At 36.3% G+C, this 72,089-nt stretch overlaps 3 protein-coding genes across 3 annotated transcripts; 2 read left to right on the top strand and 1 right to left on the bottom strand.

Moving 5' to 3' along the window:
- Positions 1-35,577: 35,577 nt before the first annotated feature.
- LOC139898297 (xyloglucan endotransglucosylase/hydrolase protein 24-like) lies at positions 35,578-39,236 on the top strand. Its single transcript, XM_071881027.1, has 3 exons — positions 35,578-35,895; positions 36,677-36,870; positions 38,766-39,236. The coding sequence occupies exons 1-3, from the start codon at positions 35,599-35,601 to the stop codon at positions 39,106-39,108; spliced, it is 834 nt and encodes a 277-aa protein (XP_071737128.1). The 5' UTR covers positions 35,578-35,598; the 3' UTR covers positions 39,109-39,236.
- A 1,119-nt stretch (positions 39,237-40,355) lies between these two features.
- On the bottom strand, positions 40,356-40,793 carry LOC139901868 (uncharacterized). Its single transcript, XM_071884539.1, has one exon. It carries the CDS (start codon positions 40,791-40,793, stop codon positions 40,356-40,358), a length of 438 nt encoding a protein of 145 aa, XP_071740640.1.
- Positions 40,794-42,335: 1,542 nt separating this feature from the next.
- On the top strand, positions 42,336-45,895 carry LOC139898295 (protein YIP4b-like). The gene is made up of 3 exons (XM_071881026.1): positions 42,336-42,957; positions 43,969-44,043; positions 45,469-45,895. The coding sequence occupies exons 1-3, from the start codon at positions 42,472-42,474 to the stop codon at positions 45,727-45,729; spliced, it is 822 nt and encodes a 273-aa protein (XP_071737127.1). The 5' UTR covers positions 42,336-42,471; the 3' UTR covers positions 45,730-45,895.
- The last annotated feature ends 26,194 nt before the right edge of the window (positions 45,896-72,089 follow it).

Below are 72,089 nucleotides of genomic sequence, written 5' to 3'. Positions count from 1 at the left end.
TTCCAACCATAACTTAATCAACTTGTATTGTATATTATGTAATCTTGAGATACCATAGACACGTATACAATGTTTCGACCTATCATGTCGACACATCTATATATATTTCGGAACAACCATAGACACTCTATATGTGAATGTTGGAGTTAGCTATACAGGGTTGAGGTTGATTCCAAAATATATATAGTTTGAGTTGTGATCAATATTGAGATACGTATACACTGGGTCGTGGATTGATTTAAGATAATATTTATCCATTTATTTCTGTACATCTAACTGTGGACAACTAGTTGTAGGTTACTAACGAGGACAGCTGACTTAATAAACTTAAAACATCAAAATATATTAAAAGTGTTGTAAATATATTTTGAACATACTTTGATATATATGTATATATTGTTATAGGTTCGTGAATCAACCAGTGGCCAAGTCTTACTTCCCGACGAAGTAAAAATCTGTGAAAGTGAGTTATAGTCCCACTTTTAAAATCTAATATTTTTGGGATGAGAATACATGCAGGTTTTATAAATGATTTACAAAATAGACACAAGTACGTGAAACTATATTCTATGGTTGAATTATCGAAATCGAATATGCCCCTTTTTATTAAGTATGGTAATCTAAGAATTAGGGAACAGACACCCTAATTGACGCGAATCCTAAAGATAGATCTATTGGGCCTAACAAACCCCATCCAAAGTACCGGATGCTTTAGTACTTCGAAATTTATATCATATCCGAAGGGTGTCCCGGAATGATGGGGATATTCTTATATATGCATCTTGTTAATGTCGGTTACCAGGTGTTCACCATATGAATGATTTTTATCTCTATGTATGGGATGTGTATTGAAATATGAAATCTTGTGGTCTATTGTTACGATTTGATATATATATATATATATATATATATATATATATATATATATATATATATATATATATATATATATATATATATATATATATATATATATATATATATATATATATATATATATATATATATATATAGGTTAAACCTATAACTCACCAACATTTTTGTTGACGTTTAAAGCATGTTTATTCTCAGGTGAATACTAAGAGCTTCCGCTGTTGCATACTAAAATAAGGACAAGATTTGGAGTCCATGTTTGTATGATATTGTGTAAAAACTGCATTCAAGAAACTGATTTCGATGTAACATATTTGCATTGTAAACCATTATGTAATGGTCGTGTGTAAACAGGATATTTTAGATTATCATTATTTGATAATCTACGTAAAGCTTTTTAAACCTTTATTGATGAAATAAAGGTTATGGTTTGTTTTAAAATGAATGCAGTCTTTGAAAAACGTCTCATATAGAGGTCAAAACCTCGCAACGAAATCAATTAATATGGAACGTTTTTAATCAATAAGAACGGGACATTTCAGTTGGTATCCGAGCGTTGGTCTTAGAGAACCAGAATTTTGCATTAGTGTGTATTATCGAGTTTGTTAGGATGCATTAGTGAGTCTGGACTTCGACCGTGTTTAGTTGAAAAATGATTGCTTAACAAATTTTGTTGGAAACTATATATTTTTAACATGTGAATATTATGTGATATATTAATCTCTTAACGCGTTTGATATTACGTGATAGATGTCTACCTCTAGAACAAGTCCCATTGACTCACCTAATAATAATGAAGAGTCAAATGTAAATTGAAATGATTCGTGGACTGATTCACAAGCTCCCGAAGAGGAACCGGAAGAAGAGTCGGAATCGGAAGAAGAATCAGAACCGGAAGAAGAGGAACCGGAGGAGGAAATAGAACCGGTGGGGGAAATAATAAAACGGTTAAGTAAAAGAAAATCCTCAACCAACCGACCAAGGTTAATTATGGTCAATGGTGTTTCCGCCAAGGAAGCAAAATATTGGGAGGATTACCAATTCTCCGATGAATCGGATTCCGATGAGAATTTCGATGATGTTATAGAAATTACCCCAACTGAATTTAAAAAGGCAAAAGAAAATAATAAGGGAAAGGGCATAAAAATAGAGAAATCTAATTCCAACCCCGATGAACTTTATATGTATCGTCAACCCCCGAAGTCCTTAAGTTGTAACAATGACCCGGGAACCTCTAAACCACCAGGTTTTTCTAAACCAATGTGGAAAACGACGACTCGTATTAGGGGAACATCATATATCCCTAGAAACTTGGCAAAACGAACCAAAACCGAAGAAGAAGAAACAAGCGAGTCGGAATAAGATAGTTGTATTCGTGTGGTGTAATATATGTAATATAGTGTGCTTATGCTTTATGATATATGTAAAAATTGCTTGTATTAATAAGTATTTTTTTTATGAATCTAACTCTTGTCTATTTTACAGTATAAAAACACAAAATGGATAGACAACCCAATATTTTAAGAGACCTACCCAGAGACATGATTGATGAAATCTTGTCTAGAGCCGGTCAGAATTCTTCGGCACAACTATTTAAGGCGAGATCAGTTTGTAAGACATTCGAAGAACGTTCCAAGAATGCCTTGGTTTATAAAAGGCTTTCGTTCGAAAGATGGGGGATATCACATTGGGAAATCCATAAGTTACGATGTGTTTACTTTGACGCATATATTGCGGGGAACCCAAATGCTATTTTACGCAATGGGTTAAGAAATTATTTTGACTCAATATATCCGAATATTGGACTTCGTGATTTAGAAAAAGCGGCTAACATGCAACATAAAGAAGCATGTTATGCTTACGGATTAGTAATGTTCACTTCTCACCAAAGTGAGAACAAGAACATCGGGCTACAACTATTAAACAAAACGTTCCCACAAGTGACGGAGTCGGTAATTGGGGTAAGAAATGAGGTTTTTAGATTGTTACGGGACTGTTGGACATTACGTAACCCTCGTCCCTTTGACGACATTACAACACGCTGTCTTATCAACGGCCATAACGGTTATGTTCCACAAGACCAAGGATGGGAAGTAGTCCTAGTAAAACCAGAATGCATGACTTTTTTCTGGACGTATGAATTACGTGTCTTTATTGCCTTTGCTGAACGACTTGTGTACTAGCTAGAATTATCTTCACAACCATCTTGTATCAAATTTATTGTGTGCTATATTTCATGCTATATGTAAAATAAGCGGTATTGTAAGTTTGTAAAATATTGTGCAAAAGTTTGAACGCGAAATATTATTATAATCAGTTTTTCATATAGAATTGTAGTAGTTGAATTGTATATTAGCTACTAAGTATGAACTTAACGGGTAGGTACTACCCGAATTTAAACTTATAAAACGCTAATATGAAGAAAAAGCTTTTATAAATGAGTTCATATTATGCTACGAAATACTATTAACTACTCTTAATATTCTGTATGATTAACTTGTTCCATTTGATAATTTTGAAGGAAATGGCACCGACTACTCGACACACCGTGAATATGAATGAAGAGGAATTCCGTACTTTTCTAGCTTCAAACATAGCCGCAGTACAGGCTGCGCTACATACCAACAATAACCTTGGATCTAGCAGTACAGGAAATCGTGTAGGATGCACCTACAAAGAATTCACTGCCTGCAAACCTTTGGAATTTGATGGAACCGAAGGACCGATCGGATTGAAACGGTGGACCGAGAAGGTCGAATCGGTGTTTGCCATAAGTAAGTGTACTGAAGAGGACAAAGTGAAGTACGCTACGCATACCTGCACAGGTTATGCGTTAACATGGTGGAATACCTATCTAGAGCAAGTGGGACAAGACGATGCGTACGCACTACCGTGGTCAGCATTCAAGCACTTGATGAACGAGAAGTACCGTTCCAGAAGCGAGGTCAATAAGCTCAAGACAGAACTTAGAGCGTTACGAACCCAAGGATTTGATATTACCACGTACGAAAGACGATTCACAGAATTGTGCCTATTGTGTCCCGGAGCATTCGAAGATGAGGAAGAGAAGATCGACGCGTTTGTGAAAGGATTACCGGAAAGAATCCAAGAAGATATAAGTTCACACGAGCCCGCCTCCATACAACAGGCATGTAGAATGGCTCACAAACTAGTGAACCAGATTGAAGAAAGAATTAAAGAACAGACTGCTGAAGAGGCCAATGTGAAGCAAGTCAAAAGAAAGTAGGAGGAAAACGGTGATAAGAATCACCAATACAACAACAACAGCAATTACAACAATAATCGCAACAATTATCCCAACAATCGCAACATCAATCGCAACTACAAAAAACGGCCCAACAACAACAACAACAACAACAACAACAACAACAACAGCAACTACAACAATCGTCCCAACAACAATAATAACCACAACAACAACAACAATCAGAAGCAGCTATGCCAAAGGTGTGAAAAGTATCACTCGGGGTTCTGCACCAAATTTTGCAACAAGTGTAAAAGAAATGGTCATAGCGCGGCGAAGTGTGAGGTCTACGGACCAGGGGTTAATAGAACGAAAGGAACAAATGGTGTCAGAACGAGTAATGGCGGAGCAAGTAGTGTCGGAGCAAGTTATGCCAATGTAGTTTGTTATAAATGTGGAAAACCGGGCCACATTATTAGAAATTGCCCGAACCAGGAGAACACGAATGGACAAGGCCGCGGAAGAGTTTTCAATATTAATGCGGCAGAGGCACAGGAAGACCCGGAGCTTGTTACGGGTACGTTTCTTATTGACAATAAATCTGCTTACGTTTTATTTGATTCGGGTGCGGATAGAAGCTATATGAGTAGAGATTTTTGTGCTAAATTAAGTTGTCCATTGACGCCTTTGGATAGTAAATTTTTACTCGAATTAGCAAATGGTAAATTAATTTCAGCAGATAATATATGTCGGAATCGAGAAATTAAACTGGTTAGCGAAACATTTAAGATTGATTTGATACCAGTAGAGTTAGGGAGTTTTGATGTGATAATCGGTATGGACTGGTTGAAAGAAGTGAAAGCAGAGATCGTTTGTTACAAAAATACAATTCGCATTATACGAGAAAAAGAAAAACCCTTAATGGTGTACGGAGAAAAGAGCAACACGAAGCTACATCTTATTAGTAATTTGAAGGCACAAAAACTAATAAGAAAAGGTTGCTATGCTGTTCTAGCACACGTCGAGAAAGTACAAACTGAAGAAAAGAGCATCAATGATGTTTCCATTGCAAAAGAATTTCCCGATGTATTTCCGAAAGAATTACCGGGATTACCCCCACATCGATCTGTTGAATTTCAAATAGATCTTGTACCAGGAGCTGCACCAATAGCTCGTGCTCCTTACAGACTCGCACCCAGCGAGATGAAAGAACTGCAAAGCCAATTACAAGAACTTTTAGTGCGTGGTTTCATTCAACCAAGCACATCACCGTGGGGAGCTCCTGTTTTGTTTGTCAAGAAGAAAGATGGTACATTCAGGTTGTGTATCGACTACCGAGAGTTGAACAAACTTACCATCAAGAACCGCTACCCACTACCGAGAATCGACGACTTATTTGATCAACTACAAGGCTCGTCTGTTTATTCAAAGATTGACTTACGTTCCGGGTATCATCAAATGCGGGTGAAAGAAGATGATATTCCAAAGACTGCTTTCAGAACACGTTACGGTCATTACAAGTTTATGGTCATGCCGTTTGGTTTAACTAATGCACCAGCTGTGTTCATGGACCTTATGAACCGAGTGTGTGGACCATACCTTGACAAGTTTGTCATTGTTTTCATTGATGACATACTTATTTACTCAAAGAATGACCAAGAACACGGTGAACATTTGAGGAGGGTGTTAGAAGTATTGAGGAAGGAAGAATTGTACGCTAAGTTTTCAAAGTGTGCATTTTGGTTGGAAGAAGTTCAATTCCTCGGTCACATAGTGAACAAAGAAGGTATTAAGGTGGATCCGGCAAAGATAGAAACTGTTGAAAAGTGGGAAACCCCGAAAACTCCGAAACACATACGCCAGTTTTTAGGACTAGCTGGTTACTACAGAAGGTTCATCCAAGACTTTTCCAGAATAGCAAAACCCTTGACTGCATTAACGCATAAATGGAAGAAATTTGAATGGAATGATGAACAAGAGAAAGCGTTTCAGTTATTGAAGATAAAGCTAACTACGGCACCTATATTGTCATTGCCTGAAGGGAATGATGATTTTGTGATTTATTGTGATGCATCAAAGCAAGGTCTCGGTTGTGTATTAATGCAACGAACGAAGGTGATTGCTTATGCGTCTAGACAATTGAAGATTCACGAACAAAATTATACGACGCATGATTTGGAATTAGGCGCGGTTGTTTTTGCATTAAAGACTTGGAGGCACTACTTATATGGGGTCAAAAGTATTATATATACCGACCACAAAAGTCTTCAACACATATTTAATCAGAAACAACTGAATATGAGGCAGCGTAGGTGGATTGAATTATTGAATGATTACGACTTTGAGATTCATTACCACCCGGGGAAGGCAAATGTGGTAGCCGATGCCTTGAGCAGGAAGGACAGAGAACCCATTCGAGTAAAATCTATGAATATAATGATTCATAATAACATTACTACTCAAATAAAGGAGGCGCAACAAGGAGTTTTAAAAGAGGGAAATTTAAAGGATGAAATACCCAAAGGATCGGAGAAGCATCTTAATATTCGGGAAGACGGAACCCGGTATAGGGCTGAAAGGATTTGGGTACCAAAATTTGGAGATATGAGAGAAATGGTACTTAGAGAAGCTCATAAAACCAGATACTCAATACATCCTGGAACGGGGAAGATGTACAAGGATCTCAAGAAACATTTTTGGTGGTCGGGTATGAAAGCCGATGTTGCTAAATACGTAGGAGAATGTTTGACGTGTTCTAAGGTCAAAGCTGAGCATCAGAAACCATCAGGTCTACTTCAACAACCCGAAATCCCGGAATGGAAATGGGAAAACATTACCATGGATTTCATCACTAAATTGCCAAGGACTGCAAGTGGTTTTGATACTATTTGGGTAATAGTTGATCGTCTCACCAAATCCGCACACTTCCTACCAATAAGAGAAGATGACAAGATGGAGAAGTTAGCACGACTGTATTTGAAGGAAGTCGTCTCCAGACATGGAATACCAATCTCTATTATCTCTGATAGGGATGGCAGATTTATTTCAAGATTCTGGCAGACATTACAGCAAGCATTAGGAACTCGTCTAGACATGAGTACTGCCTATCATCCACAAACTGATGGCCAGAGTGAAAGGATGATACAAACGCTTGAAGACATGCTACGAGCATGTGTTATTGATTTCGGAAACAGTTGGGATCGACATCTACCGTTAGCAGAATTTTCCTACAACAACAGCTACCATTTAAGCATTGAGATGGCGCCATTTGAAGCACTTTATGGTAGAAAGTGCAGGTCTTCGATTTGTTGGAGTGAAGTGGGGGAAAGACAGATTACGGGTCCGGAGATTATACAAGAAACTACCGAGAAGATCATCCAAATTCAACAATGGTTGAAAACCGCCCAAAGTCGACAAAAGAGCTACGTTGACATTAAAAGAAAAGATATAGAATTTGAAATTGGAGAGATGGTCATGCTTAAAGTTGCACCTTGGAAAGGCGTTGTTCGATTTGGTAAACGAGGGAAATTAAATCCAAGGTATATTGGACCATTCAAGATTATTGATCGTGTCGGACCAGTAGCTTACCGACTTGAGTTACCTCAACAACTCGCCGCTGTACATAACACTTTTCACGTCTCGAATTTGAAGAAATGTTTTGCTAAAGAAGATCTCACTATTCCGTTAGATGAAATCCAAATCAACGAAAAACTTCAATTCATCGAAGAACCCGTCGAAATAATGGATCGTGAGGTTAAAAGACTTAAGCAAAACAAGATACCAATTGTTAAGGTTCGATGGAATGCTCGTAGAGGACCCGAGTTCACCTGGGAGCGTGAAGATCAGATGAAGAAGAAATACCCGCATCTATTTCCAGAAGATTCGTCAACACCTTCAACAGCTTAAAATTTCGGGACGAAATTTATTTAACGGGTAGGTACTGTAGTGACCCGAACTTTTCCATGTTTATATATATTAATTGAGATTGATATTTACATGATCAAATGTTTCCAACATGTTAAGCAATCAAACTTGTTAAGACTTGATTAATTGAAATATGTTTCATATAGACAATTGACCACCCAAGTTGACCGGTGATTCACGAACGTTAAAACTTGTAAAAACTATATGATGACATATATATGGATATATATATATAGTTAACATGATACTATGATAAGTAAACATATCATTAAGTATATTAACAATGAACTACATATGTAAAAACAAGACTACTAACTTAATGATTTTTAAACGAGACATATATGTAACGATTATCGTTGTAAAGACATTTAATGTATATATATCATATTAAGAGATATTCATACATGATAATATCATGATAATATAATAATTTAAAATCTCATTTGATATTATAAACATTGGGTTAACAACATTTAACAAGATCGTTAACCTAAAGGTTTCAAAACAACACTTACATGTAACGACTAACGATGACTTAACGACTCAGTTAAAATGTATATGCATGTAGTGTTTTAATATGTATTTATACACTTTTGAAAGACTTCAATACACTTATCAAAATACTTCTACTTAACAAAAATACTTACAATTACATCCTCGTTCAGTTTCATCAACAATTATACTCGTATGCACCCGTATTCGTACTCGTACAATACACAGCTTTTAGATGTATGTACTATTGGTATATACACTCCAATGATCAGCTCTTAGCAGCCCATGTGAGTCACCTAACACATGTGGGAACCATCATTTGGCAACTAGCATGAAATATCTCATAAAATTACAAAAATATGAGTAATCATTCATGACTTATTTACATGAAAACAAAATTACATATCCTTTATATCTAATCCATACACCAACGACCAAAAACACCTACAAACACTTTTATTCTTCAATTTTCTTCATCTAATTGATCTCTCTCAAGTTCTATCTTCAAGTTCTAAGTGTTCTTCATAAATTCTACAAGTTCTAGTTACATAAAATCAAGAATACTTTCAAGTTTGCTAGCTCACTTCCAATCTTGTAAGGTGATCATCCAACCTCAAGAAATCTTTGTTTCTTACAGTAGGTTATCATTCTAATACAAGGTAATAATCATATTCAAACTTTGGTTCAATTTCTATAACTATAACAATCTTATTTCAAGTGATAATCTTACTTGAACTTGTTTTCGTGTCATGATTCTGCTTCAAGAACTTCGAGCCATCCAAGGATCCGTTGAAGCTAGATCCATTTTTCTCTTTTCCAGTAGGTTTATCCAAGGATCTTAAGGTAGTAATGATGTTCATAACATCATTCGATTCATACATATAAAGCTATCTTATTCGAAGGTTTAAACTTGTAATCACTAGAACATAGTTTAGTTAATTCTAAACTTGTTCTCAAACAAAAGTTAATCCTTCTAACTTGACTTTTAAAATCAACTAACCACATGTTCTATATCTATATTATATGCTAACTTAATGATTTAAAACCTGGAAACACGAAAAACACCGTAAAACCAGATTTACGCCGTCGTAGTAACACCGCGGGCTGTTTTGGGTTAGTTAATTAAAAACTATGATAAACTTTGATTTAAAAGTTGTTATTCTGAGAAAATGATTTTTATTATGAACATGAAACTATATCCAAAAATTATGGTTAAACTCAAAGTGGAAGTATGTTTTCTAAAATGGTCATCTAGACGTCGTTCTTTCGACTGAAATGACTACCTTTACAAAAACGACTTGTAACTTATTTTTTCGACTATAAACCTATACTTTTTCTATTTAGATTCATAAAATAGAGTTCAATATGAAACCATAGCAATTTGATTCACTCAAAACGGATTTAAAATGAAGAAGTTATGGGTAAAACAAGATTGGATAATTTTTTCTCATTTTAGCTACGTGAAAATTGGTAGCAAATCTATTCCTACCATAACTTAATCAACTTGTATTGTATATTATGTAATCTTGAGATACCATAGACACGTATACAATGTTTCGACCTATCATGTCGACACATCTATATATATTTCGGAGCAACCATAGACACTCTATATGTGAATGTTGGAGTTAGCTATACATGGTTGAGGTTGATTCCAAAATATATATAGTTTGAGTTGTGATCAATACTGAGATACGTATACACTGGGTCGTAGATTGATTCAAGATAATATTTATCGATTTATTTCTGTACATCTAACTGTGGACAACTAGTTGTAGATTACTAACGAGGACAGTTGACTTAATAAACTTAAAACATCAAAATATATTAAAAGTGTTGTAAATATATTTTGAACATACTTTGATATATATGTATATATTGTTATAGGTTCGTGAATCAACCAGTGGCCAAGTCTTACTTCCCGACGAAGTAAAAATCTGTGAAAGTGAGTTATAGTCCCACTTTTAAAATCTAATATTTTTGGGATGAGAATACATGCAGGTTTTATAAATGATTTACAAAATAGACACAAGTACGTGAAACTACATTCTATGGTTGAATTATCGAAATCGAATATGCCCCTTTTTATTAAGTCTGGTAATCTAAGAATTAGGGAACAGACACCCTAATTGACGCGAATCCTAAAGATAGATCTATTGGGCCTAACAAACCCCATCCAAAGTACCGGATGCTTTAGTACTTCGAAATTTATATCATATCCGAAGGGTGTCCCGGAATGATGGGGATATTCTTATATATGCATCTTGTTAATGTCGGTTACCAGGTATTCACCATATGAATGATTTTTATCTCTATGTATGGGATGTGTATTGAAATATGAAATCTTGTGGTCTGTTGTTACGATTTGATATATATATAGGTTAAACCTATAACTCACCAAAATTTTTGTTGACGTTTAAAGCATGTTTATTCTCAGGTGAATACTAAGAGCTTCCGCTGTTGCATACTAAAATAAGGACAAGATTTGGAGTCCATGTTTGTATGATATTGTGTAAAAACTGCATTCAAGAAACTGATTTCGATGTAACATATTTGCATTGTAAACCATTATGTAATGGTCGTGTGTAAACAGGATATTTTAGATTATCATTATTTGATAATCTACGTAAAGCTTTTTAAACCTTTATTGATGAAATAAAGGTTATGGTTTGTTTTAAAATGAATGCAGTCTTTGAAAAACGTCTCATATAGAGGTCAAAACCTCGCAACGAAATCAATTAATATGGAACATTTTTAATCAATAAGAACGGGACATTTCAAATATCTCACAAAATAACAAACTAATGGAGCCTATATGGAGACTAGATAATCACGTGAATGAGGGAGCTCACAAACACATTCACTTTGCAATTTTCTTGAATCAAATTACTCTCTCTCAAGTGTTCTTCTATTGTTCTAAGTGTTCTTCATCATCTTCATCAAAATCTAGCTCAATCTAGCTCATAAATCCTAACCTAGATCAACATACAAAACAACAACTCAAGAACACATCAAGAACACTTTCAAGTTTACTAGCTTACTTCCAATCTTGCAAATCCATTTCAAGTGATCATCCAATCTCAAGAAATATTTCTTATTTACAGTAAGATATCTTTCTAATTCAAGGTAATAATCATATTCAAACTTTGATTCAATTTCTATAACTATAACAATCTTATTTCGAGTGGAAATCTTACTTGAACTTATTTCCGTGTCATGATTCTACTTCAAGAACTTTCAAGCCATCCAAGAATCCTTTGAAACTAGATCATTTTTTTGTCATTTCCAGTAGGTTTACCTACTAAACTTAAGGTAGTAATGATGTTCATAACATCATTCAATTCATAATATATAACTATCTTATTCGAAGTTTTGAACATGTAATCACTAGAACATAGTTTAGTTAATTCTAAACTTGTTCGCAAAAAAAGTTAATCCTTCTAACGTAACTTTTAAAATAAACTAAACACATGCTCTATATCTATATGATATGCTAACTTAATGATTTAAAACCTGGAAACACGAAGAACACCGTAAAACCGGACATACGCCGTCGTAGTAAAACCGGGGGCTGTTTTGGGTTAGTTAATTAAAAACTATGAGAAACTTTTATTTAAAAGTTGTTCTTCTGGGAAAATGATTTTTCTTATTAATATGAAACTATATCCGAAAATCATGGTTAAACTCAAAGTGGAAGTATGTTTTTTAAAATGGTCATCAAGACGTCGTTCTTTCGACTTAAATGACTACCTCTTACAAAAATGACTTGTAACTTATATTTCTGACTAAAAAATTATACTTTTTATGTTTAGTTTCATAAATTTCAGTTCAATATGAAACCATAGCGATTTGATTCACTCAAAACGGATTTAAAACGAAGAAGTTATGGGTAAAATAAAATTGGATGTTTTTACTTGTTGTAGCTACGTGAAATTTGTAACAAATCTATACTAATCATAACTTAACTAACTTATATAGTATTATACATCTTGGGATACGTTATACACGTATACAATGTTTTGACATATCATATCGACGCACTCCATATATATTATTTGGAACAACCATAGACACTCTATATGCAGTAATGCTTATATACACTGGGTCGTGGATTGATTCGAGATAATATATATTGATTTATTTTCTATACTACTAACTGTGGACAATTAATTGTGGACTACAACATTGGACTGTAAATTTAACAAACTTAAATCGTTAAAACATAATAAAATATGGTATGAATATATTTCGATCATACTTTGATATATATGTATATATCTATTATAGGTTCGTGAATCGACCAGTGGCCAAGTCTTACTTCCGGCAAAGTAAAAACCTGTGAAAGTGAGTTATAGTCCCATTTTTACTATCTAATATTTTTGGGATGAGAATACATGCAGTTTTGAAAATGATTTACAAAATAGACACAAGTATTTGAAACTACATTCTATGTTGAATCATTATACTGGATATCGCCCTTGTTGAACTTGGTAGCCTAAGAATTGGTGTTTATTATAATTGCCACCAATTGACGCAAATCCTAAAGATAGATCTATGGGCTTTGACACGCCCCAGTCAGAGAATATGACCTACTTCAGTACTTCGATGTTTATATATGGGGATATTCTAGATGCATTTTGTTAATGTCGGTTACCAGGTGTTCAACCATATGAATGATTTTTATGCAGATTGCATGTTATTGAAAGATGAAATCTTGTGGTCTATTATTACGATTTGATAAATATATAGGTTAAACCTATAACTCACCAACAATTTTGTTGACGTTTAAAGCATGTTTATTCTCAGGTGATTGTTAAGAACTTCCGCTGTTGCATACTAAATTGAGGACAAGATTTGGAGTCCATGCTCGTATAATATTGTTTAAAAATTGCATTCGAAGAGTTATATTGTTGTGTAATATTATTGTAAACCATTATGTAATGGTCATGAGAAAACGCTATATTTTTTATTATCATTATTTGATAATCTTCGTAATATTTTAAACCTTTATCGATAAAATAAAGGTTATAGTTTGTTTTAAAAATCGAATGCAGTCTTTGAAAAACGTCTCATATAGAGGTCAAAACCTCGCAACGAAATCAATTAATATGAAATGTTTATAATCAATATGAACGGGACATTTTATCATGGGTCCATTCCCAAAGTCTAATGGGAAAGAATATGTCCTCGTAGCAGTAGATTACGTCTCCAGATGGGTTGAAGCCCAAGCATTTCCTACTAATGATGCCAAAGTTGTCACCAACTTCCTGAAGAGACTCTTCTGCAGATTTGGAGCTCCCCGTGCTATAATAAGCGATAGAGGCACACACTTTTGTAACACCCAGTTTATGAAAGTAATGCAATAATACGGAGTTACCCACAAAATGTACACTGCCTATCATCCGCAGACTAACGGACAAGCAGAGGTCATGAACAGAGCACTCAAAAGAATCTTAGAACGAACTGTCGGCCATCAGAGAAATAAATGGGCCGAGAAACTAGATGATGCTCTGTGGGCATTCCGGACTGCTTACAAGAATCCTCTAGGAACTACACCCTACCGCATGATCTATGGAAAAGCCTGTCACCTTCCGCTGGAACTTGAATATAAAGCTCTCTGGGCACTGAAGACCTGCAACCTCGATCCCTCAGTTACCGCAAAACATCAGAAAATGCAAATGAACGAACTCGCCGAATTAAGAGACCAAGCATACGAAACATCATACATCTACAAGAAACGAACGAAACTTACGTATGACGCAAAATTAAACCCTACAAAGTTCGCCCCTGGGGATAAAGTTTTGCTCTTCAATTCTCGGTTCAAGAAGTTCATTGCAAAATTTAGATCAAGATGGAGTGGCCCATACAAAGTTGTACATGCTTTTCCACACGGAGCCGTGGAATTGGAAGGACCTACTGGTAACTTCAAAGTAAACAGCCACCGGTTGAAAGCTTATCTAGAAGACCACGATAAGGAGGAGCACCTCTTCTCCTTTGATCCATTCTGAAGATCTGACAAGGAAAAGTCGAGCTGTAACGACTTGATAAACAAAGCGCTCTTGGGAGGCACCCTTTGCTTATCCTTTTTATTACTTATTATTTTCATTTCAATTATTTTTAGTCTTAAGATATTATCTCTGTGTACTAACAACTAAGCGCCGTACTTATGCTTAGTACTTACAAGATTGTTGAATGTGTTCAGGTAAAAATGCCATGTTCAGGAGCTTCAGTTTACATCCCAGTTCGCAGGTGAAGGACTCCTAGAGTTTACTCATTCGAAAGCAGTGCTGATCAGAACAGGCCATCAACAGGGCAATTAGTCCCAAGGCGACTGATATGGGAGAGCGTTGAGGAGGATATTAGCACAACACCGCCAGCTCCTCCCGTTCGACGATCTAGAAATTTAGCCAGGAGACCAGCCGAGCACACACAGTTTCCAGAGATGCATGAACCACAGACAGTGATACACTATGGAGCCACTTTAAGTGACCCTGATGTTGCATGGGCACTATTCAGAGATCAGCAGAGGCTCTACCGAGCTCTTAGAGCATACCTCCAGCGCGAGGGGATGCCGCGCAGTACTCTGGGCCCGTCTTCATTTAGACTAGCACGCCGTGTTCAGCCGACACGATAAGCTACGCCCAGGCGTTCCACACTGGCCTCAGTTCACTCAGTTGCCTCAGGTGCCATGCCTGCACATGCTTCTCCTATTCCCATCACGCCGCCTGCTCCAGTCACTGAGCCAGTTCCAGTCACTGAGCTACCTGAGGGTTGTCACCTTGTCACTATTCCCATATCAGTTGAGCCACCAACTGCCCAGGCATTTGAGATCACCGGGAGCATACCTGACAAGGAGCCTTTCCCGAGCCTATCCCACCTAGAGTTTCCGTCAGACCTATGTCTGGATTCACTACTAGGCCCTGAGTTGGATATAGGGCAACCTCTCGAGTACTTGCCAAGAATAGAGGATGATGATGAGATCTTCAGATACTTCGCAGAGCCGACTCAGCACATTGACTAGGATAGTATCCCATAGACTACTTTATTCTACTTTATTCTACTTTATTTTACTTTAGTTTATCTTTGAAGCATTGTACTAAAAAGTTATATATATAGTGGAAATGCTGCCTTTCTCTTTTTTGCTCTTCATGCAGAAATATTATCAAAAGAGACCAGTCCCTTGGAGATTGACCGTAGGAAGGCCTAGCACTAGGAAAGTAACACGACCATAGGGAAGTAATCCTTCCTCAAACCTATTTCAATTATAACGCACTAAAATTTCTAAGTGTGGGGTAACCCCCACAACTAACTTAGAATTTTAGAAGTCAATGTCCTTAATTTATAAAGTACTAAAATATTCTTTCTAGGGAACATTAGGGACAATGTTCTTCTAAGTGTGAGGTAATGGGTAGAAGTTTTAAAGGTCAAATTTTCAAAGGTTAAGTAACCAAAACGCCAAGTTTTGAAAGAAAAAAAAAATTCTTTTGTCCAAAAGTAATTAAGCAATGGATATTGGGTAATTTTGAAAAATTCTTACCTTCTTTTTGCCCAAAAGATCTAATAAAATTGCTAGAAATTGGTTTTCGGAACATTTATTAGAACGGAACGATTAAGCTGAAACTTATGTTTTGTGTCAAAAGATTTCTTTTAAGAAAATATGTAAAAGGCTACGCATGATCAAGCACGACCCCTACTCCCCAAATGGTAAGGAATCTTGGACCCAAAGTATCTGTATGACCCATCAAATCTACAGTACTTTGTTATTTCATTTGATGAGCGTGTCGGTGTACGGTTCAAGTTAGAACTTGGTTCAGACATACGTTTCAAGACCAATGGTTAGTGAGCGCCATACGTGGTGCAGGTGCGATACTCCTTCCAAAATCATTCTGAATAGAGAAGATAAAAAGCCATCCGTTTCCGTTTCCACTCCACGCAATTTAAACCGACCAACTTGCATAAAGAGTTGATGAATCAGAAATATTCATCCCAAATTCACTCCCAAAATACACCATTTACCATTCACTCCCCTTTCCATTCATCAAAAGATTCAGAGATTAATAAAGAGATAGATCGATTAAATTCGCTTCAAAAGCACTTGTTGAAAGATTCCGAACCCCTAATTGTTTTTGATAGGTCAAAGACCTATTTTCAGTGGATTATCACTTCCTCTCTGGGCACCAGGAACAAAAGACAAAAGTTATGAAGAAAGGGTATGCCGAAATTTATTTTTTTTTGAAAGAGCAAAGTCTTTATGAATAAGGAAAAGAGAAACCCGAGAAGATGCCCTGAAGAAGAAAGCTGGAAGAGCAAAAGAAAATTCTAGACAAAGTCTTAGCAAAATCCGCCAATTCCGAAGAAAACTTTTACAAAATTCTAGGCCATTCTCTATCCTAAATGGATACTCTGAAGAATCAAAATCTATCAATTCTCTCAAAAGTCAAAAGATCTGGATAACTTTCACCCATCCATGAAATTTCCAAACCCTATAACCCGTCTTCCCCTTGAAAGAATGCCTAGGAAGAAGATCAGTGTCGTCCTTACTTAACCGGTGGAGATATCGATGCTTTACCAAGCCTATGATAAGAACTGATATACGACTGGCTTCTGAGCAACAATACAGTTAGAATAGGACACCCTAAACACTTAAGTGATACGAGTGATCCGCTAGTGTGGAGCCTGGTCATGTATACTCTACATCTGAGAGTTGGAAAGTACGCCTTTTTTACTATGGACGCAATTGAAATCTAGCGACCAAACCATCGAAGCTCGAAACTTTTTCTAATACTTTCGAAAGATGTGCCGATTTCTGATGAAGGCTTAATAAAAAGATCTACGGGTGGGGCAAGGGAGAATCGATTAGAAAGATCCTTATATTCCCGCTTTTTGCTTGAGGAAAAGCAAAGCTAAGTGTGGGGTATTTGATATTGGGCAAAAAGTCACGTTTTTACCCCAATATTGAGCCCTAAAAACCATAAAGTTTCAAACTTTATCGCAAAAGTAATCGCTTTGTCGGTTGATTTTGTAGATTAAGTAATTACAAAGGCGATGCAAGAAGAATCAAGTAAAACGGAGCTAAAACGAAGAATCTAGAGCGAAAATGGTGAAAGACAAGAAAACAAGTTACGATCTAGGAAATCAGGCTGACCTGGCAAGCCAAATGGCCTGCCAAACGGCTTGTCAGGCTCAGAAACGACCTGCCATACGGCTTCAGCAAACGGGCCAAGCAAACGGCCTGCCTCAGCAAGCGGGCTGGCCAAACGGCCTGCCAAACGGGTTGCCAAACGGCCAGTCAGCCGTTTGCATGCAAATTTCAAGTCTATTTAAAGTGCTTTCTCCATCCATTTTAACACACACTCAATTTTGTAATTCATTTCAAATTGTCAAGCTTTTAGTTAGTTTTTAGTAGTAGTTAGCTTAGCTTTTATTTTCCGGAGGATATCCTGGCGAGTCCCTGCGATCTCGGGCAGATTTCTTCGGCCTTTTCAGGTTTTTATCCGAAATGGTTTTCTTTTGTATTAAACATGTGTTCTTACTTTTTATATTTAATAAAGCATTCCGATATTGTCATGATAGCTTAATTAATCTGTATGTTGCCATGATAAAAGTTTGAGTTTGCGTAATTATGTTAATTTAGTACGATTACTGTTATAATACTGAACTAGGAAGTCTGATAGATTTGTATGCTAGCATCTTAAGGATTGACCAACCTAGGTTGTGATCAGGACTTGTCCACCTATATGAAATTAGTTACTTCATAGGATTAAGACCCCTGGTTATACTGTATCTGAAGATTCTATGAACTCGGTATGGCCGGAGTTCTCGAGAGGCATCTAATGCACTTTTAGGACACGGAACTTAGGAATTGAGACAAGAATGACCTAGTATGCCTATTGACTGTTCCGAAGAGACCTCTTAGGAGCTGTTAAGATCTAGTTAGTGCCTTCACTATGTGACCCAAGCCTATTGTATGTTCTTGTTTGATTGTTGCCTTAGGTCTTAGTCATATCAACTGTTTAGGTATTCATTGAAATGTCCCGTTCATATTGATTATAAACGTTCCATATTAATTGATTTCGTTGCGAGGTTTTGACCTCTATATGAGACTTTTTTCAAAGACTGCATTCGATTTTAGAACAAACCATAACCTTTAAAATATTACGACGATTATCAAATAATGATAATCTAAAATATAGCGTTTTTCACACGACCATTACATAATGGTTTACAATAATATTACACATCAACATAAGTCTTCGAATGCAGTTTTTAAACAATATTATACAAGCATGGACTCCAAATCTTGTCCTTAATTTAGTATGCAACAGCGGAAGCTCTTAATAATCACCTGAGGATAAACATGCTTAAAACGTCAACAAAATTGTTGGTGAGTTATAGGTTTAACCTACATATTATCAAATCATAATAATAGACCACAAGATTTCATTTTTATAACACATCTCATATCAGGCATTTCGCAAACTGCATAGAGATAAAAATCATTCATATGTTGAACACCTGGTAACCGACCTTAACAAGATGCATATAGAATATCCCCATCATTTTGGGACTCTCATCGGATATGATAAATCGAAGTACTAAAGCATCTGTAACTCGGATGAGGCTTGTTGGACCAAATAGATCTATCTTTAGGATTCGCGTCAATTAGGGGCCATTTCCCTAATTCTTAGGCTACCAAGCTAAAAAGGGGCATATTCGGTTCGATAATCCAACATAGAAATTATTTTCGATTACTTGTGTCTATTTTGTAAAACTTTATAAAACTGCATGTATTCTCATCCCAAAAATAATAATAGATTTTAAAAGTGGGACTATAACTCACATTCACAGATTTTTACTTCGTCAGGAAGTAAGACTTGGCCACTGGTCAATTCACGAACCTATAACAAATATGTACATATATATATCAAAGTATGTTCAAAATATATTTACAACATTTTTAATATGTTTTAATGTTTTAAGTTTATTAAGTCAGCTGTCCTCGTTAGTAACCTACAACTAGTTGTCTATAGTTAGATGTACAGAAATAAATCAATATATATTATCTTGGATCAATCCACAACCCAGTGTATACACGTCTCAGGCTAGATCACAACTCAAAGTATATATATTTTTGGAATCAACCTCAACCCTGTATAGCTAACTCCAACATTACTGCATATAGAGTGTCTATGGTTGTTCCAAATAATATATATACATGGGTTGATATGATATGTCAAAACATTTGCATACGTGTCTATGGTATCCCAAGATTACATAATATATTAGAATACATGTAATACAATATAAGTTAGCTAGGATATGATTAATATAGATTTGTTACCAATTTTCACGTAGCTACAACAAGAAAAATTATCCAATCTTGTTTTACCCATAACTTCTTCGTTTTAAATCCGTTTTGAGTGTTTCAAGTTGCTATGGTTTCATATTGAACTTAAGTTTATGAATCTAAACAGAAAAAGTATAAGTTTATAGTCGAAAATACAGGTTACAAGTTGTTTTTGTAAAGGTAGTCATTTCAGTCGAAAGAACGACGTCTTGATGACCATTTTGAAAAACATACTTCTACTTTGAGTTTAACCATGATTTTTGGATATAGTTTCATGTCCATAAGAAAAATCATTTTCCCAGAAGAATAACTTTTAAATCAAAGTTTATCATAGTTTTTAATTAACTAACCCAAAACAGCCCGCGGTGTTACTACGACGGCGTATATCCGGTTTTACGGTGTTTTTCGTGTTTCCCGGTTTTAAATCATTAAGTTAGCATATCATATAGATATAGAACATGTGTTTAGTTGATTTTAAAAGTCAAGTTAGAAGGATTAACTTTTGTTTGCGAACAAGTTTAGAATTAACTAAACTATGTTCTAGTGATTTCAAGTTTAAACCTTCAAATAAGGTAGTTTTATATATATGAATCGAATGATGTTATGAACATCATTACTACCTCAAGTTTAGTAGGTAAACCTACTGGAAGTGACAAGAAATGATCAAGCTTCAAAGAATCTTGGATGGCTTGAAAGTTCTTGAAGCAGAATCATGACACGAAAACAAGTTCAAGTAAGATTATCACTCGAATTAAGATAGTTATAGTTATAGGAATTGAATTAAAGTTTGTATATGAGTATTACCTTGATTTAGAATGATATATTACTGTAAACAACAAGGATTTCTTGAGGTTGGATGATCACTTTACAAGATTGGAAGTGAGCTAGTAAACTTGGAAGTATTCTTGATTTTATGAAACTAGAACTTGTAGAATTTATGAAGAACACTTAGAACTTGAAGATAGAACTTGAGAGAGATCACTTAGATGAAGAAAATTGAAGAATGAAAGTGTTTGTAGGTGTTTTTGGTCATTGGTATATGGATTAGATATAAAGGATGTGTAATTTTGTTTACATGTAAATAAGTCATGAATGATTACTAATATTTTTGTAATTTTATGAGATATTTCATGCTAGTTTCCAAATGATGGTTCCCACATGTGTTAGGTGACTCACATGGGCTGCTAAGAGCTGATCATTGGAGTGTATATACCAATATTAAATACATCTAAAAGCTTTGTATTGTACGAGTACGAATACGGGTTCATACGAGTAGAATTGTTGATGAAACTGAACGAGGATGTAATTGTAATAATTTTTGTTAAGTAGAAGTATTTTTATAAGTGTCTTGAAGTCTTTCAAAAGTGTATGAATACATATTAAAACACTACATGTATATACATTTTAACTGAGTCGTTAAGTCATCGTTAGTCGTTACATGTAAATGGTGTTTTGAAACCTTTAGGTTAACGATCTTGTTAAATGTTGTTAACCCATTGTTTATTATATCTAAAGAGATGTTAAATTATTACATTATCATGATATTATGATATATTAATATATCTTAGTATGATATATATACAGTTAAATGTTGTTACAACGATAATCGTTACATATATGCCTCGTTTGGAAATTCTTAAGTTAGTAGTCTTGTTTTACATATGTAGTTCATTGTTAACACACTTAATGATATACTTAATTATCATTTTATCATGTTAAACATAGTGTATCAATATCTTAATATGATTCATATGTATTTAGTAAGACGTTGTTATAACGATAATCGTTATATATATCGTTTCGAGTTTCTTAATTCAATAAACTCATTTTTATGTATATCACTCATTGTTAATATACTTAGTGAGATACTTACTTATCATAATCTCATGTTAACCATATATATATCCATATATATATATCATCATGTAGTTTTTACAAATTTTTAACGTTCGTGAATCGCCGGTCAACTTGGGTGGTCAGTTGTCTATATGAAGCACATTTCAAGTAATCAAGTCTTAACAAGTTTGATTGCTTAACAAGTTGGAAAAATTTAATCATATAAATATACCAATTTCATTTAATATATATAAACATGGAAAATTTCGGGTCACTACAGTACCTACCCGTTAAATAAATTTCGTCCCGAAATTTTAAGCTGTTGAAGGTGTTGACGAATGTTCTGGAAATAGGTTTGAGTATTTCAGCTTCATTTGATCTTCATGCTCCCAGGTGAACTCGGGTACCCTACGAGCATTCCATCGAACCTTGACGATCGGTATCTTATTTTGCTTGAGCCTTTTAACCTCACGATCCATTATCTCGACGGGTTCTTCAATGAATTGTAGTTTTTCATTGATTTTAATTTCGTCTAAAGGAATAGTGAGATCTTCTTTGGCTAAGCACTTCTTCAGATTCGAGACGTGAAAGGTATTATGTACATTGGCGAGTTGTTGAGGTAATTCAAGTCGGTAGGCTACTGGTCCGACACGATCTAAAATCTTGAATGGTCCAATGTATCTTGGATTTCGTTTCCCTCGTTTACCAAATCGAACAACGCCTTTCCAAGGCAAAACCTTAAGCATGACCATCTCCCCAATTTCAAATTTTATATCTTTCCTTTTAAGGTCCGCGTAGCTCTTTTGTCGACTCTGAGCAGTTTTCAACCGTTGTTGAATTTGGATGATTTTCTCTGTAGTTTCTTGGATTATCTCCGAACCCGTAATCTGTCTATCCCCCAATTCATTCCAACAAATTGGAGATCTGCACTTTCTTCCATAAAGTGCTTCGAACGGTGCCATTTCGATACTCGAGTGGTAACTGTTGTTGTAGGAAAATTCTGCTAATGGTAGATGTTGATCCCAACCGTTTCCAAAATCAATAACACATGCTCGTAGCATGACTTCAAGAGTCTGTATATTCCTTTCGCTCTGTCTATCGGTTTGTGGATGATAGGCAGTACTCATGTCTAGACGAGTTCCCAATGCTTGTTGTAATGTCTGCCAAAACCTTGAAACAAATCTTCCATCTCTATCAGAGATAATAGAGATTGGTATTCCATGTCTAGAGACAACTTCCTTCAAGTATAATCTTGCCAACTTCTCCATTTTATCATCTTCTCTCATTGGCAGAAAGTGTGCTGACTTGGTGAGACGATCGACTATTACCCAAATAGTATCATAACCACTTGCAGTCCTTGGCAATTTAGTAATGAAATCCATGGTAATGTTTTCCCATTTCCATTCTGGGATTTCGGGTTGTTGAAGTAGACCTGATGGTTTCTGATGTTCAGCTTTGACCTTAGAACACGTCAAATATTCTCCTACGTATCTAGCAATATCGGCTTTCATACCCGGCCACCAAAAGTGTTTCTTGAGATCTTTGTACATCTTCCCCGCTCCGGGATGTATTGAATATCTGGTTTTATGTGCTTCCTTAAGTACCTTTTCTCTCACATCTCCAAACTTTGGTACCCAAATTCTTTCAGCCCTATACCGGGTTCCGTCTTCCCGAATATTAAGATGTTTCTCCGATCCTTTGGATATTTCATTCTTCAACTTTCCTTCTTTTACAACTCCCTGTTGCGCCTCCTTTATTTGAGTAGTAAGGTTAGTACGAATAATTATATTCATAGCTTTTACCCGCATTGGTTCTCTGTTCTTTTTACTCAAAGCATCGGCTACCACATTTGCCTTCCCTGGGTGGTAACGAATCTTGAAATCGTAATCATTCAATAACTGAATCCACCTACGCTGCCTCATGTTCAGTTGTTTCTGATTAAATATATGTTGGAGACTTTTGTGGTCGGTGTATATGATACTTTTGACCCCATATAAGTAGTGCCTCCAAGTCTTTAATGCAAAAACAACAGCGCCCAATTCCAAATCGTGAGTCGTATAATTTTGCTCGTGAATCTTCAATTGTCTGGACGCATAAGCAATTACCTTCGTTCGTTTCATTAATACATAACCGAGGTCTTGCTTTGAGGCATCACAATATATCACAAAATCATCATTCCCTCCAGGCAATGACAATATAGGTGCCGTAGTTAACTTTTTCTTCAACAATTGAAACGCTTTCTCCTGCTCATCCTTCCATTCAAATTTCTTCCCTTTATGCGTTAATGCAGTCAAGGGTTTTGCTATTTTGGAAAAATCTTGGATGAACCTTCTGTAGTAACCAACCAGTCCTAAAAATTGGCGTATATGCTTCGGGGTTTTCGGGGTTTCCCACTTTTCAACGGTTTCAATCTTTGCCGGATCCACTTGAATACCTTCTTTGTTCACTATGTGACCTAGGAATTGAACTTCTTCCAACCAAAATGCACACTTTGAAAACTTAGCGTACAGTTTTTCTTTCCTCAACAACTCTAGCACTTTTCTCAAATGTTCTTCGTGCTCTTGATCATTCTTTGAGTAAATAAGTATGTCATCGATAAAAACAATGACAAACATGTTAAGGTATGGTCCACACACTCAGTTCATGAGGTCCATGAACACAGCTGGTGCGTTAGTCAGCCCAAACGGCATAACCATAAACTCGTAATGACCGTAACGCGTCCTGAAAGCAGTCTTTGGAATATCATCCTCCTTCATCCGCATTTGATGATACCCATAACGTAAATCAATCTTCGAATAAACTGACGAGCCTTGTAGTTGATCAAATAAGTCGTCGATTCTTGGTAGTGGATAACGATTCTTGATGGTAAGTTTGTTCAACTCTCGGTAGTCGATACACAACCTGAATGTACCATCCTTCTTTTTGACAAACAAAACAGGAGCTCCCCATGGTGATGTACTTGGTCGTATGAAACCATGCTCTAAAAGTTCTTTTAGTTGGCTTTGGAGTTCTTTCATTTCACTGGGTGAGAGTCTGTATAGAGTACGAGCTATTGGTGCAGCTCCTGGTACGAGATCTATTTGAAATTCAACAGATCGATGTGGAGGTAGTCCCTGTAATTCTTTCGGAAATACATCGGGAAATTCTTTTGCGACGGGAACATCATTGATGTTCTTTTCTTCGGGTTTGACTTCTTCGATGTGTGCTAGAATGGCATAGCAACCTTTTCTTATTAGTTTTTGCGCCTTCAAATTACTTATAAGATTTAGCTTCGCGTTGCTCTTTTCTCCGTACACCATTATAGGTTTTCCTTTTTCTCGTACAATGCGAATTCCATTTTTGTAACATACGATTTCCGCTCTCTCTTTTTTCAACCAGTCCATGCCGATTATCACATCAAAACTCCCTAACTCTACTGGTATCAAATCGATCTTAAACATTTCGCTAACCAGTTTAATTTCTCGATTCCGACATATTTTATCTGCCGAAATTAATTTACCGTTTGCTAATTAGAGTAAAATTTTATTATTCATAGGCGTTAATGGACCACTTAATTTAGCACAAAAATCTCTACTTATATAACTTCTATCCGCACCCGAATCAAATAAAACATAAGCAGGTTTTTCATCGATAAGAAACGTACCCGTAACAAGCTCCGGGTCTTCCTGCGCTTCTTCCGCATTAATGTTAAAAACTCTCCCACGGCTTTGCCCATTATTATTTCCCTGGTTTGGACACGCAGTTTTGTAGTGGCTCTTCTTCCCGCATCCAAAACAAATAATGTGGGCATTACTTGTTCCTTTACTCGATGGTCCATAAATTTCACACTTCGTTGTATCATGACCCTTTCTATTACATTTAGTACATGTTGCTGGACAAAAAGTAGTTGGATGGTACTCTTCACACCTCAGACACGGAATTTTCTGATTTTGATTACCAGTGTTGTTATTGAGATTGTTGTTGGGATTTTTGTTGTTGTGGTTGGTATTATTATTGGGATGATTGTTGTAGTTGTTGTTGTTGTTGGAATAGTTTTTGTTGCGTTTGTTGTTGCGAAAAATGGTGCGATTGTGGTTGTGATTGTGGTGTTGATTGTTGAAATTGTGACTCTTGTCACTGGGTTCTTCCCACTTTCTCTTGACTTGTTTCATTTTGGCCTCCTCGACCACCTGCTCTTTAATCCTTCCCTCGATCTGGTTTATAAGTTTGTGAGCCATTCGGCTTGCCTTTTGCATTGAAGTGGGCGTGCTTGAACTCACATCCTCCTGAATTCTCTCTGGTAACCCCTTTTCAAACGCATCAATCTGCTCTTCTTCATCTTCGAACACTCTTGGGCACAATAAACACAACTCGGTGAATCTTCGTTCGTATGGGGTGATATCAAATCCCTTCGTTCGTAATTCTCTAAGCTCTGTCTTGAGCTTATTGACTTCGTTTCTGGGACGGTACTGCTCGTTCATAAAGTGTTTGAATGCTGACCACGGTAGTGCGTAAGCAGCATCATGTCCCACTTGTTCGAGATAGGTATTCCACCATGTTAACGCAGTACCTGTGAAGGTATGTGTGGCTTACTTTACCTTATCTTCCTCGGCACATTTGCTTATAGCAAACACAGATTCGACCTTTTCGATCCATCGTTTCAGTCTGACTGGTCCTTCAGTTCCATCGAATTCCAGAGGTTTACAGGCAGTGAAAGCGTTGTAGGAGCATCCTACACGGTTTCCTGTGGAGTTAACTCCACTGCTAGACCCTGAGTTATTGTTGTTTTGCATTGTAGCCTGTACTGCGGCTATATTTGCTGCAAGGAAAGCACGGAAGTCTTCCTCACTCATGTTCAAGTTCTGACGAGTAGTCGGTGCCATTTCCTTCAAAAATAGCCAAAAGAATTAAGTTAATCATATAGAATATTAAGAGTAGTCAATAGTATTCCGTAGCATAATATGAACTCATTTATAAAAGCTTTTTCTTCTTATTAGCGTTTTATAAGTTTTAATTCGGGTAATACCTACCCGTTAAGTTCATACTTAGTAGCTAACATACAATTCAACTACTACAATTCTATTTGAAAAACTGATTATAATAATATTTCACATTCAAACTTTTATACAATATTTTGCAAACTTACAATACCACTATTTTACATATAGCATGAAATATAGCACATAAAAACTCTGATACAAAACAGTTGAGAAAACAATTCTAGTTAATACGTAAGTCGTTCAACAAAGGCAATAAAGACACGTAATTCATACGTCCAGAAACAAGTCATACATTCTGGTTTTACTAAGACTACTTCCCATCCTTGGTCTTGTGGAACATAACCGTTGTGACCGTTGACAAGACAGCATGTTGTAATGTCGTCAAAAGGACGAGGGTTTCGTAATGTCCAACAGCCCCGTAATAATCTAAAAACCTTGTTTCTCACCCCAACTACTGAATCCGTCACTTGTGGGAAGGTTTATTTAAAAGTTGCAATCCGATGTTCTTTTTCTCACTTTGGTAAGAAGCGAACATCACTAACCCGTAAGCATAACATGCTTCTTTATGTTGCATGTTAGAAGCTCTTTCTAATTCACGAAATCCTATGTTGGGATATGTTGAGTCAAAATAGGTTCTTAACCCGTAGCGTAAAATTGCATTTGGGTTCCCCGCATTTAACGCTTTAAAGAAAACACAGCGTAACTTACGGTCTCCCCAATGTGATATACCCCACCTATCAAAGGAAAGTCTTTTATAAACTAAGGCATTTCTGGAAAGTCTTTCAAATGTTTGACAAGTTAATTTCGCCATAACTAATTGTGCTGATGAATTCTGACTGACTCTAGACAAGATTTCATCAATCATATCCTCTGGTAGGTCTTCTAAAATATTCGGTTGTCTACCCTTAACGTCCATTTTGTGTTTTTATACTGTAAAAATAGACGAGGGTTAGATTCATAAAAGATAATTAACAAACAATACAAGCAATTTTTACATAGAACATAAAAGTACAAGCACACAACAATACATATAATACACAACATGATTACAACCCTCTAATCTGAATCACTGGTTTCTTCTTCTTCGGACTTGGTTCGTTTTCCTAATTTTCTAAGAATATATGGTGTTCCTCTAATACGAGCCGTCGTTTTCCACAATGGTTTAGAAAAACCTGGTGGTTTAGAGGTTCCCAGGTCATTGTTACATTTTAGGAAATACGGATGTTGCCGATACATATAAAGTTCATCGGGGTTGGAATCGGATTTCTCTATTTTTATACCTTTTCCCTTATTATTTTCTTTTACTTTATTAAATTGGGTCGAGGTAATTTCTATAACATTATCGGAATCCTCATCGGGATCCGATTCATCGAAAAATTGATAATCTTCCCAATATTTTGCTTCCTCGGCGGAAACACCATTGACCATTATTAACTTTGGTCCGTTGGTTGAGGATTTTCTTTTATTTAATCGATTTACTATAGGTATCAATATTTATTCCTCCAGAACCTCTTCTTCTTCTGGTTCCTCCTTTTCCGGTTCCTCCTCTTCCGGTTCCTCTTCTTCCGGTTCCTCGTCGGGAATTTGTGAATCTTCCCAAAATATATTCGACTCTTCATTATTATTAGGTGAATCGATGGGATTTGTACAAGTGGTAGACATCTATCACACAATATCAAACACATTATGAGATTAATATATCACATAATATTTACATGTTAATAATATATAGTTTTCAACAAAAGTGTTAAGCAATCGTTTTTAAAGAAAACACGGTCGAAGTCCAGACTCACTAATGTATCCTAACAAACTCGATAAGACACACTAATGCAAATTTCTGGTTCTCTAAGACCAACGCTCGGATACCAACTGAAATGTCCCGTTCATATTGATTATAAACGTTCCATATTAATTGATTTCGTTGCGAGGTTTTAACCTCTATATGAGACTTTTTTCAAAGACTGCATTCGATTTTAGAACAAACCATAACCTTTAAAATATTACGACGATTATCAAATAATGATAATCTAAAATATAGCATTTTTCACACGACCATTACATAATGGTTTACAATAATATTACACATCAACATAAGTCTTCGAATGCAGTTTTTAAACAATATTATACAAGCATGGACTCCAAATCTTGTCCTTAATTTAGTATGCAACAGCGGAAGCTCTTAATAATCACCTGAGGATAAACATGCTTAAAACGTCAACAAAATTGTTGGTGAGTTATAGGTTTAACCTACATATTATCAAATCATAATAATAGACCACAAGATTTCATTTTTATAACACATCTCATATCAGGCATTTCGCAAACTACATAGAGATAAAAATCATTCATATGTTGAACACCTGGTAACCGACCTTAACAAGATGCATATAGAATATCCCCATCATTTTGGGACTCTCATCGGATATGATAAATCGAAGTACTAAAGCATCTGTAACTCGGATGAGGCTTGTTGGACCAAATAGATCTATCTTTAGGATTCGCGTCAATTAGGGGCCATTTCCCTAATTCTTAGGCTACCAAGCTAAAAAGGGGCATATTCGGTTCGATAATCCAATATAGAAATTATTTTCGATTACTTGTGTCTATTTTGTAAAACTTTATAAAACTGCATGTATTCTCATCCCAAAAATAATAATAGATTTTAAAAGTGGGACTATAACTCACTTTCACAGATTTTTACTTCGTCAGGAAGTAAGACTTGGCCACTGGTCAATTCACGAACCTATAACAAATATGTACATATATATATCAAAGTATGTTCAAAATATATTTACAACATTTTTAATATGTTTTAATGTTTTAAGTTTATTAAGTCAGCTGTCCTCGTTAGTAACCTACAACTAGTTGTCTATAGTTAGATGTACAGAAATAAATCAATATATATTATCTTGGATCAATCCACAACCCAGTGTATACACGTCTCAGGCTAGATCACAACTCAAAGTATATATATTTTTGGAATCAACCTCAACCCTGTATAGCTAACTCCAACATTACTGCATATAGAGTGTCTATGGTTGTTCCAAATAATATATATACATGGGTCGATATGATATGTCAAAACATTTGCATACGTGTCTATGGTATCCCAAGATTACATAATATATTAGAATACATGTAATACAATATAAGTTAGCTAGGATATGATTAATATAGATTTGTTACCAATTTTCACGTAGCTACAACAAGAAAAATTATCCAATCTTGTTTTACCCATAACTTCTTCGTTTTAAATCCGTTTTGAGTGTTTCAAGTTGCTATGGTTTCATATTGAACTTAAGTTTATGAATCTAAACATAAAAGGTATAAGTTTATAGTCAAAAATACAGGTTACAAGTCATTTTTGTAAAGGTAGTCATTTTAGTCGAAAGAACGACGTCTAGATGACCATTTTGAAAAACATACTTCTACTTTGAGTTTAACCATGATTTTTGGATATAGTTTCATGTTCATAAGAAAAATCATTTTCCCAGAAGAACAACTTTTAAATCAAAGTTTATCATAGTTTTTAATTAACTAACCCAAAACAGCCCGCAGTGTTACTACGACGGCGTATATCCGGTTTTACGGTGTTTTTCGTGTTTCCCGGTTTTAAATCATTAAGTTAGCATATCATATAGATATAGAACATGTGTTTAGTTGATTTTAAAAGTCAAGTTAGAAGGATTAACTTTTGTTTGCGAACAAGGTTATAATTAACTAAACTATGTTCTAGTGATTTCAAGTTTAAACCTTCAAATAAGGTAGTTTTATATATATGAATCGAATGATGTTATGAACATCATTACTACCTCAAGTTTAGTAGGTAAACCTACTGTAAGTAACAAGAAATGATCTAGCTTCAAAGGATCTTATATGGCTTGAAAGTTCTTGAAGCAGAATCATGACACGAAAATAAGTTCAAGTAAGATTATCACTCGAATTAAGATAGTTATAGTTATAGGAATTGAATCAAAGTTTGTATATGAGTATTACCTTGATTTAGAATGATATCTTACTGTAAACAATAAGGATTTCTTGAGGTTGGATGATCACTTTACAAGATTGGAAGTGAGCTAGTAAACTTGGAAGTATTCTTGATTTTATGAAACTAGAACTTGTAGAATTTATGAAGAACACTTAGAACTTGAAGATAGAACTTGAGAGAGATCACTTAGATGAAGAAAATTGAAGAATGAAAGTGTTTGTAGGTGTTTTTGGTCATTGGTATATGGATTAGATATAAAGGATGTGTAATTTTGTTTACATGTAAATAAGTCATGAATGATTACTAATATTTTTGTAATTTTATGAGATATTTCATGCTAGTTTCCAAATGATGGTTCCCACATGTGTTAGGTGACTCACATGGGCTGCTAAGAGCTGATCATTGGAGTGTATATACCAATATTAAATACATCTAAAAGCTTTGTATTGTACGAGTACGAATACGGGTTCATACGAGTAGAATTGTTGATGAAACTGAACGAGGATGTAATTGTAATAATTTTTGTTAAGTAGAAGTATTTTTATAAGTGTCTTGAAGTCTTTCAAAAGTGTATGAATACATATTAAAACACTACATGTATATACATTTTAACTGAGTCGTTAAGTCATCGTTAGTCGTTACATGTAAATGGTGTTTTGAAACCTTTAGGTTAACAATCTTGTTAAATATTGTTAACCCATTATTTATTATATCTAAAGAGATGTTAAATTATTACATTATCATGATATTATGATATATTAATATATCTTAGTATGATATATATACAGTTAAATGTTGTTACAACGATAATCGTTACATATATGCCTCGTTTCGAAATTCTTAAGTTAGTAGTCTTGTTAACACACTTAATGATATACTTAATTATGTTAAACATAGTGTATAAATATCTTAATATGATTCATATGTATTTAGTAAGACGTTGTTATAACGATAATCGTTATATATATCGTTTCGAGTTTCTTAATTCAATAAACTCATTTTTATGTATATCACTCATTGTTAATATACTTAGTGAGATACTTACTTATCATAATCTCATGTTAACCATATATATATCCATATATATATCATCATGTAGTTTTTACAAATTTTTAACGTTCGTGAATCGCCGGTCAACTTGGGTGGTCAGTTGTCTATATGAAGCACATTTCAAATAATCAAGTCTTAACAAGTTTGATTGCTTAACATGTTGAAAAAATTTAATCATGTAAATATACCAATTTCATTTAATATATATAAACATGAAAAAGTTCGGGTCACTACATTCATTAGGTTTCTATCTGCTTTACTATCATTATATTAAATGTGATGCTGTATAATGCTTGAATTGTTATGATCTCATTAGTATGATGGAATGGTTGTTTGTTTTCATTCAATGTTTTGCCAACTTAAACCGACGGACTCCTTCCGTTTGTGATCAGTGTTCAATCAACACGGCACGTTGTTATTCAGTTACCTAAACTGATAACGAGGGTTAGGATTAGAGCTTAACTCACTAATAAACCTAGTGCTTTACTAAGGATAACCTCCGAGGTATTGTTACCTTTCAATTATACGACCAAGTGACATACTTCTCACTGCTCAAAGAGAACTCCGAGAGTTCAGAGACAAGTAGGTCTGTGTAATTGGCTCATCCAACCAGATCTACATCATTCCAAACATAGTTTTAATATAAGCATAATTACCTTTCCCTAACCTAATACTGACATCTTGGTCAACATTTTCCTGATCTGCATACTCCGGATATCCTTCCACTTTATTTACTTTTCTGCATTTAGGACCTTTAGCTAAAATCAACTACTATCTTTTATCCAGGCAATTTAACTAAAAGAAAATTATCCACTTGATCTTCAATTCGTTAATCAGCAAAAAAATACGACACTTGGTTAACTTACACCTTCTACACCTTAGAAAGTAAAAGTAAATTTAGGCCCCGCAAAATATAAATAAACAAAACCACTGCGTGCTACCTTGATCAACCGAATTAGACGTCCTGCGACCTAACGACACCGCATGAATAAAATCGTTCGTTTCGGCCATATCAGTGTTCTTGGGTAAGATTGAGTCATGAGGACTTAATAGTAACTAACCTAGGGTTTCAAAATGTTAATTTGTGACTATGAGTCTTAAATGGATAGTTAATCACTAGCACACTTTGTTGTTTTTGTAAATGGGTGTATTTGGGTGGTGGATGACCCAAGTGGGGTGTGTTAAGCTCGAAATGTGTCAAAAGAGTTTTGAATGACCTAGTGGTGTATAGTTGGGTGATTTAATGCCATGATCACTAGTTTTAGTGATTGTTGGTAGGTTTGGGCCTATGGTTGGTATTAGGGAAACAAAGGGTGAACATTACCCTAAGTGGTCTATTTGGGCGGATTAAGAGTCCCATTTAGATAAGTGTTGATTTTGCGTTAATATCATTACCCTAGGTGATTTCGTTGACGGTTGAAGAGCTTGTGGGCTTACCTTCGTTTTGGATACAAGGTGAGTCGAATAATTATATGCGTATGTATATAATGTATTTATTTGTATGCTATGGTATGAACCAAAGAGCTGGTAGTGCCATAGTATGTGCGATTGGGCTATGATGTGAACCAAAGAGCCGGTAGCGGCATAGTACGTGCGTTGTAGTGTGAACCAAAGAGCCGGTAGCACTACGGCACGAGTGGTTAGAGTGTGAACCAAAGAGCCGGTGGCACATTAGCGCGAGTATGACTCGGGTTGTGATGTGAACCAAAGAGCCGGTAGCGTCATAACCGATGCGTATGGTGTGAACCAAAGAGCCGGTAGCACCATGACGCGAGTATGGTTAACCATGGTTGTATATTGTATTGTAGCATTCTGTATTATGTCGATTATATGCTATTGATTATGCTAGTTACGGTTTGGGGATTATTAGCTTCGTACTTGAGATGGTATGCTAATTATATTGCTAGCATGCATGCGGTATGTGTGTAAGTGTTTGCAAGTAGGTATATTATATATGTATGTGTATAATTATTGCATTCACTAAGCGTTTTGCTTACCCTCTCGTTGTTTACCTTTTTATAAGCTCCGGCGTGGACAAGGGTAAGGGCGTTCGTTTGGATTAGTGATCCCGCTTCGTTATGTTAGGAGAAGCTTTTGGACATATAGCTTTTGAACATATAGCTTTTGGAGTTTGACCGAGATTTGGGTAGTTTAACCCCCAAACACCATGCTCACAGTGTCGTTTGGAATTTAAACTAATGTGGTCGAAACTCGTGTTTTGTATGAAACTCGTAATTCGGGTCGATGTGGGCCCCGTTTCGTAAAACTCTTTTTATTATTGAATCGTGTGAGTTTTACATATTATAACATGATGTGAAAAGCGTTTCGTCTAAATATGTCGGGAAGTGGGAGATCTTTATTTGAAAATTGGCAAAACCGGACAGAAGCTGAGACAGCTTGTGCGCGCCGCGCACAAGGGGTGTTGCGCGCCGCGCACCCCTTTGTAAAAAAAAAAAAAAAAAAAATTTTGTTTACTGTTTACGGTTGGATATTGGGCTGGGTTGTTACAAATATTCATCCTATATGTATTATAATAAAATTTGTGTATATACATAGTTTAAAAAAAAAATTATTGTATAGTAAGATATGAGTTAACCTACAAGTAATCCGTATTCTAATACAATACAGTCCTATTATTAGTTAGAAGTAACTATTTATCTCTTTTGTGTGTTAGACTATGTATAAAAATGAAAAGCTAGGTGTTTGATTTGAAATCATCAAATCAATCGATGCTTTAGTCTAGATCTTTAGCAGTCGATCATTTATTTGTAATAAGTGAAATGTTTTGTTCTTTACTTGTAAAATGTATTGAAAGTTTTGGGGTTGATTTGTAAAATGTGAAAAATTATGTGTTAATTTATAAAAAGTGAAACTATAGTGTTAATTTGTAAATAGTAGTATTATTTATAAATTTTACTTTTTAACAACGATTGATTTGTAATAAGTGAAAAATTCATCCCTTTTGTGTTTTGAATTATAAATGAAAAGTATAAAAGTGAAATATTATGTGGTAGATTTGTAATAAGTGAAAAGTTTTATGGTTGATTTGTAAAAAATGAAAAGTTTTGTGATTTATTTGTTGATTTTTAAAGTTACGAAAGTTTAGTAGTTGATTTGTAAAAGTAAAAAAAAAAATTGTGTTAATTTAAGTTATATGATTTATTACTTGATTTGTAGTAAGTGAAAAGTTTTGTTGTTGATTTGTAGAAAGTATTGATAGTATTGGGGTTGATTTGTAAAAAGTGAAAAAAAAATTGTTTTAATTTGAGTTATGTGGTTGATTTGTAAAGTGAAAAGTTTTGTTGTTGATTTGTAGAAAGTATTGAAAGTGTTGGTATTGATTTGTAAAAAATGAAAAATATTGTATTAATTTAAGTTATGTGGTTGATTTGTAGTAAGTGAAAAGTTTTGTTATTGATTTGTAGAACGTATTGAAAGTGTTGGTGTGGATTTGTAAAATATAAAAAATTATGTTTTAATTTATAAAAAGTGAAAGTATAGTGTTAATTTATAAATACTTAAAAGTATATTAATTATTAATTAATTATAAATTTTAATTTAAAAGGTAGTAATTATTATGTACAATATGTTAATCGAATTAACGACCACTCTGTAAACTACATTAGAAAAATCCAGTAAAAATATAATCAACAACTAACCAAGAACTTGAGTTATTCTGCCAATGCACATTATTATATTTGGAACCGACAAGTATATCCTATCCTATACATACATAAGTCACAAATTATCTAGTTTCGATACCAAAAATCAGATAATATTTTAATGCATATTAAGTATTTCCTTACACGTGTATATATTCATCCATATAAATACGTACATGCACATTTGATATTACCAAGCTTAAAATATTATTCTACTCGATTATATTATCAAAAGTTACAAGATGGCAATTTTTTATTCATCATTTTACTCACGAATTGGAACCACAAGTTTACTTCTTATATTCACATTTCAACTCTTTATGCTTATTTATCACGTTGGAGCCGTAAACCTTAACCAGAATTTCGACATAACTTGGGGTGGTGGCCGAGGTAAGATCACAGGCGATGTTCTTACGTTGTCTTTAGATAAAATATCCGGGTCGGGTTTTCAATCGAAAAATGAGTATCTATTTGGAAGAATCGACATGCAACTAAAGCTTGTGCCTGGGAATTCTGCTGGAACTGTCACCGCTTATTATGTATGTTTCACTTTAATTTCTATATAGTTATAATTGTTCATCAATTCAGTTTTTATTTTTCTTGTTTTATTTAGTTCGGTTTGTTTGCTTTTAGAAACTTTTGGATTCTGAAAATTTGATGGTAAAATCGAAAACTAAAACTGAAATCGAATTCAATTTCAAAATCAAAATTTGATTTGGTTTCGGTTAAAACCGAAATACTCAAATCATAATTCAACAAAAAAAACAATCATAATAAATTGTATTTAGATTTGACTTTATTTTAAAATCAGGTATTGTATATGTGTGTTAATATTTGGTATATTATACATTAGGATTTGTTAAGTATGGCCATACTTAAAGAAATTAAAACATGCTTAAACTTTTTGTACATTTAAGTGGTGAGGAGTTAGTTACTACGGAGTAAAAGTTAATGGGAAGTTATTATTAGAGTACAACTAGAAATGGTGTCTAAAACTCTTAAGGATAGCCTTTAGGTTACAGTTAAAAAAAAAAAATCATAGGGAGTATTAGTTAAATATGGTTTTTGATTATACCAATGTAAACTAAAAAACCGAACCGAAATTGAATTGAAGTTCAAATTGATTTTATTTTGGATTTTATTTGGTCTGGTTTGTCCCAGAAAAGTGTAATCTTCGTTTAGTTAAAAATGTCATTTGCACGTATATTTTTAGAAAATTTGTATTGGTCCAATCTTCTTTGAGGTTTTATTAGTATATCATTTTCTTGTTACTAATGTAGTTTGGTATTAAAAGGTGTTTTAACTTGTATTTTGGAACAGTTGTCATCACAGGGACCGACTCATGACGAAATAGACTTCGAGTTCTTAGGTAATTCTACTGGCGAACCGTACACACTTCACACCAATATCTACACCCAAGGCAAAGGTGAAAGAGAACAACAATTTCGAATGTGGTTTGATCCGACTTCTAATTTCCATAATTATTCCATACTTTGGACTCCCCAAACCATTGTGTACGTTTCTTACCTTTTATAATTAAAAACGTATCTTTATATTTGCATTTATAAAAAATTAGTTAATGGATGAAACATTTTTGTCATAAAAAGTTACAATGTAAATGGTTTAAACCGAATAGTAAGTGAGGTATATTGTTCAGTAGGACGGATAATAAAGGAAATTTATCCTTATTCATTCATCTTATTTCGTCTCTTTTTTGTTTTTTTGTTTTTTCTTTTGAAAGGCAACAATATTATAAAAATTCAAAGACACAAAATTAGCAAGAAGCTAGTCAATACACGAGACCACGCGCAAGCACATAAACAACCAAAAACTCGATCAAATCAAATTAACACGATAACAATCTAAGAAGCCCTTAACCCCTAACCAAGCTACGAAAGAACCAAACGAATACCATACACGAAATTTCAAACCTAATAACCAAACACGAAAAAGCTCAAACATAAACAATCTCGAAACATTAAAACACTACAACGAATCAATGAAATCTACGTTTCCGAATCTTATTTCCTCTCTTTAAAATAGAAACTTTGCTTTATTAACAATATATTTTTACTTTCTTTCGTCTTTGGTTCATATATTAAATAATCTCTACGTTTCAAAATTATTGTCTCACTTGACTTTTTAAGTCTTTTTTGTACAATTTTGATTTTAAATATTTCTATTTGTGCTATATAATGTCTGATATCAATGAAAAAACGTTTTAAAACCGAATTCATTTATAAAATTTCATCAAATATTGTATAACACAAGTAAATTATTTAAAGTTAAAACTTAATAAAAAATGACGTTAGAAAAGTCAAACGAAACAGTTATTATAAATTATAAGACGAATAGAGAATAAAATTGTGGAACAAAGCTTATCGAATTCATTATAAAATTTCATCAAATATTATATAATACAAATAAAATTATTTAAAGTTTAAATTAAATAAAAAAATAAAAAAGGACTTTAAAAAGTAGAAACAGTTATTATAAGATGGATGGAGAATAAAATTTTGGAACAAAACTTTGCGATGAATTATATGTATATTAGTGTAATCTTGTAAATTTTACAAATCTGATGAAAGTTATATCAATGAAAATACATTTCAAAATCGAATTCATTTATAAAATTTCATCAAATATTATATAAAATAAATAAAATTATTTAAAGTTAAAATTAAATAAAAAACACTTTCAAAAGTTAAACGGGATAGTTGTTATAAGACGATGGAGAATAAAAGTATGGAACAACGCTTTGCGATCAATTATATTGGATATTATTGTAATATATTTATATTTACATACTTGATTAAAGTTATATCAATAAAAAAAACATTTTAAAACCGAATTCATTTATAAAATTTCATCAAATATAATATAACACAAATAAAATTATTTAAAGTTAAAATTAAATATAAAAACTTTGAAAAGTCAAACGGAACAGTTATTATAAGATGGATGGAGAATAAAATTGTGGAACAAAGCTTTGCGATGAACTATACGGATAATATATTATTGTAAAATATTTATATTTATGTTTGTTACATAAAACGATCAATTATATGGATATTATTATAATATATTTATATTTACATACTTGATAAAAGATATATCAGAATTTATTTATTAAATTTCATCAAATATTATATAACACAAATAACACAAATAAAATTATTTAAAGTTAAAATTAAATTAAAAACCTTTGAAAAGTCAAACTGTCACAGTTATTATAAGACGGATGGAGAATAAACTTGTGGAACAAAACTTTGCGGATAATATATTATTGTAAAATATTTATATTTACGCTTGTTACATAAAATCGACCAACTTATCCGGTATACATTATTATGAGTCAATAAGTTGAAATTGTAATCTTTACTAACATTTCTACAATTTTTTGTACCAGGTTTCTTGTAGATGAAACACCGGTAAGGGAATTCAAGAACATGGAATCAATCGGTGTACCATTTCCAAAACACCAACGTATGAGGCTATATTCAAGTTTGTGGAACGCAGACCAGTGGGCAACACAAGGTGGTTTAGTCAAGACCGATTGGACCCAAGCCCCATTCACGGCTTCATATCGCAATTTTAACGTTAAAGGTGGCTTCTTATCGCAATTGGATTCAACTCGCAACCAGAAACTAAATTGGGTTCGAAAGAATCATATGATCTACAATTACTGCACCGATACCAAACGATTTCCTCATGGATTCCCACCTGAATGTGCAATTACGGGTTCTGGCTAGAGTGTTAATTTGCTCTGTTTCTATGTGTGGATATAAGTTTTATTAAGTTGCATAAAATAGTGATATGGTATAGAATATGTACAAATAGTAGTGTAGTGATACGACTTTTGGTAAATTTTTATAAATAATACAAGCAATAATATTTATAATAATCAAGTTTGCAATTTTATCATCACGATTTGTTTTATATCTAATAAGTGTTGGAAGATCTTGAATTATAAACAAAAGTTTATAGCAGTGTTTCTAATGAATAGATCTAGAATTCACTAAATCTTTTTCATATTATTCAAACTCATTTGCATTCCTTGAAATTTTAAACCTTTTACAAGCTCATATATTATCTATATTATCCTTTATTTTTTAAGTTCCAAAGAATATTGAAACGTAGTTTAAGAAGGGCTTAGGAAGCCCAACAGAAGTTGAACAACCTTTCAAAGCAATAGCTAAACAATTGTGAGATTCATGAAGGTGAAGTATTATGGAAATGTAAGGGTGAAAGGGCAACTATAGAGACTTGGAAGAAAGTTTGAAAACTTGGAGATGAAGACGGGTTATCGTCATGACAAAACTCACCGATACGATCACCAACTCCGTTAAAAGTGCTAAACACCAAAGTAACCTATTAGAATCATGGACTAATTTTGACAGATTATCTCATGACCATACTCACGAGTTCTTCATTAAATGTTGAATGGTTCAAAATTTAAATGATTCAATGATTTTGATTAAACTTAGTTATGAACGACAATAATTTGTTTGATAATTATTTTGAAAGAATTCTAAAAATAATGTAAAACTAAGATACTACCCCTTTTAACTTTAAATGGTTCAACATAAATTGTTGAACGGTTCAATATCATTTTTCATTTATATGTCAATAACAAGCACATTAAATACCTAATGAGTTAACATTCAGTGTTTATTTGCAAGAGAGGCAATCAAACGCGCACTTAGATTAGCCTCTCTTGCTTGAGCTAATTGTGTTTAATGCACCTTGGGCATGGATTACTTGCATTTGCACTCATAACTCTCAAGTACCGTGTACCCGAAAATCTTCACATTAATTAATACGGAGTGGTATTAATATCAATTAATAGTTACAACACAAACAAAATAAACAAATACATTATAAATTTATAATCTCTTCCCTAAAAATTATTTACTTCAAAAAAATACATTTTTGCTTTAATGTCGTCATCATCAATTCATAATCTAAAATGAATCAATATAAACTTAAGCTTACAATCTTATTGATAACCAGAATTAGATGATCCAACAGTAGTGTCTCTTTTATACCTAAGTTGTAACGAAACTTGTCTTTCATATCGTAATTGCCGATGAAAATTCTCAATAAACATCTCAGCTCTCTTATCGACATCCTCTTCTTCACGAAAAGTCGTGGTTCTTTGTACACGAAAGCTTTTTGTCGTCTTCAACTCCTTAGAAGACGAACCCGAATCACAACACTTCAAATTATCTTCCTCTTCTTCATCATCTGACGATGACACAATCGCGGTCATCCCTAATTTTTCACCAAAGCTCAATCGCCGAAAACTTCTTCCACCCGTAAAAGAAGATACTAGCCGCCATCGACTTATGTTAGAGTTCATGAGGAACGTGACCTTTTTTACGACGGTTTTAAACCCGTGTAACAAGTTCCATTTGTTATTTTTGTTTTGTGACATTTGGTTTATGGGTGATTTAGAGAAATAATTAAAGAATGTTGGTTTGATGAATTGATGAAATTGAAACAGGAATGTTGGAGAAATATATAGAAATTGATGGTATTGTTGTTTTGTTGAGTGTAGGAGAATTTATGTAAGTTTGTTTATACGTAACAATGATAAAATATTAAATTGCGTGGAGAAAAAGGAGATTAAACAAGGTGGCGTTTGACAGCTTGCACTACAAGATACGCGGATTAGTTAACGCAAGTTTTATAAACTAGTTTAAGTAATCACAACAAAAATGATGACCAATGTCTATGTCATTTCCTTAGAAATGGGATCCGTCATATTTAAAAAAAAAAAAAAAAAAAAAAAAAAAAAAAAAAACCCTACTTGAAACTACAAGTCTAGACTTGAGTGGTATGAGATGAAATCTAACTTAGAGTACTATTAACTCAGGTTCGATTCTCATTTCAAGCCAGGACTTTCAAACTTTGATAGTATCATTAACATCAATGTGATTTGGGAAGGTCTTGGGGGGATTTTTTACCCAACATTCGATCGCACTGCTAACATCGTCGCGAATTGGATTTCTTCCTAACGTACGTGTATGTGGCATGTGATCGCAAAAGTGATTAAGTCCCCTCTGGTTGATGTCAATATTATCGTTTGAAGAAAAAGAACTGTCGAAAAATTTGAACACAATTTTTCATTCACTTTTGCTTTTTTTACTTTCCTTTCTCTAGTTATAAAAGCTATTATAAAAAAAAATGCTCCTACTAGCTCATATTGTTAACACATTTCGGAAACGAGAACATATTGACCGATATCCTTAAATAAAAAAAAAAATCTCTTTCTAGTTCCTATATTCATTTTTGGGGTAATTAAGAACGATACTCGCAAACGACAGTCACAAATCCCTTACATCCGCGACCCGTCTATCATGTTTTTTACCTACTCACGCCTACCCATCAACGAGTAAATATTTTTGTTCGTGCCCGTTAACCAAGAATACCCGCAGTTTACAGTCAATCTAGCGAGTTTGAATAATATACACATCAACTAATCAATGTGACGAATATCCACAACCCGTAAGTAAACTTACGAGTTACACATTATACTATCACACAACTTAGGGTAAAAATTATTCACATCGACCATAAGACCATTTCTAATAGGGACGTGTTAGCCCTGTGCCTTCAACACGCCTCTAGTGTGGCGTGTTGGAGGCCTTCAAGCTTGGCGTGTGTGCTAGGAGCATCGGAACAAAGTTGGTGTGTAGATTTAATGGCCAATTTTGATTGGTCCAAATAATTATTTTTTTGTAAAAATTTTTATTCAATATCTCATGTAATTTTCAATAATATTTTAACACATCACCTCAACGCGTCACTCAGCACTCCACTCTATTATTTTTCAGTTTACTAGCACGCTCGTCAAGTACCCCATACTACTCATCAACACGCGAACACGACCGGTCACAATTAAGTGATTAACATTAAAGATAGTCTAATATATTCATGACCCGGTCCATTTACGTACAAAACTTTCTTTCACCCATTTTGCATCCATTCGGATAATATAACTCTGAAACAGAGTCTAAACCAAGTCACCTTCATTTCTCCAATCTCTCAATCGGACCACCATGTTCTAAAAAACCACCACCGCATTCCACCTTCAATTCCACCACCAAAAAATGTCATACACCAATCCCAACGAACGTGACACCATCCCATTAAACCAATCATCCCAATCCGACATCGATGAAATCGAAAACCTAATGAATTCCACAATCACTCACACCGTCCTACCGGCCCGGCCACCGTCTCCACCGCGTGCTTCAATCCCGATCTCATCATCTCCCTTCATCTCCTCCAACCTTCCTCCACCGACGCCGCAACCGTCGACAAAACCACCGCCGTCTGTCCCCGCCGTTCCTCCGCCAAACTCCGTTCCACCGGTGACCGGATTCGGATCGCCACCGAATACGCTAACTGAACCTGTTTGGGATACGGTGAAACGAGATCTGTCACGGATTGTTAGTAATTTGAAATTAGTTGTGTTTCCGAATCCGTTTCGTGAAGATCCGGGAAAAGCGCTGAGAGATTGGGATCTGTGGGGCCCGTTCTTCTTCATTGTGTTTTTAGGGCTTGTTTTATCATGGTCTGCTTCTGTTAAGAAGGTTAGTGTTTAGTTTATTGTGATCTTGAATCGATTATGTTATCTGTGTGTATAGATCTAGTGGTATAGATGCTGTATTAATGTTAAAATGCTTTGTTAATATATGTAGATGATAACATTATTACAAACAGTTGGCCTGCATTGTAGCTGCGTATATAACCACTTACGTGATTCAATTATGTGTTATATATATGTATCTAAATGAATCATTAAGTGTATCCTGAATCTGTTTAGCAATTTGGAAAAATTAGGGTTCTAGACTTGTAGGTGAGCTTGAATGGTTGATTTACGGATGATCGGTATTGGGCGGTCTGGCACGGTCTGGGTGATTATGTTCCTACCTATCCAGTAGCGGAACTTGGAACTTAGAATACCTTTATTTGTTGCAGTCCTATTTAGGCAATGACACTGATGCAGTTATTTTTATTTTCTGCAAGTATTTGAGTAACCAGTGTATCGTATAAAACATCTGAAATGATATATGGTTATGACACTGATATGATTATGGTTGAAATGTGTGCCTATATATGGTGGATAATAGATACATTAGGTGATCTTTCTAGTATAAATAGAATGTTATGAGAACAAGCATACATGTGGGTATAACTTTTGTATTGTTTAAGAAATGATATACTCGCAAGTCGCAATATGTCAGGTTCAAACCTCACTAGTAACACATATTGGGGTTGCCTGGGAAAAGGGTCGGAAACAGTCACGGGATACCTCGGTTAGGTCACGTACATCTGAGTAAAATTAAAATTACCTCCCATCCCCGGGTAGCCTGAACATGAAAACTTTATCCGTTTGTATTGGTCAAAAAATGAGATTTGATGAACCGAGAAACATAAGAATGTTGAATAATGAAAAATTGGATCTTGCTTTTCAAAAGTGAGAATGGTCGATTGAATGATCATAACTTTAAGTGACTGATTTGTTTGATGCCATGGAAATGACCTTGGTCTAGTCTAGATAGTCTTAAAGGTTCTAATTTGTTTTACTTATTGTATTGCAGTCTGAAGTATTTGCAGTGGCCTTTGCACTACTTGCAACAGGTGCTATCATTCTGACATTGAACGTCCTGTTACTGGTATTCTACTCTTTTATTGTCTTCATTTATATACGGGGTGTTTGGTTGTGCATTATGAAATTATTCATCACGTTGCAAACTTGCAATCATAAGTGTCTAATGGTTGAATAAAATGGTTTTGATTATGATTATATGGATTATTTATTGGTCAAATAGACAAATACTTAGCTTTGGATATAAGGTTCATATCAGCTGTAATCTTACTGAATGTTATGGGAAACTATAACTACTTATTCACCTTCACTTTTACCTTATTTTAAAAGACTCTTCACCCACCTTTCCCATTGTTAATACAGATTAAACTATTATGAATTTTTTTTGTTGAAAATGGTTTATACAAATATATTTAAGGAATTATAAATGAATCTTATGATATCTCTAATGATATTTCTGTCTCAGTTGAAGTGTCCACCAAATAATCTTTTATCTACTTACTAAAATCTATTTTGATTTGTTAAAACGGAAAATGGACACTTATAATGGGACAACTGAAAATACTAATGTGGACCCTTGTAATTGGACGAAAGTAGTAGTTGATATCAAATAACTGTTCGTTTATAAGAATTAGATATATTTACCATATAAAATAATGTGAATTCCAACCACCCAGGTTTGCCTGAGTGGCCACCGAGTTGCCCAATGAAGCACACCACCCGGGTTCAATTCCTGGCTATGCCAAATTGTTCAAAAAGGGAGTGTGACTAGAGGGTGCGCATAATGCGCAATTCACCCGGTACCAGGTCTCGTGCTCGGGGGGCTTGATTACCCGAGGTTTTACCTTCTATGGGGGAGCCAATGTGCTCATTCATAGAAGGGTTTCCTCGTTTACCAAAAAAAAATAATGTGAATTCCTGGCAAACTACTTAGACCGGTACCAACGGTGTAGTCTTTTGCTTATTTTATAAAACTAGAAGACACCATAGGTACTTAGCCGTCATTTTGCGTCGGTAGGATGAAAAAACAATAAATCGTCGATACCAAGACGCACAAGGACACATGTGGTGGTGGGCCCAAAGTGCACTACTGACTCCATCTACTGACTTATATTAATTGATAATTGTTATACTAATAAAATATGTGGGTCCAGTCATTTTAACAAGTATGTAATGGTTGGGAGTGTTTAGTCTTTTTCATTCTTTTTGAGAAAGTGATGTCGTGAAGCTGACGTGGAACTCGGTCTTTCTAAAGGAGCATGTCATGGTTGAGAGGGGTCTTATTAATACTTTTGATAATTTGAATTTACAACTGATTATCTGATAATCAGGACTTCAAGCGGTAGACACATCCAAATAGTGTATGTCTGAACCGTTTAGTTGAATTTGATATGGTGTACATAAATACTGTATGATTATATTGTATTTGTATCAAAATTATATTTTGGATTGACTGACTGAAAAATGAGTTTGATGGTCTGGTTGTATGTAGGGTGGTCATATAATCTTCTTCCAAAGTCTGAGCCTATTGGGTTACTGTTTATTCCCTCTTGACGTTGGAGCCCTAATTTGCATGTTGAAGGATAATGTGATTTTAAAGATTGTGGTGGTGTGTGTTGCGTTGTCATGGAGTGCATGGGCTGCTTATCCATTCATAAGCATGGCTGTTAACCCTAGAAGAAAAGCGCTTGCACTTTACCCTGTTCTACTCATGTATGTATCTGTCGGTTTTCTTATCATTGCCATTGATTAGTAGCCACTAAATCTAAATCTTGTTATACGAAATTTTTTAATTACTTGATGAATGATGGATCAAACTATAATATCTGTTTCTATGTGTAATGTGTAAGAAAGTTTTGAATGAACAATAGTGATCAGGTTTATGAAATAATATATACTTATGTAGGATTGTGAAAAGCCTTTGCGGTGTTTTTTCTTTTTGGTGAAACCACTATATATAATATCAGATTTTTCTATTGTCTCACCTTGTGGTTTATGAGAATATTGAAAATTGAAAATATGGATTTTTCGGTTTACTTGAACTGTATGACCATGCCAATTTCAAAGGCTATGTTCAACTAGTTTTATTTTGAACGGAGTAGTTCATGAGTTTTATGTTGGAGAGAAAGAGAAAATAAAGTGTTATGAGTTTAAAATTGATCACATGCTTAGGACGTGCCTGGCGTTTAAATGAAGCACGTGATTGACACGTATTCATCTTCTTCATTTGTTCCAACTTCGATGTTGACTTCGTTTGACCATCAGCTCGTTGTGCAATTGACTAACAGAATGCAGTTACTAGTTAGTTAGAATGTTGGCGGTTGTTAGCTGATACTTAAACGAGTTCATTAGTCAGATTGATTAGGTTTTTCATTGTGTAATTCACACATTCTCTCTCAATTTCCGTATGAAGAATTTCAATACTGTGCAAATCAATTCTAGATCTTCTACTAATTGAGGTCTCTGTTGATTTGTGAGGTTTAATTTCAATTGCTGTAATCCTAATTAGACCATATCAATTGGTATCAGAGCGATTTTCTGGTGAAATCGATCTAATTTTGGCGAATTTTTTAGGAATCATGGTGGTTGCTACACGAGGTTCATCTACGGATGATCACACCAAGGAGTTCATCACTGAGTTGGTGAATGCATCATTGGAAGACACAAGGAAGACGATGGCTGATGTAACAGCTCAATTAAGCAATGTGCTGGTGCAACAGAATTATGTAACCAAAGAGTTGCAGAAGATTAAAGGTGGTGAAGGAGGTAGCAGTAAAGGATCATTACAACTCACACGGCTTACTGAGCTGGACTTTCCAAAATTTGATGGAGATGAGGTCAATGATTGGTTGTACGATGCAAGCAGTTTTTCTTTGTTGATGGCATAGAAGAGGAGGATAAGGTGAAGATAGCCTCAATTCACCTCTATAAGAAGGCTCTACATTGGCACCAACAATACATCAAGATTCATGGTGAAAATGTGGACTGGAATACATATGAAGCAGCAATCCTCAAAAGATTTGGAACTACAATTGAAGATCCAATGGCTGAACTTAAAAATTTGAAGCAAGATGGATCTGTGCAGGCATATCAAGATGCATTTGAGAGTTTGTTGAATAAAGTTGAAATAAGTGAGAAGCAGGCAATCAGCTTATATTTGAGGGGCTTACAGAACGATATTGAACTTCCAGTGAGAATGTTCAAGCCTAATACATTAGAAGATACTTTTTGTTTGGCTAAGTTGCAGGAAGACACTATTGAAGCAATAAAGAAGAAATATGCTCCAATTTTACCTACACCAAGGTCAAGCTATACCAGTTACCAGTCAAGAAGTGTCACACCAAATGTACCATCAAATACTGTGATGACATTGCCTTCTACACCTGCAAGATTGGCTCTACCTGCACCTAAACCACAAAACCAGAAGAGGCAGTTAACACAGAAAGAATTGGAGGAAAAAAGGGCAAAAGGTTTATGTTTCTATTGTGATCAAAGGTACATTCCAGGTCATAAATGCAGTGGTCAACTCTATTCCTTAGAAATACTACAAGATGAAGATGAAGGGAATAACACACTCACAGAAGCTGTACAGTTTGCAGAGCTTGAAGATGTTTCAGAAGAGGTGATAGAGTACTCACCACACATTTCTTTAAATGCTCTTACTGGAACAAATTCATATCAAACCATGAGGGTCTGTGGAAAGGTACAAAACCAAACCATTCACATATTAATCGACTCTGACAGTACACATAATTTTCTAGATATAAATGTGGCAAAAAGGTTAGGTTGTAAGATCCAACAAATTAGACCTATGAATGTGAATGTGTGTGTGCCTGGAGGAAACAAAATTTTAAGTACTAGTGAGTGCTTAGGGTTCAAGTAGAAGATGCACTGTAACGACTCAACCCGTTATCCAATCGAATATGCAGTAAAAGATATATATATTTTTTTTTATTTCAGAAGGGTGCGCGGTGCGCACAAGGCCTGACAGCCTATGTCCGGATTTTCCAAATTTTGATTAAAGATCTCCCACTTCCCGACACTTTTAGACGAAACGCTTTTCACAACACATTATAATAAACAAGACTAACACGTTCCAATAATAAAACGAGTTTTACGACACCGGGCCCACGTCGGCCGTTTTATGACTTTCGTACAAAATACAAGTTTCAATCCCAATTTACACTTAGACGAGTTAGGACTTTATAACCCAAGCCGATACCAAGAGCATAATCCCGGGGACTACCAAATCCCCAATCCGCGTTCGCATATCCAAAAGCTACCCCATCGAGCCCAAGCGCTCCTACGCAACTAGTCTAACAACTAGCTAGCCTCATAACAAAATACATGAAAAAGGTAAACAAAGAGAGGGGTAAGCATAAAGCTTAGTGAATGCAATAATTATACATATACATATATAATATACCTACTTGCAGTCACTTACACACATACCGCATACATGCTAGCAATATAATTAGCAACCATCTCAAGTATAAGGCTAATAACCTCCATATCGCAAGCTAGCATAACCAATAGCATATACTCAAACAATATAATATGCTACACTACAACACATACACAAATCATATGGTTAACCATTCTCGCGTCATGGTGCTACCGGCTCTTTGGTTCACACCATACGCATCGGTTATGATGCTACCGGCTCTTTGGTTCACATCACAACCCGAGTCATACTCGCGCTAAAGTGCTACCGGCTCTTTGGTTCACACTCTAACAACTCGTGCCGTAGTGCTACCGGCTCTTTGGTTCACATTACAACACACGTACTATGACGCTACCGGCTCTTTGGTTCACATCATAGCACAATCCCACATACTATGGCACTACCGGCTCTTTGGTTCATACCATAGCATACAAATAAATACATTATATACATACGCATATAATCATTCCACTCATCTTGGAATGCCCGCACAAGTCATGTATAACATGATCTTCGTCCTCAAATCCGAGCAAGTAACCACCTATATCACACATAGGTACAATATACACATAAATAGCCATTCTCTAAAAGAGAACCCGACACAAACTTCCCTTAGCCGAGGGATCACACCTTGCTCGCCAAAACTCGCTCATTTAACACCTAATGGACACAAACCAATTACCACTTCGGGTGGTAATTCAAACCAACACAACAAAGTACAATTTAACCCAAATCATACTTTACACCAATTAGACCTAGGGGTAGTAACCATTTCAAACACCGATTACACCAAAACCCCAACACGTGCAATATTGACCCATATTGCTTTTGACCACGTTTGACTTATGTTAAAATATCACTTTAGCTCCAAAATTACTTATCGCGAGTAATTACATCCAAAAACATTATTTAACACTTAACAAAAGCGTTTATCATCCATTTAATCCAAATTAGTGTCGTCATCAATTTTGGCCCAATTCAAATTACCATTTTGACCAAAGTCATAAAACGCCCAAAATCACTAACGACTAGTGATTATATTTCCAAAACACCAATTAATACCTAAATCAAGTATTTACATACTTGATTCACCAAAACTTGACTCAAAACCCATTTTGACACCAAACCCAGTCAACATCAATTTTGACTAGCAAAACTTGTTCTTAAGAACATCAAAGTCACTAACAACCTTTCAATCTAGAGGTTTAACTCCCAAACCAAGACAAATACTTTCAAATTCATCATCAAACCCTAAACTCACAATAATCGGGTTCACTTACACTAGCAATACAACAAAACCCCCAATTTCATGAGAAATGGGGTTTATAACCCTAACTAGCTCAAACCCCAAACATGAACAAGAATCATAAACAACAAAATTCGGAGTTAGAACTTACCAATACTACCAAAACGTAGCCGTGAACGAGGTGAACAACCTTAACTCTTGTACCTTAACCCGAGTCACCCTCATTCTTCTCCAAATGGAGCTTTCCCTCTCTAAAACTCTTCCTCTCTCTAGGGTTTGAAGATGAGAGAGTTGTGGATGCGAAAGTGATCCATAATTGGATCCAAATCTGCCAATAAGCCTACAGATCCGTCCTCAAGTGAAAAGACCAAAAAGCCCCTCATTTAACTCAAAATAGAAAAAGGCAGAAAACTGTCCCAGGTGGGGTGCGCGGCGCGCACCCTTGAATGTGCGCGGCGCGCACAAGGGTCTAAACAGATTCTGAAGTTCAGGGACTGATTCTGAAAAATCCTGATTCTGATGTAAATTCTGAAAATGCATAAGTGTTAGGTAGACCTTTTGTGGCGCTTTCTGGTGCACACATTTTCTGACACCTTCAGGAACATTTCCTGACGCACAAAATTCAGGGTGTTACAACTCTCCCCCACTTAGATTGGATCACGTCCTCGTGATTCGCACTGAATACTAGAAGTTAAGCACTTCCCCTTTGAACATTCTCGCCTCCAAATGCGGAGTCACACGTGTAGTAATCACGTATCCGACGAAACACAATCAAGGTCGACATCCAATAACATCTTACATAAATTCTAAGATCTCACCACACGCTAATAATCGCTAGCGTGCACTACCGCAACAAGCGATATCTCATACACTCAACGTCAAAATACGGAAAACACCATTATCCCTGCAAGTTCTCTCGACTAAAACTCGCAACAAGCTACATCTATAACTACATCACCCAACGCGATCTACTAGGTCCACTACGCCGTGAACCAAGTCTTGCATTAATCCCAATCGAGAAGGATTCATGCCGTGTCGAAACTCAGTACTTTCAACGGTCCATAACCGTACCACTCAACGATCGCACATCCGCTTATGTGCAAACATTTGTTTTCCACCCCAGAAAACCCGTGATTCGCAATTTTACAAGTCGATGCCAACGGGGCAATCGACACGCTCCTCCGACTAGTACTTCTTACAGTCACCACAACCGGGTTATTCCTTCAACGAAGAAATTTTGGTATCCCCAAATATTCACACTGGGAACATAACTTTCCCATCAATCGATCCGCACACGACCACCAGTCTCTGGACTAATCCAGGGCGACAATAATACACCACATGCTAAACAATACATCAACACTCGACATAGGGTTCCTCATCCAAACCCTACAACATAGTCACACGAGACGGCTTACTAGTACTAGCAAGGAGACTATTCATATACTAGAATCCCGTCAACAACGAATCATCATCTTAACAATTCGCGATTTACCACACGACCCACAAAAATATTCACCAAAGCCGGGTGAACCTTCCTACCTAGACCGTCCGTTAAGGATGGCCTCGACATTTCAATGCAACCTACGGGTCACATCACTATGGTACACATTCTCGCAACCAAAACAACACTTGCGTGTCTCTATGTGAGACAATCAGAACCGACACTCTCGCCTCACAATCGTCCATTAAGTGGAATAATTCACTTGACAATTTTCACGATCACGTTTCCCGACAGGGAAAATACAGTATCCACCACAATATAGAAATTGTACCTATTCGACAATACGATCCAAGTTTCATAGCAACCCAGATTTTACATTCGAGAGCACCTGCAGCAACAACTTCATTATCTCACCTCCGTGAACTCCATCTTTGCACTTGATCTCGTACCTCACTTTGGTGCTACACTGAAATGTCCCGTTCTTATTGATTAAAAACGTTCCATATTAATTGATTTCGTTGCGAGGTTTTGACCTCTATATGAGACGTTTTTCAAAGACTGCATTCATTTTTAAAACAAACTATAACCTTTATTTCATAAATAAAGGTTTAAAAAGCTTTACGTAGATTATCAAATAATGATAATCTAAAATATCTTGTTTACACACGACCATTACATAATGGTTTACAATACAAATATGTTACATCGAAATCAGTTTCTTGAATGCAGTTTTCACACAATATCATACAAACATGGACTCCAAATCTTGTCCTTATTTTAGTATGCAACAGCGGAAGCTCTTAGTATTCACCTGAGAATAAACATGCTTTAAACGTCAACAAAAATGTTGGTGAGTTATAGGTTTAACCTATATATATCAAATCGTAACAATAGACCACAAGATTTCATATTTCAATACACATCCCATACATAGAGATAAAAATTATTCATATGGTGAACACCTGGTAACCGACATTAACAAGATGCATATATAAGAATATCCCCATCATTCCGGGACACCCTTCGGATATGATATAAATTTCGAAGTACTAAAGCATCCGGTACTTTGGATGTGGTTTGTTAGGCCCAATAGATCTATCTTTAGGATTCGCGTCAATTAGGGTGTCTGTTTCCTAATTCTTAGATTACCAGCCTTAATAAAAAGGGGCATATTCGATTTCGATAATTCAACCATAGAATGTAGTTTCACGTACTTGTGTCTATTTTGTAAATCATTTATAAAACCTGCATGTATTCTCATCCCAAAAATATTAGATTTTAAAAGTGGGACTATAACTCACTTTCACAGATTTTTACTTCTTCGGGAAGTAAGACTTGGCCACTGGTTGATTCACGAACCTATAACAATATATACATATATATCAAAGTATGTTCAAAATATATTTACAACACTTTTAATATATTTTGATGTTTTAAGTTTATTAAGTCAGCTGTCCTCGTTAGTAACCTACAACTAGTTGTCCACAGTTAGATGTACAGAAATAAATCGATAAATATTATCTTGAATCAATCCACGACCCAGTGTACACGTATCTCAGTATTGATCACAACTCAAACTATATATATTTTGGAATCAACCTCAACCCTGTATAGCTAACTCCAACATTCACATATAGAGTGTCTATGGTTGTTCCGAAATATATATAGATGTGTCGACGTGATAGGTCGAAACATTGTATACGTGTCTATGGTATCTCAAGATTACATAATATACAATACAAGTTGATTAAGTTATGGTTGGAATAGATTTGTTACCAATTTTCACGTAGCTAAAATGAGAAAAATTATCCAATCTTGTTTTACCCATAACTTCTTCATTTTAAATCCGTTTTGAGTGAATCAAATTGCTATGGTTTCATATTGAACTCTATTTTATGAATCTAAACAGAAAAAGTATAGGTTTATAGTCGGAAAAATAAGTTACAAGTAGTTTTTGTAAAGGTAGTCATTTCAGTCGAAAGAACGACGTCTAGATGACCATTTTAGAAAACATACTTCCACTTTGAGTTTAACCATAATTTTTGGATATAGTTTCATGTTCATAATAAAAATCATTTTCCAAGAATTACAACTTTTAAATCAAAGTTTATCGTAGTTTTTAATTAACTAACCCAAAACAGCCCGCGGTGTTACTACGACGGCGTAAATCCGGTTTTACGTTGTTTTTCGTGTTTCCAGGTTTTAAATCATTAAGTTAGCATATCATATAGATATAGAACATGTGTTTAGTTGATTTTAAAAGTCGAGTTAGAAGGATTAACTTTTATTTGCGAACAAGTTTAGAATTAACTAAACTATGTTCTAGTGATTACAAGTTTAAACCTTCGAATAAGATAGCTTTATATGTATGAATCGAATGATGTTATGAACATCATTACTCCCTCAAGTTCCTTGGATAAACCTACTGGAAATGAGAAAAATAGATCTAGCTTCAAAGGATCCTTGGATGGCTTGAAAGTTCTTGAAGCAGAATCATGACACGAAAACAATTTCAAGTAAGATTTTCACTCGAAATAAGATTGTTATAGTTATAGAAATTGAATTAAAGTTTGAATATGATTATTACCTTGTATTAGAAAGATAACCTACTGTAAGTAACAAAGGTTTCTTGATCTTGGATGATTACTTGGAATGGATTTAGAAAACTTGGAAGTAAACTTGCAATCTTGGAAGTATTCTTGATTTTATGAAACTAGAACTTTTGGAATTTACGAAGAACACTTAGAACTTGAAGATAGAACTTGAGAGAGATCAATTAGATGAAGAAAATTGAAGAATGAAAGTGTTTGTAGGTGTTTTTGGTCGTTGGTGTATGGATTAGATATAAAGGATATGTAATTTTGTTTTCATGTAAATAAGTCATGAATGATTACTCATATTTTTGTAATTTTATGAGATATTTCATGCTAGTTGCCAAATGATGGTTCCCACATGTGTTAGGTGACTCACATGGGCTGCTAAGAGCTGATCATTGGAGTGTATATACCAATAGTACATACATCTAAAAGCTGTGTATTGTACGAGTACGCATACGGGTGCATACGAGTAGAATTGTTGATGAAACTGAACGAGGATGTAATTGTAAGCATTTTTGTTAAGTAGAAGTATTTTGATAAGTGTCTTGAAGTCTTTCAAAAGTGTATGAATATATATTAAAACACTACATGTATATACACTTTAACTGAGTCGTTAAGTCATCGTTAGTCGTTACATGTAAATGTGGTCTTGAAACCTTTAGGTTAACGATCTTATTGAATGTTGTTAACCCATTGTTTATTATAACAAATGAGATGTTAAATTGTTATATTATCATGATATTATGATATATAATATATCTTAGTATGATATATATACAGAAAAATGTCGTTACAACGATAATCGTTACATATATGTCTCGTTTCGAAATCATTAAGTTAGTAGTCTTATTTTTACATATGTATTTCATTGTTAATACACTTAATAATATATTTACTTATCATTTAACATAATTAACCAAGTGTATCAATATCTTAATATGATTCATATGTACCTAGTAAGACGTTGTTATAACGATAATCGTTATATATATCGTTTTCGAGTTTCTTAAATTAATAGTCTCATTTTTATGTATATAACTCATTGTTAAAATACCTAATGAGATACATACTTATAATAAAATCATGTTAACTATATATATAACCATATATATATCATCGTATAGTTTTTACAAGTTTTAACGTTCGTGAATCACCGGTCAACTTGGGTGGTCAATTGTCTATATAAAACCTATTTCAATTAATCAATTCTTAATAATTTTGATTGCTTAACATGTTGGAAACACTTAATCATGTAAATATCAATTTAATTTAATATATATATATATATATATATATATATATATATATATATATATATATATATATATATATATAAACATGGAAAAGTTCGGGTCACTACAGTACCTACCCGTTAAATAAATTTCGTCCCGAAATTTTAAATAGTTGGAGGTGTTGACGTATCTTCTGGAAATAAATGCGGGTATTTATTCTTCATCTGATCTTCTCGTTCCCAGGTGAACTCGGGTCCTCTACGAGCATTCCATCGAACCTTAACAATTGGTATCTTGTTTTGCTTAAGTCTTTTAACCTCACGATCCATTATTTCGACGGGTTCTTCGATAAATTGAAGTTTTTCGTTGATTTGGATTTCATCTAACGGAATAGTGAGATCTTCTTTAGCAAAACATTTCTTCAAAATCGAGACGTGGAAAGTGTTATGTACAGCCGCGAGTTGTTGAGGTAACTCAAGTCGGTAAGCTACTGGTCCGACACGATCAATAATATTGAATGGTCCAATATACCTTGGATTTAATTTCCCTCGTTTACCAAATCGAACAACGCCTTTCCAAGGTGCAACTTTAAGCATGACCATCTCTCCAATTTCAAATTCTATATATTTTCTTTTAATGTCAGCGTAGCTCTTTTGTCGACTTTGGGCGGTTTTCAACCGTTGTTGAATTTGGATGATCTTCTCGGTAGTTTCTTGTATTATCGCCGAACCCGTAATCTGTCTATCCCCCACTTCACTCCAACAAATCGGAGACCTGCACTTTCTACCATAAAGTGCTTCAAACGGCGCCATCTCAATGCTTGAATGGTAGCTGTTGTTGTAGGAAAATTCTGCTAACGGTAGATGTCGATCCCAACTGTTTCCGAAATCAATAACACATGCTCGTAGCATGTCTTCAAGCGTTTGTATCGTCCTTTCGCTCTGCCCATCAGTTTGTGGATGATAGGCAGTACTCATGTCTAGACGAGTTCCTAATGCTTGCTGTAATGTCTGTCAGAATCTTGAAATAAATCTGCCATCCCTATCAGAGATAATAGAGATTGGTATTCCATGTCTGGAGACGACTTCCTTCAAATACAGTCGTGCTAACTTCTCCATCTTGTCATCTTCTCTTATTGGCAGGAAGTGTGCTGATTTGGTGAGACGATCAACTATTACCCAAATAGTATCAAAACCACTTGCAGTCCTTGGAAATTTAGTGATGAAATCCATGGTAATGTTTTCCCATTTCCATTCCGGGATTTCGGGTTGTTGAAGTAGACCAGATGGTTTCTGATGCTCAGCTTTGACCTTAGAACACGTCAAACATTCTCCTACGTATTTAGCAACATCGGCTTTTATACCCGGCCACCAAAGATGTTTCTTGAGATCCTTGTACATCTTCCCCGTTCCAGGATGTATTGAGTATCTTGTTTTATGAGCTTCTCTAAGTACCATTTCTCTCATATATCCAAATTTTGGTACCCAAATCCTTTCAGCCCTATACCGGGTTCCGTCTTCCCGAATATTAAGATGCTTCTCCGATCCTTTGGGTATTTCATCCTTTAAATTTCTCTCTTTTAAAACTCCTTGTTGCGCCTCCTTTATTTGAGTAGTAAGGTTATTATGAATCATTATATTCATAGATTTTACTCGAATGGGTTCTCTGTCCTTCCTGCTCAAGGCGTCGGCTACCACATTTGCCTTCCCTGGGTGGTAACGAATCTCAAAGTCGTAATCATTCAACAATTCAATCCACCTACGCTGCCTCATATTCAGTTGTTTCTGATTAAATATGTGTTGAAGACTTTTGTGGTCGGTATATATAATACTTTTGACCCCATATAAGTAGTGCCTCCAAGTCTTTAATGCAAAAACAACCGCGCCTAATTCCAAATCATGCGTCGTATAATTTTGCTCGTGAATCTTCAATTGTCTAGACGCATAAGCAATCATCTTCGTTCGTTGCATTAATACACAACTGAGACCTTTCTTTGATGAGTCACAATAAATCACAAAATCATCATTCCCTTCAGGCAATGACAATATAGGTGCCGTAGTTAGCTTTTTCTTCAATAACTGAAACGCCTTCTCTTGTTCATCCTTCCATTCAAATTTCTTCCCTTTATGCGTTAATGCAGTCAAGGGTTTTGCTATTTTGGAGAAATCTTGGATGAATCTTCTGTAGTAACCAGCCAATCCTAAAAATTGATGTATATGCTTCGGAGTTTTTGGGGTTTCCCACTTTTCAACGGTTTCGATCTTTGCCGGGTCCACCTGGATACCTTCTTTGTTCACTATGTGACCGAGGAATTGAACTTCTTCCAACCAAAATGCACACTTTGAAAACTTAGCGTACAGTTTTTCTTTCCTCAATACTTCTAGCACTTTTCTCAAATGTTCTTCGTGCTCTTGATCATTCTTTGAGTAAATAAGTATGTCATCAATGAAAACAATGACAAACTTGTCAAGATATGGCCCCCACACACTCGGTTCATAAGGTCCATGAACACAGCTGGTGCGTTAGTCAATCCAAACGGCATAACAATAAACTCGTAATGACCATAACGCGTCCTAAAAGCAGTTTTTGGAATATCATCCTCCTTTACTCGCATTTGATGATATCCAGAACGTAAATCGATCTTCGAATAAACCGACGAGCCTTGTAGTTGATCAAATAAGTCGTCAATTCTCGGCAGTGGATAACGGTTTTTGATGGTAAGTTTGTTCAACTCTCTGTAGTCAATACACAACCTAAATTGTAACAGACTGAAACCCGGGCTAGTTGTAAGTTGTCTTTTTTGCCCTTAGAGTTTGTGCTTAGTCTTAAGTGATTTTTATTTTAATTATTTAATTAGTGTTTTATTATATTTGTGTTGTGTCCAGTTTGTGACAAGGGTCCCAGAGCAGGTTTGTTTATTTTATTTGGACCTCGTTTGAGTTACCTAATCTTGTGCGAAAGATATCAGATAACTGGTAAATACCCGTGTGTTGCACAGTGTGGGAATTAATCCCAAATATGTGACTAGTGTACTGCCTTCTTCTTTCCATTTCTAGAATTTTCCCACACACACCCGTACCTTCATCCCTCCCACCTAACGAAACCCTAATTCTCCATTGTTGATCTTGAGCTCGAATTGGTCTTGAAATCACGTTCTTTACACTCTACTGATTCTTTTAAGGTATGAATCATGAGCTTTCATGATCAATTTAGTGTTAAAATGGTGTTTTTAAGTGTATTTGTTCATAAGCTTGATTTTGTGTCAAAATCAATGGATTTGATGTTGTTATGGTCAAAACTTTATGGGTTTATAGTCTATAACATGTAGTAATTGAGTTGTGGTAAGTTTTGGTGTCGAAAACGAGCTCTAGATCGAGTTTTGGTGAATTTAGCTTGAAGTCCGTAGGTTGTGTTCAGAATCTGCAGATGATGAACACAGTCGGCCGACTGTCGGTCGACAGTCGACCGACTGGCTAGTGAACCGACCGACTGAGTTCGACTTTCGGCCGATTGTGGTGATACCAAATAAGTCGACCGATTGGGAAAGTCAGTCGACCGGTTGTGTCAAAAGTCGACCGACTGTCTATGTCAGTCGACCGATTGAGGAGACAGTCGACCGACTGTGTGTACAGGGCAGAATGTTTTACCAAAGTGCCTTTTTTCTAGCCGTTATGCTGCCCGTTTATATTTTGGTGTTCAGGATGTAAATTTTGAAAGTGCACAAGTGTTAAGCATGAAAATTTTAGCGGACGCATTTTTTTATGAATTTGCTATAATTCGCTGTCAGTGTGTCTAATCTTGATGGGAACACTATTCTAACTTGGTTTTTGTTGTTCTCAGGAGATAAGGACAAGGAAGAAGCTCAGAAATAATAACCGAGCAGTTGCTGGTAATTGGTGAGTGGGTCTATCTACGGATAGAGTTTAAGTAGCATATCATGCTACTGTGGTTGACTCTTTTACCATGCATAGTGTAGGAATTGCCATGATAGAATAATATCGTTTGCCTGATGTTGTTTGTGAATTATGTGTACACTGTGTGAATGGCACCAGTCGGGCCTAGGGAGACTGGGGACTCGAGACCGTGCCTAGGAGAGGTTAGAGTCCGTATGAGGTCAACCGTGCCTAGGGGAGGTTGGGTCCATAGGCTACTAATTGTGGAGTATAGTGTGAATGATGCATCCCCTGCATCCGGATAACTATACTGTTAATTGAGTAGCAGGGACTATCGGTAGACTCAGGCCCGATCAGCTGGGAGTCGTGTGCTCGTACAAGCCGCCGATCCTCGTATTGTCTTATTGTATGCTAGTTGATAGTTAGCATGTGTTGTTGTTAGTATATAGCTTGTGTGTGACTTAAGCTATATCTGTTAGATAGATTCCATTCACTTAGCGGTGCGCTAATCCCCCACATATTCTCCCCTTGCAGGTTTAGGTACTGCTAGTCAGGAAGGGTGCTATTGCAGAAGACATGTTTGACAACCCAACTCTGATGTGGACTTTTGTATAAATCATGTTTTGTAATAACGTAACACCGTTGTGTAAACTTAATTACTCAGTTTAATATAATGTCGTGACCTATAGTGTGTTTGTTAATAAGTCTTCCGCTGTGTTTTAAAAAAAAAAAAATGGCCGGTGTTACAAGTTGGTATCAGAGCATGGTTTGGCAGAAATTGCGTGCGCGTACTTTGTTCCCAAACCCTGAGGCAAGTCAAACATGTCTGTGGGAGTGGGGGCTAAGTGAAAATAGGATATACGTGTGTTAGTTGTGATTGAACTAACTGTTATCCACTAAGCTTTTGTGTGAGCCGTTTTGTAGCACAGGTATGGCTGATAGAAACGCAACTGGCCCATCTAACCCCGGAACATTTAGAGCACCAGAAGAGGTTGTTGAGTCTAATGATGATCAGAGTAGTTACATCCTTCAGTTAGAAAGCAAGCTAAAAGAGGCCGAGGACAAAATTAATGAGATTGAATTGGCAAGGCATTCTGGAAATGATGATACACCACCTGGATTCCCAACCGCGCAATCCCAAACGATACCTAATGTGCACCAGAACCAGTTTCAGAATCAAATACCTAACCAATATTATATGTCACCGCAAAACACTTTTACTTACCAAAATCCCATGATGATGAATCCCGTGGTTGCGAGAAGTTGAAAGGGTATTTGAAGCGTGTCAGTGTGAACCCGAGCTGAAGGTAACATATGCTAGTAGACTGTTGAAAGGTAGGGCGATGATTTGGTGGGATTCTTTGATTTCTAGTATACCAAAAGAGCAACTGAGTATGATCACATGGGAGCAGTTTCATGGGAAGGTGTGTGAACAATATTGTAATCCATTTGATATGAACCGAATCAAGACTGAGTTTCTTGAAATGAAGATGACACCTCAAATGACGATCGACGAGGTAGTAGAGAAGTATATGGATAAACTAAGGTTTGTACAATAGTGGGTGCCAGACGAAGCGTCTCGTATACAACATTTTGTTAATATCATTTTGCCAGAGTACCGAACTTTTGTTAGAACAGCTACGTCGTTGTCTCAAGCGGTTGTGATGGCTAAGATGGTAGAAAGTGATGTTCAGGCCGCCAGAAACAGAATGTTTGGTAATGTGCTACAACAAGGTGGGCAAGTATCTGGTCAATCAGGATCTAAATCCAAGAAGTCTAGTGGGTTTAAATCGAAGGGTAAAAGTGGTCAGAGTAGTTCTGGATCTGGATCAGGTAAAGGGAATTGGTGTCACACGTGTCGATCTTCTCACAGTGGTCAGTGTTCTGAGGCTACAAGAAGATGCTTAAAGTGTGGTGTGGTTGGGCATGAGTCTTCAGCATGTCCGTATCCGAATAGTGTGTGTTGGAGTTGTCATAAACCAGGGCATCGTGCAGTTAGTTGTCCGTCGAAAAGTGGTAGTTCCGGGGCAGGGTCAGGGGCGCGTTCAGCATCAGCCGTAGGGTCAACTGCCTCGAGTGGGCAGAAGAGGAAGAACCCTCCAACAGCAGAGGCTAGAGCTTTTCAGATGTCAGTTGAGAATGCTGTGGCAACCGACGAAGTGATCACCGGTATGTTTCTAATCAACTCAATACCTGCTCGTGTATTGTTTGATTGTGGTGCCAATAGGTGTTTTATGTCCCTAGATTTCTATGCTAAGTTGAATTTACTAGCTAATGTGTTACCCAAGCCGGTTAGTGTAGAAGTAGCCGATGGTAAGATCACACCAGTCACAACATATGTGTCTGGGGTTTGTATAGAGATTGAAGGGAAGTCTTTCCCGGTGACTTGTTTAGTGTTACCTATTCCTAGCTTTGATGTAGTATTAGGAATGGATTGGTTGAGCTCGCTTAGGGCTAATATTAAGTGTGATAGGAAAATGATTACCTTTCGTTTGACCGATGGAAACCGTGTTGTGGACCGAGGGGAGCGGGGCGGGTATAATTTTCCGTTGATAACCATGATGAAAGCGAAAAAGTCGATGGAAAAGGGTTGTGATTCGTTTCTTGCGTATGTGATTGATGCGAAGAAAGAAAAGAGAACAGTGGCCGATATTCCAGTAGTATCAGAATTTCCCGAAGTGTTCCCAGATGAGTTACCAGGTCTGCCACCGGTAAGGGAAGTCGAATATAAGATTGAGTTGGTTCATGGAACAACTCCAGTTACAAAAGCTCCATACCGATTAGCGCCGTCTGAAATCCGTGAAATGATGTCACAGATTAAAGAACTATTAGATCGTGGGTTTATCCGACCGAGTTCTTCACCGTGGGGTGCTCCGGTATTGTTTGATAAAAAGAAAGATGGGTCAATGCGTATGTGTATTGATTATCGTGAATTGAACAAAAGAACTGTGAAGAATAAGTATCCGTTACCTCGAATAGATGATTTGTTCGATCAGTTACAGGGTGCTTCATTCTTTTCTAAGATAGACTTACGATCCGAATATCATCAGGTTCGTGTTGCTGAATCAGATATACCGAAAACAGCGTTCAGAACAAGGTATGGTCATTATGAATTTCTTGTCATGCCTTTTGGGTTGACGAATGCGCCAGCAGTCTTCATGGATCTAATGAATAGAGTGTGTCGTCCATTCTTAGATAAGTTTGTGATTGTGTTTATTGATGACATATTGGTGTATTCGAAAACAGAGAGTGAACATGCTGAACATCTGAGGATGGTTTTGAACTTGTTAAAACGTGAGCAACTATTTACAAAATTTTCAAAGTGTGAATTTTGGTTACGTGAAGTGCAGTTTTTGGGTCATGTGATTTGTACCGAGGGTATAAAAGTTGATCCGAAAAAGATAGAAGCGGTAATGAATTGGAATTCTCCGAGGACTCCGACTGAGATTAAGAGTTTTCTGGGATTGGCTGGTTATTATCGCAGATTTATCAAAGATTTCTCCAAAATAGCGGGTCCATTGACTAAGTTGACTCGTAAAGATGTAGCCTTTCGATGGACTGATGAACAGGAAAAGGCTTTTCAGATTTTGAAACAGCTACTGTGTCAGGCACCAGTGTTAGCTTTACCAGAAGGTTCAGACAACTTCGTGGTATACTGTGATGCATCATATGCTGGGTTGGGTTGTGTATTAATGCAAAGAGATAAAGTAATCGCCTACGCCTCGCGACAGTTGAAAGTTCATGAGAAGAATTATCCAGTGCATGATCTTGAAATGGCTGCAGTAGTGTTTGCCTTGAAACTGTGGAGACACTATTTGTATGGAACCCATTGTGTTATATGTACAGATCACAAGAGTTTGCAGTATATCTTCTCACGAAAAGAATTGAATATGCGTCGGAGACGATGGCAAGAGTTGATCAAAGATTACGATTGTGAAATAAAATACCATCCAGGTAAGGCAAATGTGGTTGCAGATGCGCTAAGTCGTAAAAAGTCAAGTGAAAATGTGAAATTTCTTCGTTTGAATATAACTTCAGATTTGATTAACAGCTTAAAAACCATTCAGGCCTGTGCTTTAGAGGACGAACATATTAAATCTGAACAAATGACCAAACGAAAAGTGGACTTAATTGATGACTCACTTGGACTAAAGACCTTAAACAATCATGTTTGGGTGCCTAAGCTTGGAGATTTGAGGGATTTAATCATGACGGAAGCTCACAAATCCAGATTGACAGTACATCCGGGTAGTAATAAGATGTATCATGATTTGAAAACAGTGTATTGGTGGCCGACAATGAAATCAGATATCGCCCGTTATGTTGAAAAGTGTCATATATGTGCTCAAGTGAAGGCCGAACATCAGAAACCTTATGGTTCGTTACGTCAGTTACAGATTCCAGAGTGGAAATGGGAACATATAACGATGGATTTTGTGACCAAATTACCTCGAACTCAGAAAAGACATGATATGATTTGGGTAATAGTGGATCGCCTAACTAAAAGTGCTCATTTTCTTGCTACTCGTGAAACAGCTTCGTTAAGTGAGTTAGCCGAATTGTATATAAATGAGATAGTTAGTCGACATGGTGTGCCATTATCGATCGTTTCAGACAGAGATTCCAGATTTGTGTCGAATTTTTGGAATAGTCTTCAACAGAATTTGGGTACACGTGTGAATTTAAGTACAGCTTATCATCCTCAGACAGACGGTCAGAGTGAAAGAAGGATACAGACTTTGGAGGATATGTTAAGGGCTTGTGTGTTAGAATACGGTGGTTCGTGGGATACACATTTGCCGTTGATCGAATTTGCGTATAATAATTCATATCATTCGAGTATAGGGATGCCGCCCTATGAAATGTTATACGATCGTCGTTGCAGAACTCCGACTTGTTGGTTGAAAGCCGGGGAGAAACAGTTTGCAGGTCCCAAAATTGTTCAAATGACAGCCGAAAAAGTTGCAATTGCGAGAGAAAAGTTGAAAGCCGCTAGAGATAGGCAGAAAATGTATGCTGATCCGCGTAGACGTCCGGTAACCTTTAATGTGGGTGAACGAGTGTATCTGAAAGTTTCGCCGTGGAAAGGGGTTATCAGATTCGGTAAACGTGGTAAGTTAGCACCGAGATTTATTGGTCCGTTTCCGATCAGTGAAGTGTTGAATGATCAGACTGTGGTGTTAGATCTCCCGCCAGAGTTAGCCGGTATTCATAATACATTTAACGTGTGTTATCTTCGTAAGTGTAAAGTCGATGATGAAACGCAACTCCTTCCTTTAGAAGATTTAAGAGTCGATTTGAATAAGAAATTGGTGGAAGAGCCGGTCTGTGTAGTTGACCGAAAAGTGACTAAATTGAGAAATAAAGAGATACCGATGGTGTTGATCGAGTGGAAACACAGTTTGGGTTCTAATCTTACGTGGGAAATGGAAGAGATGATGAGAAACCGCCACCCTCATTTGTTTGACCAAGACCAGATTCCGAGGACGGAATCTCCTTAAGGGGGGTGGATTTGTAACAGACTAAAACCCGGGCTAGTTGTAAGTTGTCTTTTTGGCCCTTAGGGTTTGTGCTTAGTCTTAAGTGATTTTTATTTTAATTATTTAATTAGTGTTTTATTATATTTGTGTTGTGTCCAGTTTGTGACAAGGGTCCCAGAGCAGGTTTGTTTATTTTATTTGGACCTCGTTTGAGTTACCTAATCTTGTACGAAAGATATCAGATAACTGGTAAATACCCGTGTGTTGCACAGTGTGGGAATTAATCCCAAATATGTGACTAGTGTACTGCCTTCTTCTTTCCATTTCTAGAATTTTCCCACACACACCCGTACCTTCATCCCTCCCACCTAACCAAACCCTAATTCTCCATTGTTGATCTTGAGCTCGAATTGGTCTTGAAATCACGTTCTTTACACTCTACTGATTCTTTTAAGGTATGAATCATGAGCTTTCATGATCAATTTAGTGTTAAAATGGTGTTTTTAAGTGTATTTGTTCATAAGCTTGATTTTGTGTCAAAATCCATGGATTTGATGTTGTTATGGTCAAAACTTTATGGGTTTATAGTCTATAACATGTAGTAATTGAGTTGTGGTAAGTTTTGGTGTCGAAAACGAGCTCTACATCGAGTTTTGGTGAATTTAGCTTGAAGTCCGTAGGTTGTGTTTAGAATCTGCAGATGATGAACACAGTCGGCCGACTGTCGGTCGACAGTCGACCGACTGGCTAGTGAACCGACCGAATGAGTTCGACTTTCGGCCGATTGTGGTGATACCAAATAAGTCGACCGATTGGGAAAGTCAGTCGACCGGTTGTGTCAAAAGTCGACCGACTGTCTATGTCAGTCGACCGATTGAGGAGACAGTCGACCGACTGTGTGTACAGGGCAGAATGTTTTACCAAAGTGCCTTTTTTCTAGCCGTTATGCTGCTCGTTGATATTTTGGTGTTCAGGATGTAAATTTTGAAAGTGCACAAGTGTTAAGCATGAAAATTTTAGCGGACGCATTTTTTTTTATGAATTTGCTATAATTCGCTGTCAGTGTGTCTAATCTTGATGGGAACACTATTCTAACTTGGTTTTTGTTGTTCTCAGGAGATAAGGACAAGGAAGAAGCTCAGAAATAATAACCGAGCAGTTGCTGGTAATTGGTGAGTGGGTCTATCTACGGATAGAGTTTAAGTAGCATATCATGCTACCGTGGTTGACTCTTTTACCATGCATAGTGTAGGAATTGCCATGATAGAATAATATCGTTTGCCTGATGTTGTATGTGAATTATGTGTACACTGTGTGAATGGCACCAGTCGGGCCTAGGGAGACTGGGGACTCGAGACCGTGCCTAGGAGAGGTTAGAGTCCGTATGAGGTCAACCGTGCCTAGGGGAGGTTGGGTCCATAGGCTACTAATTGTGGAGTATAGTGTAAATGATGCATCCCCTGCATCCGGATAACTATACTGTTAATTGAGTAGCAGGGACTATCGGTAGACTCAGGCCCGATCAGCTGGGAGTCGTGTGCTCGTACAAGCCGCCGATCCTCGTATTGTCTTATTGTATGCTAGTTGATAGTTAGCATGTGTTGTTGTTAGTATATAGCTTGTGTGTGACTTAAGCTATATTTGTTAGATAGATTCCATTCACTTAGCGGTGCGCTAATCCCCCACATATTCTCCCCTTGCAGGTTTAGGTACTGCTAGTCGGGAAGGGTGCTATTGCAGAAGACATGTTTGACAACCCAACTCTGATGTGGACTTTTGTATAAATCATGTTTTGTAATAACGTAACACCGTTGTGTAAACTTAATTACTCAGTTTAATATAATGTCGTGACCTATAGTGTGTTTGTTAATAAGTCTTCCGCTGTGTTTTAAAAAAAAAAATGGCCGGTGTTACAAGTTGGTATCAGAGCATGGTTTGGCAGCAATTGCGTGCGCGCACTTTGTTCCCAAACCCTGAGGCAAGTCAAATATGTCTGTGGGAGTGGGGGCTAAGTGAAAATAGGATATACGTGTGCTAGTTGTGATTGAACTAACTGTTATCCACTAAGCTTTTGTGTGAGCCGTTTTGTAGCACAGGTATGGCTGATAGAAACGCAACTGGCCCATCTAACCCCGGAACATTTAGAGCACCAGAAGAGGGTGTTGAGTCTAATGATGATCAGAGTAGTTACATCCTTCAGTTAGAAAGCAAGCTAAAAGAGGTCGAGGACAAAATTAATGAGCTTGAATTGGCAAGGCATTCTGGAAATGATGATACACCACCTGGATTCCCAACCGCGCAATCCCAAACGATACCTAATGTGCACCAGAACCAGTTTCAGAATCAAATACCTAACCAATATTATATGCCACCGCAAAACACTTTTACTTACCAAAATCCCATGATGATGAATCCATACCAAATGCAAATGTTCCATCAACCTTACATGCAACCACCCAAAAGATGTACGTATAAGAACTTCCGTGATTGCAAACCCTCTGAGTTCTCTGGAAGTACTGATCCGACTGTAACTCTCAATTGGTTGCGAGAAGTTGAAAGGGTATTTGAAGCGTGTCAGTGTGAACCCGAGCTGAAGGTAACATATGCTAGTAGACTGTTGAAAGGTAGGGTGATGATTTGGTGGGATTCTTTGATTTCTAGTATACCAAAAGAGCAACTGAGTATGATCACATGGGAGCAGTTTCATGGGAAGGTGTGTGAACAATATTGTAATCCATTTGATATGAACCGAATCAAGACTGAGTTTCTTGAAATGAAGATGACACCTCAAATGACGATCGACGAGGTAGTAGAGAAGTATATGGATAAACTAAGGTTTGTACAATAGTGGGTGCCAGACGAAGCGTTTCGTATACAACATTTTGTTAATATCATTTTGCCAGAGTACCGAACTTTTGTTAGAACAGCTACGTCGTTGTCTCAAGTGGTTGTGATGGCTAAGATGGTAGAAAGTGATGTTCAGGCCGCCAGAAACAGAATGTTTGGTAATGCGCTACAACAAGGTGGGCAAGTATCTGGTCAATCAGGATCTAAATCCAAGAAGTCTAGTGGGTTTAAATCGAAGGGTAAAAGTGGTTAGAGTAGTTCTGGATCTGGATCAGGTAAAGGGAATTGGTGTCACACGTGTCGATCTTCTCACAGTGGTCAGTGTTCTGAGGCTACAAGAAGATGCTTAAAGTGTGGTGTGGTTGGGCATGAGTCTTCAGCATGTCCGTATCCGAATAGTGTGTGTTGGAGTTGTCATAAACCAGGGCATCGTGCAGTTAGTTGTCCGTCGAAAAGTGGTAGTTCCGGGGTAGGGTCAGGGGCGCGTTCAGCATCAGCCGTAGGGTCAACTGCCTCGAGTGGGCAGAAGAGGAAGAACCCTCCAACAGCAGAGGCTAGAGCTTTTCAGATGTCAGTTGAGAATGCTGTGGCAACCGACGAAGTGATCACCGGTATGTTTCTAATCAACTCAATACCTGCTCGTGTATTGTTTGATTGTGGTGCCAATAGGTGTTTTATGTCCCTAGATTTCTATGCTAAGTTGAATTTACCAGCTAATGTGTTACCCAAGCCGGTTAGTGTAGAAGTAGCCGATGGTAAGATCACACCAGTCACAACATATGTGTCTGGGGTTTGTATAGAGATTGAAGGGAAGTCTTTCCCGGTGACTTGTTTAGTGTTACCTATTTCTAGCTTTGATGTAGTATTAGGAATGGATTGGTTGAGCTCGCTTAGGGCTAATATTAAGTGTGATAGGAAAATGATTACCTTTCGTTTGACCGATGGAAACCGTGTTGTGGCACGAGGGGAGCGGGGTGGGTATAATTTTCCGTTGATAACCATGATGAAAGCGAAAAAGTCGATGGAAAAGGGTTGTGATTTGTTTCTTGCGTATGTGATTGATGCGAAGAAAGAAAAGAGAACAGTGGCCGATATTCCAGTAGTATCAGAATTTCCCGAAGTGTTCCCAGATGAGTTACCAGGTCTGCCGCCGGTAAGGGAAGTCGAATATAAGATTGAGTTGGTTCATGGAACAACTCCAGTTGCAAAAGCTCCATACCGATTAGCGCCGTCTGAAATCCGTGAAATGATGTCACAGATTCAAGAACTATTAGATCGTGGGTTTATCCGACCGAGTTCTTCACCGTGGGGTGCTCCGGTATTGTTTGATAAAAAGAAAGATGGGTCAATGCGTATGTGTATTGATTATCGTGAATTGAACAAAAGAACTGTGAAGAATAAGTATCCGTTACCTCGAATAGATGATTTGTTCGATCAGTTACAGGGTGCTTCATTCTTTTCTAAGATAGACTTACGATCCGGATATCATCAGGTTCGTGTTGCTGAATCAGATATACCAAAAACAGCGTTCAGAACAAGGTATGGTCATTATGAATTTCTTGTCATGCCTTTTGGGTTGACGAATGCGCCAGCAGTCTTCATGGATCTAATGAATAGAGTGTGTCGTCCATTCTTAGATAAGTTTGTGATTGTGTTTATTGATGACATATTGGTGTATTCGAAAACAGAGAGTCAACATGCTGAACATCTGAGGTTGGTTTTGAACTTGTTAAAACGTGAGCAACTATTTACAAAATTTTCAAAGTGTGAATTTTGGTTACGTGAAGTGTAGTTTTTGGGTCATGTGATTTGTACCGAGGGTATAAAAGTTGATCCGACAAAGATAGAAGCGGTAATGAATTGGAATTCTCCGAGGACTCCGACTGAGATTAAGAGTTTTCTGGGATTGGCTGGTTATTATCGCAGATTTATCAAAGATTTCTCCAAAATAGCGGGTCCATTGACTAAGTTGACTCGTAAAGATGTAGCCTTTCGATGGACTGATGAACAGGAAAAGGCTTTTCAGATTTTGAAACAGCTACTGTGTCAGGCACCAGTGTTAGCTTTACCAGAAGGTTCAGACAACTTCGTGGTATACTGTGATGCATCATATGCTGGGTTGGGTTGTGTATTAATGTAAAGAGATAAAGTAATCGCCTACGCCTCGCGATAGTTGAAAGTTCATGAGAAGAATTATCCAGTGCATGATCTTGAAATGGCTGCAGTAGTGTTTGCCTTGAAACTGTGGAGACACTATTTGTATGGAACCCATTGTGTTATATGTACAGATCACAAGAGTTTGCAGTATATCTTCTCACAGAAAGAATTGAATATGCGTCAGAGACGATGGCAAGAGTTGATCAAAGATTACGATTGTGAAATTAAATACCATCCGGGTAAGGCAAATGTGGTTGCAGATGCGCTAAGTCGTAAAAAGTCAAGTGAAAATGTGAAATTTCTTCGTTTGAATATAACTTCAGATTTGATTAACAGCTTAAAAACCATTCAGGCCTGTGCTTTAGAGGACGAACATATTAAATCTGAACAAATGACCAAATGAAAAGTGGACTTAATTGATGACTCACTTGGACTAAAGACCTTAAACAATCATGTTTGGGTGCCTAAGCTTGGAGATTTGAGGGATTTAATCATGACGAAAGCTCACAAATCCAGATTGACAGTACATCCGGGTAGTAATAAGATGTATCATGATTTGAAAACAGTGTATTGGTGGCCGACAATGAAATCAGATATCGCCCGTTATGTCAAAAAGTGTCATATATGTGCTCAAGTGAAGGCCGAACATCAGAAACCTTATGGTTCGTTACGTCAGTTACAGATTCCAGAGTGGAAATGGGAACATATAACGATGGATTTTGTGACCAAATTACCTCGAACTCAGAAAAGACATGATATGATTTGGGTAATAGTGGATCGCCTAACTAAAAGTGCTCATTTTCTTGCTACTCGTGAAACAGCTTCGTTAAGTGAGTTAGCCGAATTGTATATAAACGAGATAGTTAGTCGACATGGTGTGCCATTATCGATCGTTTCAGACAGAGATTCCAGATTTGTGTCGAATTTTTGGAATAGTCTTCAACAGAATTTGGGTACACGTGTGAATTTAAGTACAGCTTATCATCCTCAGACAGACGGTCAGAGTGAAAGAACGATACAGACTTTGGAGGATATGTTAAGGGCTTGTGTGTTAGAATACGGTGGTTCGTGGGATACACATTTGCCGTTGATCGAATTTGCGTATAATAATTCATATCATTCGAGTATAGGGATGCCGCCCTATGAAATGTTATACGATCGTCGTTGCAGAACTCCGACTTGTTGGTTAGAAGCCGGGGAGAAACAGTTTGCAGGTCCCGAAATTGTTCAAATGACAGCCGAAAAAGTTGCAATTGCGAGAGAAAAGTTGAAAGCCGCTAGAGATAGGCAGAAAATGTATGCTGATCCGCGTAGACGTCCGGTAACCTTTAATGTGGGTGAACGAGTGTATCTGAAAGTTTCGCCGTGGAAAGGGGTTATCAGATTCGGTAAACGTGGTAAGTTAGCACCGAGATTTATTGGTCCGTTTCCGATCAGTGAAGTGTTGAATGATCAGACTGTGGTGTTAGATCTCCCGCCAGAGTTAGCCGGTATTCATAATACATTTAACGTGTGTTATCTTCGTAAGTGTAAAGTCGATGATGAAACGCAACTCCTTCCTTTAGAAGATTTAAGAGTCGATTTGAATAAGAAATTGGTGGAAGAGCCGGTCTGTGTAGTTGACCGAAAAGTGACTAAATTGAGAAATAAAGAGATACCGATGGTGTTGATCGAGTGGAAACACAGTTTGGGTTCTAATCTTACGTGGGAAATGGAAGAGATGATGAGAAACCGCTACCCTCATTTGTTTGACCAAGACCAGATTCCGAGGACGGAATCTCCTTAAGGGGGGTGGATTTGTAACAGACTGAAACCCGGGCTAGTTGTAAGTTGTCTTTTTTGCCCTTAGGGTTTGTGCTTAGTCTTAAGTGATTTTTATTTTAATTATTTAATTAGTGTTTTATTATATTTGTGTTGTGTCCAGTTTGTGACAAGGGTCCCAGAGCAGGTTTGTTTATTTTATTTGGACCTCGTTTGAGTTACCTAATCTTGTGCGAAAGATATCAGATAACTGGTAAATACCCGTGTGTTGCACAGTGTGGGAATTAATCCCAAATATGTGACTAGTGTACTGCCTTCTTCTTTCCATTTCTAGAATTTTCCCACACACACCCGTACCTTCATCCCTCCCACCTAACCAAACCCTAATTCTCCATTGTTGATCTTGAGCTCGAATTGGTCTTGAAATCACGTTCTTTACACTCTACTGATTCTTTTAAGGTATGAATCATGAGCTTTCATGATCAATTTAGTGTTAAAATGGTGTTTTTAAGTATATTTGTTCATAAGCTTGATTTTGTGTCAAAATCCATGGATTTGATGTTGTTATGGTCAAAACTTTATGGGTTTATAGTCTATAACATGTAGTAATTGAGTTGTGGTAAGTTTTGGTGTCGAAAACGAGCTCTAGATCGAGTTTTGGTGAATTTAGCTTGAAGTCCGTAGGTTGTGTTCAGAATCTGCAGATGATGAACACAGTCGGCCGACTGTCGGTCGACAGTCGACCGACTGGCTAGTGAACCGACCGACTGAGTTCGACTTTCGGCCGATTGTGGTGATACCAAATAAGTCGACCGATTGGGAAAGTCAGTCGACCGGTTGAGTCAAAAGTCGACCGACTGTCTATGTCAGTCGACCGATTGAGGAGACAGTCGACCGACTGTGTGTACAGGGCAGAATGTTTTACCAAAGTGCCTTTTTTCTAGCCGTTATGCTGCCCGTTTATATTTTGGTGTTCAGGATGTAAATTTTGAAAGTGCACAAGTGTTAAGCA

This window comes from Rutidosis leptorrhynchoides, chromosome 3 (assembly GCF_046630445.1).
Source record: "Rutidosis leptorrhynchoides isolate AG116_Rl617_1_P2 chromosome 3, CSIRO_AGI_Rlap_v1, whole genome shotgun sequence".
Lineage (NCBI taxonomy): Eukaryota > Viridiplantae > Streptophyta > Magnoliopsida > Asterales > Asteraceae > Rutidosis > Rutidosis leptorrhynchoides.
The sequence above is the reverse complement of the archived record's forward strand: the minus strand, read 5'-3'. Positions and strand labels throughout refer to the sequence as shown.

What these genes read in the sequence shown, in the direction of transcription:
- LOC139898295 (XM_071881026.1), top strand. Translation starts at nt 42,472, where the DNA reads ATGTCATACACCAATCCCAACGAACGTGACACCATCCCATTAAACCAA. An exon ending in GGTCTGCTTCTGTTAAGAAG is followed by an intron (nt 42,958 to 43,968) that starts GTTAGTGTTTAG and finishes ATTGTATTGCAG; the next exon opens with TCTGAAGTATTTGCAGTGGC. An exon ending in CATTGAACGTCCTGTTACTG is followed by an intron (nt 44,044 to 45,468) that starts GTATTCTACTCT and finishes GGTTGTATGTAG; the next exon opens with GGTGGTCATATAATCTTCTT.
- LOC139898297 (XM_071881027.1), top strand. Translation starts at nt 35,599, where the DNA reads ATGGCAATTTTTTATTCATCATTTTACTCACGAATTGGAACCACAAGT. An exon ending in GAACTGTCACCGCTTATTAT is followed by an intron (nt 35,896 to 36,676) that starts GTATGTTTCACT and finishes ATTTTGGAACAG; the next exon opens with TTGTCATCACAGGGACCGAC. An exon ending in TGGACTCCCCAAACCATTGT is followed by an intron (nt 36,871 to 38,765) that starts GTACGTTTCTTA and finishes TTTTTGTACCAG; the next exon opens with GTTTCTTGTAGATGAAACAC.
- LOC139901868 (XM_071884539.1), bottom strand. Translation starts at nt 40,793, where the DNA reads ATGTCACAAAACAAAAATAACAAATGGAACTTGTTACACGGGTTTAAA.